Genomic DNA, 72,089 nt, shown 5'->3' with positions numbered 1-72,089 from the left:
GTCTTGCTTATTTGCTAACTGTTGCTGCCTAAACAGGCCAGCACTCATCACCGCCAAAAACCCACCCTGTTTTGATTTGTAAGCTGTGGTTACTGGTGAGCCACCATTTGATTCCACACTAGTCCGTCCAGTCCTAACCTTCTGACAGTCTGACACTCTCTCTGTCCTGCTTCTTTCGTTTTCTTCTGACTGGATATTTTTCCTGGAGACAATCTGTTCATAAAGAAAAACTGGAAGCAGGGGAGCTATGAAAGGTACAGCCCACTCATCATGCTCTGGCCAATCATTTACTAGTTTTAGCTGCTCTCTTTTCTCATTTTTGTCCCATTTGAGCTGTATGATTGCTCTTGTGTTGGACATATCCGCCCATTAATGTCCTTTGAAAGCCTGTTAGTCTAACTGGGGGCCCAAGCGGCAGGCTTTGGTGAAAGAGGGGTCTGGTTAGTGTAATGTCATTTCTGCTGCTGCCAAGTAGACATGTAGGTCAGTGGCAGTGTAGGATGATGAAGGCGAGATGGGGAGAGAAGACTGGAGTACAGCTGATAGACGCAGAGGGAGCAGAGGGCCTGGAACTGTCATCGACGGTGCTGTCAAGATAAGATGTCTGCTGTGTAAATACAGCTTCGGGGGGAAAATGCATCTTTTTATGGTCATCTCTTTGCTTTTCTTTGCAATGTTTACTTTTAATCAGACACATCTTTTTTTCTTTTTCTTTTTTTTTTTTACCCCCACTTTTTCCTTTTTGTTTGACCCTCTAACTCCTTTATCTGCCCTCTTTGAAGCTCTTATCAGCTATTTGACTGGCTATTTATGGCCACTGAGTGACACCTTGAAATCTTGTGCTGCAGTATAAGGTGCTCATGGAAGGTCTGGACCTAATGCACATTGCACTAGAAGCTGAAAGTAGAGACTGTGAACTGTTTAACAAGAGGAAGAAACTTTGAGTGTGCCGACTCATCTGGATGCTTACTGTGTAGTTTGAGAGAACAGAGCTGTGTTGAATGAAGGTTCAAGCTGGGCTCTGATGGGTATAAACAAGCAGCAAAATCGAGGTGAGGTTTGAAGTTTTGCTGTGTTACTGAACATGAATAGTACATGTCCACCCACTTAATTTTTGTAGACGGAGCATTTGGTTGCAAAATATGTGGTGTACTTTTTATTCAGTTAATGTTTTAGATGAATTCACTGGATGTTATGTATTTAAAAGCTAGACGTCTAGGTTAAAATAGATTTTGAAACTTGTCACTTTTCTGGAAAATTAGCAAACATTTGGGAGATCCAGCTTTTGCTGGTTGGACTCATTTTATTGACTTATTATATTTGCTCATTACAAAAGTGAGACAGTGACTTTTCTTTCCTTAAAGTCTGAATGATATTCAGTCATGGAAAACAGTTGATTCTTTAGTTACTTTATTTATTTGCGGTTTATTTCTTGTGACTGTTTACATGTTATCTCCATGCAACTCTTCTCCTAAAGATTTAAATAATCATCCAGGTTTGTTTAAACACACATTTTTGCTTAATGCTTTGGTTTTGTGTATAAAACCTGCTACAGGGATTCTGCAAAAATGATGTATGACAAGAAGAAATGCCCTTCATCAATGTTATATAGACGTAATGAATGCATTAGAGAATTTGTTTTCCAGCATCACATTGAAACAGGATATTTCTTGAGCTTGGCATGGGTCAGAGCTTTGCTCTTAACAACAAGGGTAACAGGAGCAACTGAGAAATTCAACTGGCAACAACACGAAACATCTTGTTTCTACAGTTGTAACATGGTAGGACATGCCCACAATACCTCACCTAAAAGGCGTCCAGAAGGCTTGATGCCCAAACCACTTCAACTGGCTCCTTTCGATGTGGAGGAGCTACTGTGCTTAAAGTCCCACTTGAATGACTGAGCTTCTATCTGTAAGGCAGAGCCCAGCCACTCTTGGAAGGAGACGCCTTTCCGCTGCTTGTATCCGCAACCTCATTCTTTTGATCACTATCCATAGCTTGGGACCATAGGTGAGAGTAGGAATGTTAATTTCTTTTATACTCGGCTCTTTTCACCACAACAGATCTGTTCAGCTGCCCCAATCTGTCAGTCTTGCGGACAAGACCCCAAGACACCTAAAGTCCCTCATGTAGGACAGCAACTTGTCTTTGACCCAGAGTAGACACTCCACCCTCTTCCAGCTGAGAATCATGGTCTTGGATTTAATTGTGCTGATTCCAGAATCTTCCTTTAAAACAGGAGCTGCTGAGTATGCTCAGACTGCCTGCATGGCTGATCCTCATCAAAGGACATCAGCCAATGAGGGGAGAGGGTTTAATAGTGCTCATAGTTCCAGTTTTTCTGCATCCTGGGGCATTGTTGTGGTCTGTCTGCAACTGTTTATGGAAAAACAGGAGTGGACTTTTTGCCCTGATTTTTCTGTTTTGCTGACAGTTCAGTGTGGTCGGGGCATGTTTGCAATCAGCATTCAGTTCTGACTTAACAAGGGGCTAAATTGAAATCACATTTGCTCCCACAGTTTTCTGCTGGCTTTGGAAGAGCTAATGTTTCTCCAACTGCTTTGCTCTGCTAATTAGCTCTGGAGCAGCTGAACCCCATCGCTCTCAAAGCTCAGAGCACAATACTACAGAAGCTCAAAGCTTGGCCCTGTGCCCACAGCTGCTTTTTATACCAGCTGAAAAAACTTTGAATTACTTTTACAGTTTACCTTTTCACACAGCCATAAACAAGCCCGAAATTCTAGAGAATGAGGTGATGTCAGGAATTAGAAAGCTACTGAGGCCTGTATTTATACGGTGTTTATGCTGCATGACCAGCACTAGATGGTGCTGTTTGCTGTAAAGCTTCAAACCACAGTGGAAGTATTTGTCTCTGATTCTGTACTCCAAAATATGTATAATAATAGTTGTTGTTATTATTATTGTTATAATTATTATTATTATTTAAAAAACCCAAAAGACATGTAATGTTTTCTCTGCCTACCTACTACATGAGGCTGCCTGTCACGTTGTGCGTTGCACCCTTATCTTTGAGTCTTGGAGTTCCTTCCTTCCTCTAAGTCTGTCCAAAGAGTGGATGGACTGAAAGGAAGGTGTAATAGAAAGATGAAGCTTTCTCTGCTTCTTGAACAGACTGTTTACAGACCTAAGCTCATTACTAAGTCCATGGTTTATGTGTTTGGAGACCAGTAAGATGACCTGAGCTTTTTTATGCAAATGCATTTGTCTGTTTAGTTTGTGTACACTGGAAGGATTACTGGCCTGACAGCTGAAATTGATCCAAGAGACCAGCAGAGGTCTATTTTAGGGAGATTGAGTGCTGTCAGAACCTCAATGTCAAAGTTCTTAAACCAGTTTTGCCAATGAGTTTATTTTTAGACACTTTCCATTAAAAGCAAGTTAATTTTATGCCCAAGGCGCAAGCAAAGAAGAACAACTCCCAACTATTCCATACAGTTGACCTCTGCAGTAGTATACTGTCTGTAAGAGGAGTGGTACTATTAACTATTATTAATAGTACTATTAAGTGGGAATGTTTTGGAATCAGCAAATTCCTGCATAGATAACTGATGTTTATCAAAGTCACAAACTAATTTGGCTAATAACTCCAGATTTTCTGTCAGGTTTTTATTTATTTTTTAAGACTTAGGTCTTATCTTAGTTACCATAAGAAAATATAGTGTGTGCGAGCACTTACTGCATTAATCTTTTTTTTTTCTTTACGCTCAAAAGAATACGTGCTTACAATTTCTCCAAGAACTACTTGGAGTTGGATGTTCCAGTTAAAGTGATGAGGGTTGTAAAGATGCCCTTTCTCAGAAAGACTCTAAATCTGTTCTTCTGAAGACAGACTGGTTGTTGTGAACCGTGCATGAACCACATTATTCAAAGGGAACAGATTGAATTCAGTTCCTGCAAAGATTGCATCTGACCATAAAGAAGTTTAATAGAAGCAAAGATAAACTGCAAAGCACACTCAGTAACTCTAAAATGGTAAATGGTCTTTTATTTATAAAGTTTATAAAGCAGCTGCTTTGTTTTCACAGTGAGCAATGAATTCAAAATTTTATCAATACATTTTAGAGGCGTGTCATGACAGCAGTCCATAACCTTTTTGCTTAGGTTTTTTTTTTTTTTTTTTTTTTTTTTTAAAAAGAAGGTAATTCAGGTTTGGGATGGTCAAATCAGTCCTTACTACAACTATGAGCTTTTAAGTTCCTAAATTCCTCCCAAGTTTATAAATGCAAATTTCGATTACAGTTTTTGAGTGCAGCGTTTTCCTTTGATTTGACTTCCCACTGTCCTCGGTTTAATTGGCCTCATGACTAGTACTTGTGATTTTCATCATTTGATTGATCTGGCCTGCCGCTGTTGGACTGGGAAAGCACCGTTCTAAATTTGTCACCCACCTACCCACCTCTCGTGTTCACGCCTGCTGTAGATCTGGCCACCGCACATGCGTCCCTAAAGGAGGGTTGTAGATAGAAGGTGGGTGGGGGGTATCTGGGCCTGTCAGTCTATCTTTATGTCCCAGTAGTCCTATCCCACAAGCCTCCAGAGCGCTGACCTTCCACAAGGCAACTGTTAGACCCCAATATCCTGGAAAGACTTCTGTATCCACCAGAAACACTTACTAAGGATCATTGGCTCTTTGATTACCTGCATTATCAAGGTATGTTCTCTACGGCTAGTGAAACAATGTGCTTAAGTTACTTTAAAAAAAAAAAAGATTTTAATAATGCAGCCAAATATTAGATGATTTTGAGATTGTTTCCTATCAACACCACATTTTTTCAGACTTGCTGTTCTAAAATGTCATTTTTAAGTGGTGTCGTTGAAATGCATTTTAGATTATAATACAGAGGCTTTAATAATAAGCCGGCGTATTTGAATGTTTCTCAACTTTAACACCTTTAAATTGCACCAGTCTATACATGCCTTCTTTTAACAGCGACTTGTTGCATATTTTATCTATGATTTTTTGTAGAAAATATGTCGGGTGGGAGTTATTCAGTGATTTGTTTCATCTGTGTACGTTTCAAGCAAACGAATGGCCTGAGTGAGATTTGGAATCTGGGGGGCTGGTGAGCTCCTCCATGTGTGATTCATTCAGTGGTGAGTGACTGGTTGGGGAGACTACAGTTGCTCATTGTGCTGCACCTGCTCTCGCTCCGTCAGGACACACAGACAGAAATAGAGCCCTGCCTAACAGGGCAACACACACAAAACATTTTACACAAGCTTTTCCGTTTATACAAACCCCATCTTTAATTATTACTCATGATGAGCTTTAGCAGTGTTCTTGAGCCAGCTACAGTCAAACTGCCTGCAGGTGGTGTGTGAGGAAGTCTTTCTTAAAAATAATTTTCATGGAGGAAAACATTTATTTTGTTTATTAAACAAAATAAAGAAAACACCCAAACTATTTGGAATGAAATATTCAGGCTTCGTATACAAACACTCCTGTATACATCATTTAGTCAGAAAACCCAGAGCAAAGGGAGTTATTTTTACCTCTGCTCCAAAAATACACGAGCCCTGGTTCACAGTCACTTAATTGGCTGAGGTCTGATCTGGTTTCCGACTTTGAGGAAGAAGGGAAAGCAGAGCGGTGACGTTATGACCGTCTTTGGTTACACGTTGTCAGTGGTTGACTGTCGTTTACTTTTCTCAGCTGTTTGTCGTGATGTCAGACTTTCTATGATCTCACTGGCTGAGATCCAAAGCACCTAATCCAGGAAGCGTGTGTGAGAGAGAGTATTAATGTATGTGTTCTCTCATCTGGAGAACTTGAGGCAGTGTGATTGTCTATCATTTCCTTCCAACAACTTGAGTTCAGGATCTGATGGCTGGTTTATCTGTCAGGATGGAGAGTTAGGTCCTGTGCTGTTCTATCAGAGGACATGATAAATTTGACTTGGACCTTTATTTAAGGAACAGGACGAGCCTTTATGAAGCGTTAGTGTTGTTCACAGCTTTATTTTAGCCTGGACATCCTCTTGTCATTAGCCGGGTTTCACTAAACCACAGGACTGATGTATTAAATAGTACTTAGAATAGCTTAAGCTTTGTTTTGTTTACTGTTCTGTCATTACAGATTAGCCTTTAACCTTGTAAGGTTCCTTCGTTTGACATACTTTGCCTTGTCACTGGATCAGCATGACACTTGGCTTCACAGGTCATAGCTTTACCTTTCCATTGTTTGATTAGCCATTGAATATTTTTAAGGAAAGTGATGATGAAATTGTGTAAAATGCCACTAGGAGTACACTGGCTTCCTGTGGCTTGGTTATAGCTCCTTCCGATCTTTCTGTGACTTTAAAAACTTTTTAAACACTGAATTAGCACTGTGCTAATGTGTCCACGTAACAAAGCTGTGTTGTCACAGCACAAAAAGTATTTCTACCTTTTTAATGTTTTAGTCAAACACTGGATAATCAAAATGCATAGATTGCATCTAAAGGATGGGCTTAGCACCAGTTGGTTAGTGAAGACTTGCCAGGCGCGAATCCTCCTGACCAAAATTTACTAACTGACCTTCCTTCAGTATGATTGAGCCCATAAAATCATCAGGGAAGTGTTTGCTGGGCTCACAGAGTGAGGGATCCACAGACTGTACAATTCTTTGTGTAACCAGAGCAGTCGCCCCCTACTGGTCTTTATAAGAATGCTTATTGAAGGCACTTCGGCACTGGCTTCACTTTATGGAACCGCGAGCCTAGTCCATGTTTGTATATTGTCTATGGTACAAAGGATTGAAATTTGGTGCAGTCATTTGGGGAAAGTCCTCTGGATTTGTGTTTATGCTAGCATTTTTTTTAACCATGTCTCTGTAACATCTCACAAGGTTCTGGAATCCTGGACTTTTTGTAAGGAAGTACATAGAAAATTTAACAAGCCACAGATACTTCAGAAAGAGACACTTAAAAAAGGACAATATGCATAATTTGGAGAGATTAGAAAGTTGGGTGGTGCTGAAAGCTTGTTTTCTTTTTTGCTGTGAAGCCACTTAGATGCATATACACCATTTTTTATGTAGCAGCCAGAGTCTTGCAGGAGGCTTATTAGTCTTTGTGATCCCTTGTGGTGACTCTTGTTCATTTTTACTCCTACATGACAGCTTTTATTTTATTTTAAAACCGCAAGCTCTGGATCTGATATCTTACTAATGGTGATTTATGGAGCGCAAGTAATAGCATGTAGGAGGTAAAGTATTTGTCCTTGGCACTGACCTCAAATTTTGGTTTTGGACTTGTGCTCCAGCTGAAAGCAAGTCATTTGTGATTTTTGTTGCAGTCGTGTGTGGTTCAAATGTTCAAATCAGATTGTGTCATTGAATCCATGTCCCATTTTGGCTAGTTTTCTTGCTTGAAGTCTATTATCTATTATTATCTTGAAACATTAAGTGTTAGCTGCAGAATTGAGCTGTAGTGTTGGATTTAGTAGAAGAGATGATGTAAAGTGAGGGTGAACTAACTCTACTGTACTGCCAGCACTGTATTGACAGTCTATCCACAAGTCTATATGTTAATGAAGCTCAAGAACTCATCTTGAGCTGGAAAAAAAAACTGGAATCATCAGGTTTGACCCGATATCTGTGCAATCCTGGCTCATATGATCGGATCAGTGAGCCCACTGATTGAGCCAGCCAGCTGGACTCTGTTAGTCATATTTTCTGTTTACTCCAAAAGTGTGCAGGTTGCTAGCAGGGAAGCTAACACATAATGGAGGAATGCAGGAAGTTTGTAGCAAAGGACCAGCGGAAATATTTGACATGTGCAATAACTTTTCTTTGAATGTTTGCAATAGTTTTTAACTGGACTGCAAACTGTTGTCAAGCAAGTTGATGAAAACCTCGGACATGTTTGGTTTTTTTTTTTTTTTTTTTTTTTTTTTTTATGTCTTCATTTAACTTTAACTTAACCCTGTTACTCTAACATTTTCTAATAAATTCCAGTAATGGTATATATTTTTTCGATGTATTTATTTTTTACATTCTGTTATAAAAAGTTAGATCGATTCTCTTCCTCAGAGATATAAAAATGAATGTAACCCTACTATTGGATCTGCACTTGGTATTGGCAGACACCTTTATGCTTCATGTATCTGCCAATCTTAATGAATCTGGAAAAAGTTGGGACTTTGCATCCGTGCTTGAAATGCTTTCAAGGTAAAGCGTTGTTCTTTTTGTTTAATCACCATGTAGAAGTCAAACACGGGGGCTGACTTGCCACGTCTGCTTTTGCTGGCCAAGACATGACGATCACTGCTAGGAGAGACTATTTAGCAAAATAGTTGAGTTTATTTAGGTATTTCAGTGCTCTTAGCTGAGTACCTGTGCCATTGATAATGTTTATTCGGACATAGCAGAGCTGGACTACAAAGCCAGTTCACTGAGTTCCCAGCTCTTAACTCTGGAAATAATGCATCTTGCCAGGCACTGATCATTGTAGCTACATTTGTTTCCTTTTACCAGTGGCAGCCTCCACTCTGCTGGCTCGTCTCACTCTGGTTCGAGACATGAGCTTTCCTCCAGTATCTCCATCCATACCCTTAAGCGTTCCCATCCTCCAGGATGACAGTTCCTGGGAAGGTGTCCGTGGCGCTTGAGGGTGGAAACAAATTCTCTGGCAAGCAGAGTTGATAAAGAATCTTGGTTCTGTAGCGCTCTCTCCTCTCACCAGATGTGCAGTGTTTATCACTCTAAAGCACACATGTTTATTTAAGAGCTCAAAGCTGTGTGTGCGTACATGTGTATGTGTGTAAGCGTGTACGTGTGTACGCACGCTGACTTGGGTATAGATGTTTCCCCAGGGCTTAGTTGGAATCGGGTAGTTTAGACTTGTTTCAGCTTTGCAGGTGCATCACATGCCTCATGGGTCACATAATCATTGAGGAACAGATGGCTTATATAATTACATATTAATCCTAATTGCAGTTACAGGTATGGAAAGCGTGAAGTCCACTGACTGTTAATATTTTAGGTACTTAATCACGGGAGGAAATAATTCATCAAAATTTGTTGAGGTTTTTTTTTGGTTTTTTTGGAGTTATGTTATTTTTCTGGATAATTTATTCAAAGTAGACTTCAGATAAGCTTGGTCAAATTTATTTGCAGGTATTGGATCTGCGTTTGGTATCGGCAGAAAGAGAGAGCATATTTTCATATTTCTATACTGGCTTCTCTACATTGGCTCCTTGTTAAAAATCAGAATTAAATCTAAAATCCTTCTCCTCGCATATAAGGTCTTAAATAATCAGGTGTTATCTTATCTTGCCGTATCACCCCAGTAGAGCACTTTGCTCTCAGACTGCTGCCGTACATGTAATTCCTATGGCATGGAAAAGTACAATGGGAGGCAGAGCCTTCAGCTTTCAGGCCCCCTTTGGTAAAGCTTATAGTTAGGGCTGGATCAGGTGACCCCAAAACCTCCCTGAGTTACACTGCAATGGATCAAGGCTCCTGGGGGCTACCCATGATGCACTGAGTATTTCTTTTTCACTCACCTTTTTATTTATTAATTTGTTTGTTTGTTTAAGCAAAGATAATTAAAAACCAAAATGCAGAGGAAAAAACAAACAAGATTAACAAAAATAAGGGATGACATTTTTCTAATGGCTTTATGGGAAATTAAGGTAATTAAATTATTTTCCACCTCCGTCCCTCTAAAAAGTAATACAATATTAGAACATTGGTTAGCTCTGTGTTGGGCCTAGAGTTGAGTTGCTGGAGCACTTCAGAGACAATGAAGTCTGCTTAAGACCTCTTATCTGTGTTATTCAGGGAAAGCTATGCTGAGGTGTTTGTGGGGGGGTTTTCTGGGGGTTAATAGAGCACTATTGCCAGAGAAGGTCAGCGTTGCAGGATCTATTTTCAGTATAACTGTAAAGTTTCAAAGACCGTTCAGAAAGCAAGTTGATAACGAAGTTTTAAGATCTTGTCCAGGAACGTCTTTTGAAGTTTGAGGTCTGATATATCTGACCTGAACTGCTTTTCAGAGCTCAGGCATCCCATAAAGTCTCATATTTGAGTCAGCCAGCCAACTTATGTTAACACTAGTCCTTTTAATAGGAATACATATGTTGGGCTTTTTTTTATTGGGTGAAAAATGTTTAGAAACGGTTCTTCAGTTCAGTCCTTTTATTTCACACAACCCACCCACCTTTAGGGAGCAGTTGTCACTTCTATACAATTTATGAATGTAACTTGCTAAGCGTGCTAGCATTGGATGATAAATTGGTACGCCACCATCTGGTCTAACTATTTTCACTTCTGGATGGGGTAGTCAGCCTAGCTTCAAAGTTGCATCACAATTATTATTTTTTAAATATCTGCATATGTTGAAAATACTATATCTTGTTGAAGGTTGTTCAAGTACCTCCCTTTTTAGGAAGTAAATCATAAACAGAGGGGGCATGGAGCTCTCACACTCAGACATGCCCGGCTTGTCTCCTTGCTCATACTATGGAACTTGGATGCAGGACATTTCTGTAGCAATGACCGAACAATGTGACATTTTCATATTGCATAGAAATGTGTGCAGATGCTATGAAATGGCACAGCACTACTTCTCCATAAAACTGACGTGAGGCTAATGTTAATGATGCAAAATGAGTCCAGAAGCCATGATGGGACAGTAGCTGTGTCTTTCATATATATTATAAAATATAACATTTCTAGGCACTCCTGTGTTTTAGTTGAAGAGAAGACTTTAAACCTTGTTTTATCATATTTGGGTGGTTTTGGCGTTTTATTTTAGATACAGAGCTGTTCTAAGAAGGGTCAGCAGACCCAGAATCACTGTGGGGTTACATTTATAAGAAGAAAAAATTAGTGATCATGGAGATGGGGATATTGGCATCAGTTCATGAGTGTGAAGTTCGTCTGATCATTTCAAATGGTCCAAATTAAAGTAGTCATAAGTTCAAAAACCAATAAATTCAGCATCCAGACTGGGAGAGGAACCAAACCTCTTTTAAAGTAATCGCTCTATGTTGAGATCAAGTTGTCAGTGACATGTTGCAAAAACCTTCTGTCTTAACACACTATTTGAAGGTCAAAGGGCACCTAGAAGAATCTGTTTGCGTCATACTGAAAACCCATCATGCCCAGTAAAAGACATTTAACAACATGGCAAATGGAGTTTTATCCTCAGCCTCCCCTCCTCTAACTCCCTTCACGTGTGCATATGAATATCTTTACCTTTCATTCGACAGCCCCCCTATATGGAATTTATGACTGTGATGCTGGGGTTTGAGCTCTGTTATGTATCTGCAGAGACAGCATGGCCACATGCACTGGAACCGTGCACCGCTCTCTGGCCAGACAAACGGATATCTTTCCTCGGGGATGCTATAAATCTGGACTTTATTTCTAGGAGCGCTGCGAAAGAGAGTGCCTTGGAAAAACTCACTCTTTTCCCTCTTTCTCCACATTCTGTCTTCAGAGAGGTTTTGCAACCGGGAATGTGATGCAGCCATTAGGCACTTCTCTCCTTGCAAACACGTTGTGATGCCTCTCCACACAGGGGGTCATTCTAAGTGCAAACATGTCCTATCTGGAAGTGTTTATCTAATAATGACCCCATGACTGGCTGCACATGTGAGCTTGTCCAGACTGAAACAACGTCCACCTTGAATGTGAACATCTGGGGAATGATGAGTGGTTAGGTGTGTCTCTGCTATTATGATATTAAGCACAAACGTCTTCACTCTCAGTCATGCTAAACTTCAAAAACGTAAAGTGTCTTTCTCACAGTGTTTAACGCCTTAACCTACCCATACATCCTCGCATTTTAATAACCGACATCTTGCGTAACAAGTGACACTGTTTGTAGTACATATTTAAAGTATCTTGGGTAACGCAGCTTCATCTGAAATATTACTTTCATAACTTTAACAGTTAAGCTACTTTTCTTTTCATGCTAGTTACATTTCATTTGTTTTCATGGCTTAAGCTATGAATTGATTAGCTGACAATTTAGTTGTTTTCAGTTTTTATTGCTTAAGCTTTAATTGAACGCAAACTAGCAGAATGGCTGCATGTGGCAATTCAACTTATTTTAATACTTGCCCTTAAAGAAAAAAATACTGTGAATTATTTACTCCCAAGCGTCAGTATTGAGCTGTCACGATCTCTGACCATAACAAAAGCTTTGCACTCACACTGAATGCATGCTTATTTTGGCATAAACCCATCATCCCTAAGCTTTGACCATCAGAACCAATTCTCACTTCTCTCATTTAATGAGTTTTGATACTTTAGTGGTTTCCTCAAAAAGCTCTCGTTCAATAGAAACACAGTTGTAGTCAGAAATTTACAAACCCTCATCATGGGCGTCAATGTTTTTCTGTGTGACAGCAAAGATGTCTTAAATTTCTATATTCACTGCCATTTGTTCCAGTTTCTGGTCTCTATTCAACCATTCGTTTATGTGTTTTAGGCTGGTTTATAGTCTGCATGTGAGCATTTACAGGAGCAAATGCAAGCTCCCACAGAGTTTCTAAGGAGAGTAAATGGGAATTGTTTTCTGTTTCATTATAACATGGATTTAAAAAGAGTTTAAAAGAAGTAAACATAGTGAAATTAAGCTTAAACACATTGATTTTTAAATTAGGTAATCAGTAGCAGGCTTAGGTCGGCTGATTTGTTTGAAGTATTAAACAATACTCTGTTCACATTCCCCATATTTGATGAAATAGTTTCTAAAAATCTTTTTCTTTTAAAATTATTTAGTGTGCGCTTGTTTATATAGTACTGCGTCATCCTGTAATCCTGCCAAGTAAAATTTGATTATCCACCACAAAGACAAAGAAAACAAGAACAGTGCATCATTGCAGCAACCTGCAAAGTCTTGCCCATCCTTGGCACTGAAGACTCATGATTGGTAATAACAGGGCAGAAGCAGTCTAGTGGTTTTGTTGAACTGATGTCATTCCTAAAGCTGATGAGTCAAAATCAAACATTACATACAAGCCAGACATCCAGATGGGAGGTAAAAGTTTTCCTTCTTCATTAGTACAGTTGCCACACACATTTAGAAATATGTGTGGGTGGTGTGTATGTGGTTTTGTTTGTTTTCTTTTTCTTTTTTGTGGGGGTGGGGGGGTGGGGGGTGATATGTTGACATTAACGGCCAGACAAATGGCTAAATGAACATAATTAAAGAGGCTGGTTGACTTAAATTAAAAGTGCAAATTAAATTAATTTCTGCATGTTTTCAACAATTTATTGAGAAGTTGCTTAAAGAGGATTTTGGTTAATTATTCAAACCCTCTGACCTTAACTTCTGTAAATATGAACATACAGAGACTGTAGGCAAGGACAATATTGAGTGATATTGGTGATTAATCAGATTTAAGCAGGCTTTGGTTGCACGCATTTGTAAACGCTGAATGGTGGATGGAAACGGATAACTGCCTGATGCTGTAAGCAGACCCACAGTGAGTGGATGAGACTAAAAGACGATGCTTCTGTTAACGTATTGTTCTGATAAAAACATCCTCAGCACATCCTCAGACCATTGATGCTCAAATCATTTGTTTTTCAGCACGAATCATTGCAAAGTTTATCTAAAGTATATCTCCAGCCTTCATACCCTGTAGTAGGTCTTTTTGGTCATGCCATGTCAAAGCTTTGAGAGTGAATGAAAGGCCCACTGATATGTAAAAGGCAGAGAGCTGAGGGTTAATTGAAACTTAGGACCTGAAATCTCACTTGAACAGGGAAGTTGCAGAGTGGCCTCTAGTTAAACAGCAACACTCATAATATTGTCGATGGGTGTTTCTTGCATTTTGAAATTCCCATTTATCAGCAGTTGTGATTATCAGTAGCTAAAGATCGGCTAATGGCCAGCTTTGGCTGAAAGTATCGGTGTCCTCTAGCTCCTTTATCTCCTTAGGTAGAATTCACTTATATGCAAACTCATTCATTTTATGAATACACTGCATCAGTTGTCTGTCAGTCTGCGAAACCACTGACATTGAAAGTAACACTTTGAGCGTTGCGTGCAGGTAGCCCTTCCTCCACCCACTCAGCCACGGTGTGAACTGGCAGCTCTGTGATGGATGTGTGCATGTGCGCCACTCACACGCTGAGCCAGATGAGCTCATCCTGGAGAGGGATCCAGACATGCCACCTCTACAGTTTACACACCATCGTCAGACAGTCCTGTTACATCGTAGCACACCTTTATAGTCCAAGGTGGTGGAAAAACGCTGATTTATGTTCTTTGACAAATGTTATGATGTGATATCCTGGATGCATGTTTGTGCTTTCGATACAGTCCAATAACCTAGTCTAGATTTGCAGGAAGTTTAAAAGAGCTCCATTGAGATGCATATATTTTAAAGAAGGTGGTTTTTATTTTTTCCCCCCCTTTGTCACCTTTCAGCCACTGAATTGAGAAACTGACATTTGTGGCTGGTTCCATCCAAAAGATCTGCTTTATGTTGACTGCTGTGTGTTTGGCGCTGACAGCTTTCTCTCTGTGTGCTGCAGAAAGATAAGATGCATCACTTTTTTCCCCCACAGTATCTTCTTAAAGGCACCATCAGGCACTGTGCCAGCCTCCCTGTAGTGCCCTCTCACTACAGTGATAAGCATGTCGTTGTCACATTGACGTATAGGTGAGGTGTGAGTGTGCAAGCACATTTGTCTTGTTCTTGGCAATCACGTAAAGCATATTCATACAATAGAATAGAATGGGTTTCTACATGCCATGACTCACTGTGTAACATTGGTTTATGTGGGCTTGAGTCACACAAACACGTTTGATTAGTGTGTTAAAAGGAGAATTGTGGGGATATCAATAAATCAACCTAGTTCTCTTCCCCTTGCACCTCTTATTAGTTGTTCTAGGAAGAAGCAAACTGTTGGTGTAATGGTAACATTATTCACGAGCAGACACATTTCTGTTTCCCCCATTACAGCTTCGCACGCTCCTTCGTTCTTTTCCTGACTTTGTTTCGCTCTTTCTTTCGTACCTTCTCTTTGCCCTTCCCACCTTTTTTTTCTGCCTAGCTCCATGCTGTTCCTTTTATTTTGTCCCTGCTGAGAGATGACTGGAATTTCTCATCAGACTGAGAGGGTCATTTGAACTTTCTCGTCTTCTCTTCCTGCCCTCATTATTTCCACTCTCGTTCTCCAGACCCCGCACTATTTCTCTTCCCTCCCTTTTCTGACGCTCTGCACCGGTTTCTTTGGCATCCCACTCGAGTGTGTGAGCCAAGGGAAGGCAGTGCTCTCGTGGGACTCGCATAACTATCTCTCTCTCTCGTGCATGCACAGTTTTTTTTTTTCTCTCTCTCTCATTCTCTTCTCTGAGGCTCACTCTGAAGCATGCAGGACACTTTGCTCCAGTCTGCAGTAGAGAAGGGGCCTAATTTTGCTCCCTTGGCTAATGAGCTTAGCCCATGCTGAGCAGCTTTTAGACCTGCAGGTTGTTGTTATTGCGGGCACCGGTTAGTCCACATTGGTTGGTGAGAGGAGCCAGAGCAGAGGAGTGAATCTGAGAAGAGGTGTAGTGCAGCAAAAGCTTGAGCACTCCTCTGTTTGCCTGTCAGGACCACCACTGCTTATGCTGGTACTGCGGCTGGGACATCTTTCTCTCTCCCCCTCCCTCCCTCTATCCTGCTTCTCTCTAATACTACCTGACTCACCTCTCCCTCCCTCTCTGCCTGTCCCGGGGCACTGACGGAGTACTTTTGTAGCTGCATCACTTCTCGGTCAGCTGTTCTGTCTTCCCGTGTCTTTCACTTCTTTTCTGTCTTAAACTCTCACCTCACTCTGTTGCCAAAATGTACCGGAATCCATGGATCTCGAATTACCTGAGTCACGTCAAGTTCTGCAGCCAAGGTAAGTGCAGTGACTTAGGGCTCTGCAGCTCAGATTTTGTAGCTCAGGCAGTGAGCTTGGGGACAGGTTACTCTGGTTTGGGCTGTTGGGACTCTAAACTCGTAGAAGTTGGCAGGCAACAAACCGCAGACTCCCTTCCTCTCTGCTCACTGTCCTGCTTTCCAACCAGCTGTCCTTGCACTGCAGCTGTAGCCTCCAAGGACACTATGTAAAGATGAGGGATTCTTAATACTGCAGGGGGCTGTTTTATGTAGGAAGCTATTTCAAGGCTAAATAGGTACTTGGGCGTTTGAAAAAGTAGTTTTATGGATGTGTTGTGAAGGTGTATATGGTTTTGCACTGAATTAAACAAAATTTACTGACTTTGGAACATTTGGGTCATTAGGAGTATTCAGTAGTTTTTTTTTTCTTTTTTTCAGTCTAGATACAGAGATAGATATGGAGAAATATAGATAGAGATGGATATAGATAGATATAGAGAGATAGACACAGAGATGCTGTATGGATATGATCTGTTGCACAGCACTTAAGCAAGTGTCATAAGAGAGCAGTGAATAGCTGAGCTCAGTAAGCTGTTAAAGACGGTCTCCATGTGCAGGGAAAAAAGGAGAACCTGGTAATCAGGACAAAGTAACTATTTTTAAGCAAGACATGGGGTGTTGCAGAAATATCTACTTTCAACATATTTTTGTACTTGACACAATTTATTTGACTAAATGTTTTCACTACACATGTCCTTCATTTATAACAGCGAATTGTCAGAGAAGCTAGTAGTGTCTGATCTGTCAGTATTGTCATTTATAAAAGCTGAAAAATGAAAGGGTCATTGCATAGGTTGACCAACAGAGGGCACACTGCAACTTCACTGCTCAACTTGAGTTTCTTGTTTAAGGTTAGCTCTTTCAGACGAAATTTGTGAACTGGACAAGAACAGCCTTCAGTGAAAAGCCATTTCAAAATGACAACCTCCTTAAAACTTGTATCATGGACTTTAAACTGCAGAACGATGGTATTTAAAGACAAACTTTAGCAGCAATGAATGATTTCATGTCAATCATTAATCAACAATTTTGAATTCGAAAGGTTTGAATAGAACGCAAAGCTTGGTCTACTGCTCTAAATGACCCAATTATTCATGTCTTTGTAATATATAAATGTCATATTGTGTATATCAGAAGCACTGGCTGACATCCTGACAGGTGCAAACATGTGAGAAGTACTGACATGTTTGTACCTGTCAGTACTCAGCATTAGAGACAATGTGGCATCACAGATTAATATTATCAGTTGAGGTCTACGTTACAGTTTTTACATTCTTTCCTTCACCCCTGTTTATACATCCACTGATTGGCCACTAGTTGATACCTGTGTTTGTCTGAATGCATCTCATTATATTTTCTAACTGACACCTGAGTGTTTAGATCTGCTTGTCTGTGTTAAGATGGATGTGAATCTGCAGCAGGTGGCCCTCAGAGTCAGGCTTTTATGTGAGCATACAGAATAGTCTTGTGTTGTTCGGAGGAGGATGTGCTTTGAAGCTTGTTTGAGGAGTTTAGGTTGTAGAAGTACGCTTTCATTCAGACTTTGCAGCTGAACTGCTTTTATAACCATTAATACTAGTGTTTAAGACCTAATTGGCTTATTGTGGCACTGTTTGGTAGCAGTGGCCTCACCTAATTTCTGTCTCTCCATCTGTTTTTTTTCCCTCAATGCCTTAATTCTTAAGCTCCTGTTAGTGTGGAGGCTTTAGTTCCAGCTTGAGCCTCCCAGCACACAGAATCGGTGGGCAACTGGAAAATTGGTGGGGGGGTGTTGAGACTTAAATGTCAGGCACTTCAGGTGTGATGTAATTCATACAGATAAAGGGTGGTTACTTTTGGGCCTGCTGTAATCCCAGGAATCCAAGTTAATCCTGGATCGTAAATTAGACATATGGTCAGCCACTGATGCCTCTTTGGCTGCCACACTGGGTGTATTGTGGGTTAAGACATGGAGCTTTAGCCTCATGTTACTGTCAAGTTTATCAGAGCCTTCCCAGAGTTAACTTAGCTTCTTTGTTAACAGACAGTGTTATACAACAACCTTTGATACCATCACATAAAAGGCTTGTACACTTCAGAACCTCAATGACACTCCACTGGATCGTGAAATGATTTTATCCTCATGTTTTATCAGCATCAAGCTGCCTTTACAGCCTCGTCGACACACACGGGGCACAGTGCTGAGGAATTCCTGGCGTATTCCCTTGCGGCTATAGCAGCCATAGTGTTTCTGTAGATTACAGCCAGCATCAAAGGCTGTGCGACATCTGTGATCTTTGTGGAGGTTTTTATGCCTGTGTCTGGAATGACGAATGAATTGAGGCCCTTTCTGGGAACCGTGGGGATGGTGGTGGAGGGTGGTGTCACTCCTGATGGACCACATGCCACAACATATAGAGTATATGAGGTGTAAAAGGAGTACAGGTCTGGTTTGTGAAGAATTAAGTCTGAGACTTCACAATAGCATAAGACTGCTGCCCCCAAGGGTAAGAAGGTGCGGGTTAATTTTTGCAAAAGCAGCTAGTTAAACTTTACATCTGGTTTTGTTTCACACTATAATTTAAATGGAAATTAAGATATTTTTCAGTTTTGTTATTCCTAAACATTTAAATCCACTGACCACTTACATTATAGACATCTGAAAAGCATGAATGATGCCAAGAACAATTGGGGTAAGGTGGACGAGTACTGAAACTGGTGTGGTTCATAACACACACACACACACTTTCATATCTTAGTGAGGACATCTAATTGACAATGCTTTCTCTAACAGCTTACTCTAGCCATGAAAAATTAATGTCTGACCCTTACCTTATACCTAACCATAACCCAACTGTAGCCCTGGCACTAAAACCACATTTTGAGCCTCAAAAATGCCTTCGAACAAGCCTGATTATTTATTTTTATTATTATTTCTTATCCAAATGTTAGTAAATTAACTCCTTTATTCTCATGTATTTCCAGTTTACTCATTAAATTAACAGCATTAGACATCTTTAGATTTCATCAGACTTCACCTCCTTTAACCTGACATTCATGGCTCCATGTGGGTATCACAGTACAGAAAGATGAAATGGCGATACAATATTGTGGATGTTTTTAAAGTAATCTTGTGGTTGCTGTGGCCGTGGCAGTCTGTATTCAGACACCCAACAATTTGTATCAATTTAGTATGGTTATGTAATAGATAGCATTAGTTGTGGAGAAAGGGTAAACGATCACTTTCTTTCCTTATTTATGCTTCTTGAACAAGCAGTGGGATATAAGACACACGTTGGCTTTTTACCAATAACAAAGGTTTCGATTTCACTTAAATTATGAGGAGTTGTAATTGTTAGCTCTGGATAAATGTTGTCTTTCACTTCACCTCAATTGTCTCCACCATGGCTGTTAGCTGTGGTGTGTGGAGCTCAACCTAGCCTTCACTTGTTTAGTTTGGCATCTGGACCAGAGCTGGAAGGCTGCCCTCCAGTACAGCAGTCTAATATTCAACACTACTTGTTTAAAGAAGGCTACATTTGTAAAGTCATCCACATGTTAAGTGATACTGCTTCATGTATCATCAATATCGCGTATTGCTTTGTAGCTGACATTTGGTCAATAGTGGTCATTCCATTGTGCAGATAACACCCTATTGCATTTATTTATAGCTTTAAATGGCCTGTATTTGTATAGCGCTTTTACTAGTCCCCCCAAAGTGCTTTACACACCCAGTCATCCACCCATTCACACACACATTCACACACTGGTGGAGGCAAGCTACAGTTGTAGCCACAGCTGCCCTGGGGGAGACTGACAGAAGCGAGGCTGCCATATCGCGCCATCGGCCCTTCTGGCTACCACCAGTAGGCGGTAGATGAAGTGTCTTGCCCAAGGACACAACGACCGAGACTGTCCGAGCCGGGGCTCGAACCGGCAACCTTCCGATTACAAGGCGAACTCCCAACTCTTGAGCCACGATCGCCACTTTAACTCAAAGTTGTGAGAAGTTTAATTCAGGACTGTCTCATTTTCTATTGCTAATGGAAATCTCAACAACTGTAATTTAAAAAATACTGAATAATAGTGTTATTGTTGTATATGTTTGGTTTTTTTTGTACCAAAAAACATATACAAGATGAATTAGACATATAGCTAAGCTTTAAAAAAAAATACTGTTTGAAAGGAGGAAACCACCGAACACTACTAGCTTCTCTGACCACCGAATGCCTCACCGTTTCAAGTGTGAAGCACGGTGGAGGGAGCATCGTAGTCATGAGGGAGCAATGGATTCAGCTTTTTACAGGAGAAAACCAGGATATCAGTTCTAGATCTGAATCTCGGGGGAAAAATGGAATGATGAAAACACTTTGACCCAAAGAGCACAACTAAATTAAGAAAAAAAAATGACCTAGTCCTGACCTTAATCTGTCTGAGATGATATCACAGAAATATCAAGAAATAATAGCTTCCTCAACCTTTTGCTGGTCTCAAAAATTAGATGTTCAAAAGTCTGTTACTGCCAAAGATGATACAAGCTTAATTGCAACTTAAAATCTGTTTCTAACTTCATCTATGTGTGATCAGTAAAGAGACTTTATACCTGCTTGAATGATGTTGACTTAATCTTTTGGACTCTGGTCAAAAGAAAACGCAGTCAACTCTGATGAATAAGATTATCATTCAAGGCTCAGTGTGTTTCAGCAGCCCTATTCCATCCAGCTGAAACAATACTCAACTACCCCTAAACCCATACCCACACACCACCTTCTCCAAATAGGCCTCCTTTCTTCTCAAATGTCTCAGATGATGTTTTGCTTAAGTAGGAGGGATTGAAAGCATCAACCCAAACATCTTTAACAGGGACTAACAGATCTGGAATGGGGAAAGGAGGGGCGGGGGTTAGTTTGGGGTGGGTAGCCACTGGGGAGATGTTAGGGGTTTGGGTGGAGCAGTGGGCAGGTTTAATGGGGGGGGGGATTTGACCTTGAGGTGAACTCGGAGGGGATGGAAGTGGGACCACATGTTTCTCCCGAAATTGCACAGCTCTGGCTACTCAGAGGTCCAAGTGCAGCCAGAACCGCACGTTTGAGGTTTAGAGCAAATAGCAAGCATAGATGTTCCCTACAGGGATGTTGCACAACTTGGGTTCCTCATGAGACTGTTGTTATGTTTAATACCCACTAATGCCCCATTTTGGTGGGATGGGCGTTTATACCACATTGTTCCCATGTTTACCGACTTGATTTTTCTTCCTAATACACACCAGACTGTAGAAAGTTGGATTGTGTATGTTTTATCACACAGTATGCTTCTGAGGGCTGAGGAAACTATCTGTGCTCTCTGTATTCTTGGAGGGTGCAGTGTAGAAATGCTACCCAGTGACAATGATCCCATCTGCACTGCAACTTTGATGTGTGGTGAAACTGCACTGTACACAGGCCGTCAAACGCTCTGATGTATGACCTCATGCACAACACATAGACTGATGCTTAAGAAGGAGACAGTGTGTCTGAATATGAATGCAGAGAGAGCTGCTTCACGTTAACATGCCTAAGCTGCTCTGATCATCTGTTCATCTGAAGACACAACCCCGGGTTCAAAGTGAAATTAATGGACAGTGGAACATGAATAAATGTTACTCTTTTCTTCTGTCGACAGGAATTGGGAGTGAGAACCCCATTAAACTAAGCAATCCCAGATTGCTACAGAAGAGAGCATTGAGGTAAGATGTGCAAAAAGACCTTTAAAAAGTAAAAGTGCTATTTACAAATGTAGCAAACAGGCAAACAGGGGAGCTCAAATCCATGACTGATAGTGTTTCCTTGTGTCAGGTATGTCATGTGTTTCGGATCATTGTAATGCTGAAAATTGAAGCCATTTCTAATCACCTAAAATTAAAACCTAAAATTTCAAATTTGTATTCATCAGTTGCCGCAGGTTTTCAATCCAGTCCTTGTATAGTTTGGCATACCTCAGCCTTTCCTTCCTGTTTCCCTTCCTTAAGAGCGTTTTTTTTTTTGACAGCCATGCCTGAGATTTCACTGAACAGTGAAGTGGAAGTGAAAGGGCCAGATGCATCTCTCAGGTCCTGTTTTAGGTCTTTGCTGGATTTATTTTCTTTTTCTTGTTTTTAAAGGGCATACCAACACCATGCTAGGATATGTCAAGTGTTCAGCTAATAGCTCTCACCTTGTTCCTGCAAAAATGCTATTTTATGCTTGTGCTATCTTGAACATTTTCATAGATTCAGGTCACGAAATTAAAAAGAATGATTTTTTTTTTGCCACAGGCTAATGGTAACAAATTGTCTAAATAAATAATTTAAGCTCGTTCTTTAAGTTGTCTGTTATCTGTAGACCCAACACTGGCTATCCCTTAAATTGGGTCCCATTTTATGCTTGAATGATTCTTGGGTCAGTGTTAAATGGCTCAAACAAGCATTCCTTTGCGATGGTCGTGTAGAAGGACTGGGCTGAAAATGAGTGAAAAAGCAAACCAAAGTGCAAAGAAACACTTTAAAAGCCTCGAGAAAGAGTGAAGAATTTAGCTCAAGGCACGGTGCTGTATGCAGAGTAGTGACTTTGAATTGCTGATGGTAATGCACAGTGAACTGTAAGAGTTGCACCTTGTCCGTTATCAGGGGTTCCTCTCACTACAAGTCCAGCCCCGTAAGTCAACCTCACAACCGGGATAGTCTTTTTCCTTTTTCCATGTTTTGTTGGCTTACTCTTCCCATGCTATACAATAAAGAATAGGAACAATGACATTGCACAACACTGCTTTACTTGTTCATCAATACACGCACTTGCTGATACAGACTGCTGCACATAAACAAAGTGGCTCTGGCTCTCTTAGAGACGTTATTTTCTTTTCATTCTAGAACTAAGAAGCAACCTTCGCAGTGGTCTCTCCTGTGTCCCTCTCCTCTCTTTTTTCTCTCTTTCTATGATCAGAGCTCCACATATACACATCTGTGTTCTCTTCCTCATACATGAATCACATTAAAAAATATTCTCTTTAATGTAAATTTCTTTATTAAGACAGTACTTCAGATGGGTGAGGAACTAACTTTGCAGGATTGTGCTCAATAATGTTGTTGGCTGTTTGTCAAATACACCATCAGGCCTCCTTATTAACACTCTAATCTGTAAAGTTTCCTTCACAACACTTATAAGACTGTTGGGCACATCGATGCCCAAAATCTGGTGCCAAAATATTTTTTTGAAAATATTTTGTTTTGTTTTGAAAGCACTTTGCATGCATGGTGAGCATATCTAAAGATGAAGAAGTAGTGATGAAAAGAGATGTTCCTGTGTTGTGATGAGAAAGGATCCACCATGCACGCGTGTATTAGGGTGTTCACAACTTTGTGGTTTTTGTCCACAGCAGCCACAGAGTTCAAGTGAGTTGGGTTTTCCCAGTTCTTGACTATTTCCTCACAGCAGTAATCTGCTGCCAGCTCTTTTATAGCTTTATTGCAAATTTGTGGTTTTGAATCAAATCCATAAATGATTTCAATATGTTGTTTTTGGGGTTTTTTGTTTTTTTTGAGAGAGAGAAATTTGCTGCATATCTGCGAGGCTCGGGGTATTAACGGGTGATGGAGAGGTTGATGAAATTTACAGTCTCACTTCCAAATGCACAGTTCGGATGATTAATTGCATACTTTTGTAGCTTCATCCACAATCCACCAACTGATTGACTAGATTCTTGACCACCTCTCAAACCGACCACGCTTCTAGCAAATAGTTCAGTGATTTGTGTTTGATCAAATTCAGATTGATTCAGTGAGCCCCTCACAACTGCTTACAATGTAAACAAATCCAGTTTCCCACAGCTCAGCCCTGTTTCAATAAGAGTTGGTATTTTTTCTGCACCCCTCAGCTTCCAGAAAGAATTCTCCTGTGACGAAAAGGACGACCCAGCCAAAAGCGCCAAGGATATAGATGTTAGTCTCTTAGCCAATCTCCCCAAAGGTGAGTGAAGTGATTTTTATTTACTTTTTTTAACTTTTTTTTTTTTTAATTTCTTGCTGAAAAAGACTCTGACGTTGTCAATGTTCCCACAGTTTTTCAGAGTTGCTGTTGTGTAACAGCAGCCTGTTTGCCAGGTTGGAATTAAGTCAAGATTTGTGTAAAACCAGTTTTTCTAGAAGGCCCAGCTTTGCAAAATGTTACGTATGAACTGCTGTTATTATGCTGCACTTGTTTTCTTGACAGGGTTTATTTAATGCAAAATGTAAGTTCTAATAAAGATCCTGTAGCGGTTCACACTGGAATGTGCACATAACAGTTTAAAGACGCTTTTGATTAGCTGTTTATAAACTGACTCATGTCTAAACTCTGTGGACTTTTGTAACATAGTAAGTAATCAAATCAAAAGTAAACATTTTGAATATGATTTTCGATTTTTCTTCATTCACTAGAGAATACGTGTTGAATATTTTAAATATACCTTTTCTTAAAAATAAAGTACAGAGAAACTGCAGTGATCCTGGATTAGAGGAGCAGAAGTGGGTGGATGGATCCATCTTTTTATGTTGTGACAAATAATTACAATAATTACAATCAGCTGTTTCTTTGGTGAACCCATCACTCCACAGATCAGCTTCATCCTACTCTGCAGTTCTTACAATACAATGCTCTGCAGTGACAAAGGCAAAACTTTGTTTTTTCTTTTTTTTATGTAAATAAATGAAAGGCAGACGTTTTTGGCTTGGCTGAAGTATCTCTGAAGTGAAATGGTGAAATGTCAGAAGCTTTCCTGAGAACGATCCTTGAAACTTGGCAAACCTTTGTTTTGGAGGTTTCTGCCATTCTGCTCCATTAGATGGGGATCATTGGTGTTTGGTAATTGTTATATTGTTGTTGCTATAGATTCTGGTAAGATTTTAAATAACCAAAGTCTGGGCAGCCAGATTTAGGTGCTTCCCAGCTTTTATCGTTGATGGTTTGAGAATTTTTCCCCCTTTAGAAATTTTCCTGTTTTTGGGCCTTGTTGCAATCCTGTCTTATAAGATGCAGACGATCCTGTTGGTTTTTATGCTGACATTGACTTGTATAGTCTATATATAGACGGGTGGGTGTGCTTTTGTAATTTTATTGATTCACGGGTGGACTCAAACCAGCTTGGACCACTGATAGAAGTAAGACGCATCCGAGTTCATAAGGGCTTTTAAACAAGTGGTCTTAGGAGGGTTTTTCTGTTTGTTTGTTTGTTTGTTTGTTTTTTTATTTAAATAACATAAATTGTAAGTTGGTTTTGCTTCTACATTGTGAGATTTTCTGTGTCGATTAGTGGGAAAATAGTATTTTGGAAATGATTGAGAAACATTAAACATATAACATCAATGATTTAATCAAACTAAGATTTTATGATAATATGTATATGTGAGCTCAGTGGTATGTTTTCATGTTACACATTACCAAAGCATGTCTACAAATATTTCCTGTGAATATCTATCCAAAATTTGTCGTCTTAGACCAATTAAACATTTAATTAGATCTGCTTATTCTGTACTGATTTTATTGCTTATTTATTTATTTTTGTTAAGTCTCTGAATTGAGGAAACTATTTGAGGGCATTACCACAAGCACAAGTGACTTGGAAATGAACAGGTGAGATAATGATGCATCTATAAATATGCTACAGTAATAAAGATAATAGTACATAGGATAATAATGTGTAAAGATGACTCTTCCCTTTCTTTCTGTGCTTAGAAAGGAGCGCATTGCTCGGCGCTTGGAGGGTATAGAGGGTGAAGTACATCCGTCTCTGCTGCCTACCTTGGTGGCCAACCGGCTTCTGGAGGAGGACACTCCACGATACACTAGGGCCTCTGACCCCTGTGCTGGTGAGACAAGAACAGTACTACAGACTATCGTGTCTCTTTCTACACAACAAAGACATGACTTGTTTATTCTTGCACCAGTTACAGTTCAGCGTTATGGCATGGAGGGATTTGAAAACCCAGAAATGCAGTTGATGGCTCCAGAGCGCCAGTCCAGAGCTCGATGCAGGCCTGAGCCTCAGTCCTTCATCCACACTGAGCCAGTTCACATTTCGGGTCCGACCAAAGGTGTTCCTGAGTTGGAGTCCAAGGCTGAACGCATCGCCCGCTACAAGGCAGAGCGGCGCCGGCAGCTGGCCGAACGCTACGGCATCTCTTTGGATCAGGAACCCGACTTGGACCATCACTCCCGCTACCCCCGCTCTCACAAAGAGTCGGACTGCTCAGAGAGACGTAATAGAGGGGAGCTGGTGGGAGAGGAAGGCAGAGATATCACCCTAAGTGCTTACACCAGTACCTTAGCTACTAGCCCAAGGGCAGGCCGTTCAGCTCCGCCACACGGCTACCCGGACCCAGGCTGTGATATTGGTCACACCAGGGTGGAGTTGTTCTCAGAGAGGGAGAGGCTGATGAACCTGGAGAATCAGCGCAGGGCCGCTCCGCCTGAGCCTCCATCCTCCTCTTCATACATGGATGTGACATCATCGTCCTCCTCTGCTAAGGTGCCTGCAAAAGACTACACAGTGACTGGCATACCACCCAGTTCACCCAAGCAAGGCAGGCACCCCTCGCTCTCCTCGCCTAAACATGGTGCGTCTCCTGGTGACCTATTCATTGAGCAGCAGGCCCAGAACGTCCTCAGCAGACAGGGGTGAGTGTTTTGATCTCATCTTTGTTTTTGTTGGGGGTAGATCTTTTTTTATTTTAATAAATCTATTTATACATAACAATGGTAAAATACACTTTTGCAAAAGTTTTTGGGGTACTTTAACCGTTTTTGTTTTTGAAAAAAAGCAAAGATCAAATTTTATACCAAAGTGTGCAGTACTCCCTCTAACACAGCAACACTCTCAACACAACATGGAATAAAAAAGGTCAGACGTCACTGCATTTGCAGAAACATAGATGTATCCATGTTTTTCTGCTGGTAACTGAGACACCATTGTCAAATTGTAACAATGGTGTCACAACAAGATTAGCTTGTTGTGACTTGTGGAGGGAGGAAGACACATTGTTGTACCAAACCGTTTTCTTTTTTTTAAGTTTGATTTGGTTGAAAATGGACAACCCTGAGTTTTCTACGTGACTCCAGATTTTTGAGGGGTTTCATATTTTACTTTATACATAAATTGTCCCTTGTTTCGGGAGGCGTTTTCTGCATTAAGCTCCCAAGATTCCCTTTACATACAAACATGGGGTTTGAACCAGAACCAGAACTTTAACAGCTGTTCACACTGCATTGTGTTTAAAGGATGGATCCATCTATTTCTGTCACTGTTGCTCTGTTCGTTCCACATGTCCAAGGTCGTTCTCTTAGCAGGACTGTTTGATACAAGGTCATGCAATCTGAGCTCGTCCTGGAACAGACCAGCTCCCACAGTCACCTACAACTGGGCAGATTAGTCTGCCTGTGCTGTTCTGTGCTGTATGTTTATTCTAGAGATTTCAGGTGGATGTCTTGAAGAGCAAATTGGGGTATTTTTCAGATTCACAGAGGATCTCTTACTAAGTTGTGGATAGTACTTTAGCATCTGCACCAAAATGATACACTGCATTTGCCTAAAGGGAGGGATGGATAACACTGTCGTTGTGAGTCCATCCTTTAATTGTATGTTTAAATGGTGGCTAAAAGGACAAAAATGACACCCAAATATTAAAATACCTGAGCTAGCAGCTCTTTAGAGGGGACGTACTAAGAGTTGTTTCAGCTCCATAACTGTTGGAAAAGAGAGAATCAGTGTATGCACCCCTGTTTCTTGCCCAACCCAGATCGTGACCAGGCTCCAGCCCTGCACTGTTCGACTGCAAACAAACATATGAAGGTGCATTCCTTGCTTCTACATCCGTCCGGGACATTATTCCCAATCCATCTGTGTTCCCCTCTGCATCGCCCCCTCTTTCTTTTCCTCAGTTTCCCTCTCAGGTTTCAAAACTTGGCCAGGTTGTATGTGTGTCCATGGTGCAGGGAGGGTGTTGTGTTACTGGGCAGCTCAGTGTGACTCCACAGCTACATCTCTGACCCACAGCTGGGTCTGATCAAGACCAGTGAACCCTGAGGAGAAACAAGCAAATAGGAGTGTCTCCGCTCCCCTTTTTCATTGGGTGTGTGGGAGACTAACATGAAATGCTACGTTTTAGCTCTTGTGGTGAAATGTTCAGAGCAACCCAAATGTCATCATTAGCAAAAGCTTGATGCACTTTTATTCCAGCACAATCATTTTCATCTCCTTTATCAGCATTGAAACTTTCTGGAACTGGTGACAGAAAATAATCAAAACAACAATTAACTGTAACTGTACTTATATAGTGCCTTTCCACAAAGTTGAGCACTCAAGCTCAACAAATGAGTTTCTACTGCAAGTCTCATGCATTCTGGACTTGGAAGAGCGTGGGATCAAGTGACCCTTCAGTTTGTAGACCCACTCTACCACCCAAGCCACAGCTCTGCAAACTAAGTGCAGAGCTGCACTGATTATCCACTAACAGTTTAGTTTGTTATTTTTGTAGTAGTATCAAAATTCCAAGTTGTAGTGTTTTCCTAAGTGCTGTACAATAAAGTGGATATCTTAAGGATTTTAACATCTTTGCTTCACAAATGGCGCTCGCTGCAGCAGTCCAACAAAATAGCCTCATCAAAGGTGTATAATCTATAATAAATCACAATAAGTTTATACGCAGATGATATCTTATTATTCTTACAGAACCACAAGTGTCAGTACTGGAAGCTAGCAGTTTATTCAGTAGACTGTCTAAGGTTTCTAAATATACAGTCAGCTGGTCAAAATTAATTCTGTTGCAACTATCGATTTGCTTAGGAGTTGAAATGTTTCCACACAGAGACATGAGCCTTGCTATAGTTGAGGAAGAGCCAACTGATTGGTCCAGTCAGAAGACTATCTGTAATTTGTAATCTCCAGTTACTCAAGTAAAACATTTCTACCTCATGACCTGCGTCAAGTCTGTTTCCCCACTTGAATCCAACGCTAACACAGATATGACTTTGTTGTGTAGTGACGTCTTAAATTCAGGTTCTTGTATCCCTAAAAAAGAGATTTGCTTCACAAACTGATTTTTGTTTCCTCCCTTCATTCTTCAGTTGATCTCTTAATGTATTTATAACTGATCAACATTTTTTCCAGTTCAGCTGAACTCTGATCTGTTTGCCTTAACTCCGCATCAGAGGGCCAGCATGACTCATCTGGCTCTGGTGGAGTGAGATGGCATTTCCCTTGAATATCTGCTTCTGCAGATAAAACCTCAGCTACAGAGGCGTACATTTAAAGAGCCCTCTCTCCAGATACACTCATTCGTTGATAACACTGATGCTATCTATAGATGGATGCTATCTTATTACATAGATAGCATCTATGTAATAAGATCTGATGTAATATAACTGCACTGTCTGACCATTGGTCATAATTTAACAAACCTTAAATATGAGACTTATTATTCATATTTTTGCTGTGGCAATTAAATGTATCATGTGGGAGTTAAACTTGTGTTCTTGGGATTGTGCTGATTGCTAAACTCAGTGTCTCTTCAGTCAGTCTTAATGTAAAGTCAGTGGAGTGTGTAATATAGTTTTGTCTCGGCTTATATGCTTCAAGAAAAAGACCTCAACACTGAATTCAGACCCAACTGCCCAGTCAATCACGTTTCCCATTGGGTTTCTCTTGGTGCAGTGCAAAGACGAAACTTAGTACTGATTGGTTCCTCCAGACTGATGCTGAAGGCGACACCCACTCCCTCATCAACTGGCCTTCAAGGTAGACCAAGGCTGGTTGTTTCTCACCCCCAGTTATCATCTACCATGTTCCCATTCATCTGGACCAACCCTTATGAGCTGTGCTTTTTAAACAGCAGCTCATTACAGGGCTCCAGTTTTTTTTAAATATTATTATTATTATTATACATTTCTGTGATGATGCTGCATTTACTCACTTAGGGTCCTGAGTTGACCGGCAGGCGAATGTTTAATAATCTCTGCTTTTGAGCTTTGGACGTCTGCTGAACAGTCATCCTCATCCTCATTGTCACCAGCTCCAGTCCCCTTGGCTTCCAACCATAACTTCATTTCTCACTCACCTTTTGCTGTGTTTAGCTTAAACCCCATTTGGTAACAGATGTGTGATGGATCATATTATATCAACAATGACAAATGCTAGTACAGTATTGCCCTTTTAACAATTATGCTGTCGGTGACTGGATTTGTGAGTTGTGGGTATTTTGTTTTGTTTTTTAATACTTTCTTCGAGAATCAGATCTTAGTAAGAATTTAACCATTATTGCCAGTGTGAGAGAGAGCCTGGAAATAATTCTAAACCAGTTCATATCAGGCAAAGATGTATGTTGGTTTTAATCCGGCTTGTATGGTATGTTTATGGTTTTATGAAATATTTGAGTCAGGAAGACTAAACATCTGAGCCAGTTTTTATACTGGTCTTACATCCAAATATAGTCTTGACCCTGCATGCTTTGTCAGTGTCCAGCCCTAATGTCAAACAAGAGGCTGAGCTCCTCCTTTAGAGCTCAAAGGCTGACACACAAAGGATCACAATCAAAGTCATCTTTCTGAGCTTCTATGAGAGCTATGCTTTGCCTATTGATGTTTTCCAAATGTTAACCAGTCCTTTGTCTCCCTGAAGAATCAGAGTTAGGGAGAGGCTTGTCAGGGAGGAGGGCCGCCAGAAGAGCCCAGAGTTCGGAAATGTTACAGAAGGCCTAGTGTACCGCAGACAGTTTCAGCACCAGCCCCAGGCTTCTACACGCTACCACGCAGACCCACTAGGCCCACAGCAGGCCTACTCCCACCATCATCCACAAGTTCAGCACAGCCAGTCCGGTCCACAGGGAGGGCAAGAAGTTGGCAATTACCCCAGTTATTTGTCCATGACCTCTGGTCCTACATCCAGAACTGGGCAGCAGCAACAGCAGGTGGAAGAGGAAGAAGCTGGTGAGGCTGAGGCGGTCAAGACAGAGGGCCTTCTGAGGAGCAGAAAAGCAGTCTTGCCTTCACAGATCCGGCGCAGAGAGAGGAGCACTGAAGACCCATGGAGAGGGCGAGGTGAGGAGGAGCTGGTCGTGTACAGGATGCAAAGAGAGGCTGAGGCAGAGGAACCTGTTAGAGGGGGACTTGGAGGCAGACCTAGACGGGAGGAAGCAGAGTATACCTCCTGTCTGCAGGCGGCAGAGCGCCGACCCAGGGAGCGGGAAAACGCTGATCGTGCCCACAAAAGACCGTCTGCGACCCACATTGAGCCCAGAACATCTCACACAGGGCCAGGAAGTTCCAGCTCCACCACAGCTCTGAGCCGATCCGTGTCTGATGCTGGAAATCAGCGAGGACCCAATCAGAGGACCTTGCAACACCAAACCAAGGAACCCCAGGAGGTCAGAGAAGGAGAAAGTTTGAGTAATGGAGAGAGTCACCAGGACACCAGGGTGTCTGTTGCACAGCTCAGACATTCCTACATGGAGAGCACCGCCACTCCTCCAACCAGCCGCAGGAATGAGCTGTAGGTGGTAAAATGCTGCATGGCCTGTTCTCGCTGGCTGGCTGCTGTGACTCTGACGCTTATTACCTAACATCATCTGGCTACTCAACGACTAACAAGCAGCTACGTCTGGTGTGATGCTAACATCCCAAGCACAGTGGTTCATTTAATCTGTAGACATGGCATACATGCATTAATTTCCTAACAGTAATCTTCCTGCAGTACGGTGTTTGTCTCTACTTTAATGGCACTGTGAGTTGTTTGGATACTGCCTGGGGCTCGTGTGTGTGCTCAAACTATTAAAAAATCTGCATGGGCTTGCTCATAGGCTCGATTTTAAAAACCAGAGGTGTGGTTGAATGTTCAACACCTCTGCTTTTAAACAGTTTTATTTTGCACCATGTCCCTCTCTATTTCTCCCTGACAACTCTGTATTCTCTCTTTCCTTTGGGTTTTCTGTCTGTTGATCCCTCTCCCTGAATGGCCCCCTCCAGTGAAATGGAGGAGTGCAGGGCACTGACGGGCTACGAGGCCCCGTGGAGAGGGGAAAGGGACAGGGGGCGCAGGCCCTGGCAGTATATCTATCCTGGGGAGAGTAGAAAGACCTCTGAGAGGTTTAGGACACAGCCCATCACTTCTGCTGAGCGCCATGAGACTGATAGGTACTGCTCTGGATTCAAGAATGCACGGCTGAGTGTGAAACGCATGCATGTTAAAAGAAATCACAACTTTGTTTAATTTGGAATGCAACAAAATGTTGATTTTAGTCATGTTCGTGTGACCTGTAATCAAATATATATATTAGTCTCTACCCAGGTACCATAGTCATATCAATATCATCACAGTGAAACAGGCCAGTGAGAATAATGCTCACATATACAGACCTAAACACCCTCCCTCTCCTTGATTTTCATTCTAACGACATTAGCAAACAAGGAAGCTTAAAGGCCAAAGGTCCCTCTGATTGGGCCTTGGCAGTGGTCATCACATGTGACCACAGTGAGGACGCATGAATTGGCCTTTGTCAGTAATCAAGTCCCGAGACCATGGATCAGAGCAGACTAATGTAATGCTGTCTAATTCTCTAGCTTGGTCTGCTTTCTCTCCATTTTTCAATTCTAATGCGAGCTGTCACATTTCCAGCATACCACAAACTACTGCTTTTCTCAGCACGCCGCTAGCCTTCCTATCTCTAACCACTCGCCACCGTCTGATTTACTCACCTTTTTTATTGTTATACATATGCTTCGAACTGATCACCTTTTTCTTTTTGTGCTTTTGAAGGTCTTGTGTGAGTTCAGACTTTGCTTCTACTGAAGGTAAGTAGTTTTTCTCACTAACCTCAGATTTAGATGTTCAGAATACAGTAACAGTAAGTAGGTATAATAATAAGTAGATAGAATGCAAGGCTCGTTGCATCTTATTTCCTACTCGGGTATAGATATCATACAACAAAAGTAAAGCTCATGAACTAAAATAACCACATCTAATGTTTCTGTAGACGTCCATGTGGAAATGCTGAATCACATGGACATTGTTTCAGTTTCAGGGTTTTCTTGGTTAATTTTACATGAGCGCCAACTTAAACGCTACACATTGTCATGCCACAGACTGATACAGCACAGTTTCTTTTATAATTCTTTGGATGGCTGCTGAGATCACGAGGATGGAAAAAGAATGCTTCATGCTTTAGTTCAACTGCCTTTCCATTTATCATAACTGCATAGGTTCATGTAGTAGTATCTGCAGTTCAGTGGTCAGTGACTAACTATGAAAACAGCATTACTGATTATTTACAGCTGCACTCATCTATAAGTGAACAGAATGAGTTTTCAGTGGCTTCAGTAATAGACACAAGGATGGAGGCCTGGTGACTTAAATCTGTTTTTTTAGGTCGTCTTTATTTTATGGGAAAGCATGATATTTTGAAGTGGAGTTTACAGAGTCATTAATGGTGCTCACAGTAGCATAACATCACTGTGGCCCCGCTTAGGGCAGAGCCAGCTCATCTGCTTCTTATAAACAGGACTTGGTCGGGATGCTTTGGCGAGTATTATGTAGGCCAGAGCTCAGCACTGCAGCGTCAAAGGGATAGCTGTTTGATGATGTCATGGCATGTGTGTTGCAGAGAATAAAGCGTGTATATTCCTCACACCTGTCCATCTTTTTATAGTCTCCTGAGTGACTCCAGTGACGGGTTTAGTGGTTTGTTTTTTCCCTGCCATTAAGCCAGATGGTGTTAATAACGATTGATAGGTATCACACAATAGTTGTCATACTTCTGTGTGTTAAATAATTAGATTATTGGGAAAGGTTTATAGAGCATAAATGTACCTATCATCTTGAGATGCTCTTCTGTTACCATTTTTATCCAAAGCTAGCTAGAGTGCTAAAGTGTTCAGTTTCTTTTAAAGTGACTTCAGTTTTTATAATAATGTCAGTGTTACTGCATAACATTCTTTTTTTATTGACCTATAATTTAGTAAATATGTAGACTAAAGTAGGATCTTTAATCAGCGACTATATTGAAATAACCACTGTTGGTACATTTTAAACTAGAGCAAGCTAGCTAATTAAGCTAATACTAGCTTAATGAGTCTGTTCAAATTGTCTGCCTTTGAAATGTCTTTACATGCTGGCGGTTTAATGCGATATTATAAGTATAATGCTAAGGCGTTGTACATACTGTACAGGGTTGAACTAGCATTGAGTTCGCAACAAGAGACCGTGTACGGTCAATAAAACTCACAGATTCATAGCCATGCAGAGCTGTTATTGGGGTGAAGTGGTGGGCAAAGGACTGAAGTGACAGCTAAGGAAGAGGAGGATATTGTTGACTGAGGAGGAAATGAGGGTTACTTTTGCAAGAAGCCTGGAATGTGTTGGTGTTCATGGAGAAATAAAGTGTCTCTGTAAAGCTGTCCCCCGTGGTTTTAAGGACATTTGTTGAAACCCTTGTTTTTATTTTGTGTACTCAAAGTGTACACTTAATAGAATGGTAAATGGCCTCTATAGCGCTTTACTTGGTCCTAAGGACCCTGGCGCCACCGGGCCCTCTGACCACCACCAGTAGGCAACGGGTGAAGTGTCTTGCCCAAGGACACAACGAGCGAGACTGTCGGAGCCGGGGCTCGAACCGGCAACCTTCCGATTACAAGACGATCGCCCAATTCTTGAGCCACGATCGCTCCTCGTGTCAGAATCATTAGTGTATGAATAGAAATATATGTAAATAATCACATTACAAACCTTATTTGCTCTTTCTGGCAATATAATTTGGTGTTTTAGTGTCTTTGGCAGAAATTTTAAGTAGTGGCATAAAACAATAAAATATTAAGATAAAAAAACCAAAACGTAAAACAAAGTATAGATGATACAGAGAACTGTGAAGCAGAATTTATGTAGTTAGAGTTGGTTTCTAACTTTTTTATCCTTTGTTGCAGCTGATGAAGAGAAGCTAGATGAACGGGCCAAGCTGAGCGTCGCAGCTAAGCGCTCTCTCTTCAGGGTGAGTTTTGACTTCAGCCTGTTGGGCATCTTATATTGTCTGAGTACGAGCTTCCAAGCTGTGGAAAAACTTCATTCCAGTTATGGGTACGATTGCGGACTCTGGGATTAATAAAGTATTCTGATTTTAATTTCCTGTCCCTCTCTTACTTTGAGGATTTAGAAATTTTGTTTTGCAGATGTGAGTCACAACTGAGCCAGCCTTATTCCTGAAATGATTTGTGCCATAATTCAGCGGCTTCTTCACTTTTAGCAGGAAGAAGTTGAAGGAAACCTTTTCTGTACGATTGTGTCAGGCTCTCACATTTTTGTGGAAGAATTGTGTCTCTGTCCTCTTCAGTGTTGCTTCAATCCTAAGCCTGTTCATTTCTCAGCCTGTAGAGTCTCAGATGTAGCTCTTATTTCATATGGAAGCAGTTAGGTGCAGGTAGTTTTGCTTGTTCATTTTGCTTTAAAAAATTAAAAATTAAAATGTTTATTTATTTATTTAGTTGCAAGATCTGCTAAGGACCAGGGGAGGTCTGTACAGTTTGTGTAATCAGCGGCGTTCATTTCTAAAGATGACCGATGTTTACCCTAATTATCTCCATCCAGGAACTGGAGAAGAGTGTCGATGGCGGAGCTCCTAAACTGCGGTCCAGGAATGCCGCTGTGGACAGGAGACTAAGACGGACACAAGATCGATCCAGAACTCAGCCGGTCACAACTGAGGAAGTAGTCATCGCAGCCACGTAAGGCTCTGTCACCTTGTTTGATATGTAATGTGAAAGACACCTCTAACAATAACTTACTTTCTTGATAGGCAAAGAGAAAGTGTATAATTATATAGTTCTATCAGGAAGAATGACTAAATAAATGTAAGCTTGAAAATGAGCCCATGGTGAGTACAAATGTGACACAAGAAAAAAGTACGTCTGGTCCTTTTACTAAGAACCTTATGATTTTTTTACTCTGAAAATGTTTCACATGTGGGTTTTTATTCTCATTACTTTAATTTTTATTACTATAATGGTACTCATTTTAAAACCTTTCACAAAGAAATGTTTCTGGAGACTATCTAAAAGGAGCAAAAATTTTAATCGCTCAGTATGAGGAGGATTGCATAGTTCCGGGGCTATAATAGCAAAACCTCAACCCTCCTCCCCTTTTTGTCACACGCTGTGGCCGGGGAATGACCACTAAGACTCCATCTACAGATCTGTGTGTTCCTCACAGCACATATCAGGTCAATAAATCAGAGCCGTAAAATCTTTAAGTGCATTAAAGTAAATACATGCACATCTGTTCTATTTGAAAAGTGCTCTGAAGGGAAGTTCTCCCAGATTATCAAAGCAGAACAAACTCAACTGTGCACTTGTGTGTAGGCATCCATCTGCAGAGAGACCTTGCTGTGAAAATGAAGTAAAGAATTTTTCCATACTGTAAGCACTGCTGTGAAATTCCACTCACCTTCATTATATTTGGGTCGCACTTTAATGTAAATGTATGAAGAATAAGTAAGATCATATCATTTGTAGATTTAAACTTTACTGCGTGAAATTGTTTCTTAAAGAAAGCTGTGCCTCTGACTTTTTCACTGTCCTCACATCTACATGAAACTTTAACCACCATCCTAGTCTTCATGTTTGCACCTTCCTGTCTTCTCTGTCCTCTGTGTGTGTATGACTGTGTCCCTGTCCTTGACCACTGTAGCGCCCCATCTCACGTGCCACAAATGGTGTCCGCTCTTGCTGCCGTAGCACGCGTCCCTAGCCCCACCCTAGTTTACAGCACTGTCCCACCATACAGGTACACAGCAGACGTGTGTGCACGGATATGTATGCTCACATCGAAGCGCGGTGTTTGACTAACACGTTTGAGTCTTGGCTGCTATGCCGTTTTTCTTCGTTCACTATGTTTTAAACTATAGGATTGAGTTGCTGGTAAAGTTCTAATGCACAGTTTTAAGGTTTGGTGCCCTCATGTGTGATCGGAGGAAACTACATGAATTAATTGCTAAGATAGGACCTCTGGGATTTTAACTCACTGCTTGGTGAGCATGACTCACCCTGCATGTGTAGCAAACCTTTTTAGCTCTGTGTTGGCAACTTTTATTGGCTGTCAGAAAATGCACACAGACCCGCATCCTCTCTCTGACATGCCACTCGCTGGCTTGCATGAGCTCCCCACAAGCTTACAGAAGTCTCCGTTTTCTTCTCCCTCTTTGTCTCTTGGATGTCTTCTCCCCTACCCAGCCTGCAGGCATCCTCACAGCAAAGTGCTGTTGCCCATGAGCAAGTGAGGGAGGCCCGGCGGGCGCAGGATACCAAGGAGATCCGGGGCCCGACGCAGACGTCATCACTAAAAGAAAAAAATACAAAGCAGAGCGAGACTCAGGAGGAGCCTGACCTCTGCACCCTCAGCTTGGCTGAAAAGATGGCGCTGTTCAACCGGCTGGCTCAGCCCCCAACCAGGGTCACCCATACAAGAGGGGACACGCGGCAGCGGAGGGCCAACGCTCGCTACCAGACACAGCCCATCACACTGGGAGATATGGAACAGGTGGGGAAGCAGCAAGGTCACTTTGTTTGTCCAGTGCTTTGGTTCACTGGGAGAAGACCTCAGAACTTTGCTTTCTTACTGTACACATTCACTCTCAGTGTTAGTGTTTGTTAAATCACATCATGCACATGTAAAAAAAGAGTTTGCAGGAATATCAAATGAGGAAAGGGCAAAAAACCCTCAGAAGGGGCAATAGAGGTATTTACAGGGGTGTATGTGTCATGACTTACTCGGTCAATCCAGTGTCTTATGCACAGAGTACGTGAATTAATATTTTTAGAGAACACAAGAGGAAAAGTGAAAATTCTGTTAATGAATATAAATGATGATGTAACTAAAAAGCTGCTGTCCAGCTCTGGGAGCAGATTGCTGTTTAAGGGTAATGAATGTTAACAGAGTTTCAAGTGGGCATGGATGAGGAATTATTCTAGTGTTCACTGAAAATTGAAGAAATGTCAGAGCACCGAAGTGATGATATATGGAAAAGGGAAAAAAACATTTAAAGGTGGAGAAATTGAGAGAAGTTGCAATGATGACATGTTATCTGTTAGTCAGTGGGTTTTCAGGGGTTATAATTAAACTCCTGTTACTCAAGTAGAAAATCCATGAAACAAGAACTGCAGCATGCTGGTGTTTCTGCTCCAGGAGCTCTCAGACGTAGACCTCAGTGATGAGCAGGAGCTGTGTGACAGTCTGGTAGAAGACCTACAAGTAAGCTTCCTCTGAACAGTCACCGGCCACCACTTGCCTGCATCAGTGGAGGCTGACACAGCGGGAGCACTCTTCTCAGAAATGACCGTGCATTTCTGTGAACAACACGCTTTTTTGGCTCGTCTCCACATTGGTGTGATTTCATTCTGAATGTACGTTGCATGGCCCAGCTTGTGATAAAGCTCTGAGTCATCATCCCCACATCAATAAAGAGGCGTGGATGGATGAAGCACACATATCAGCGAGTCTGTGGGCTTTAAAAGATGTCTCTGTGACAAAGAAGAGGGAAACCAAAAGCAGTTCAACTCCCATCTACAGCCACAGGGGTTGAAAGTTTGATTGTGGGGAAAGTATGAGAGAGAAATTTGAAGCAAAAGCGAGTTAATGGATGGATACATGTTGCAAGTTTCCTTGACATGGCTGCTTTCTGTTGCTTGTCATTTGTTCCTCAGGAGAAGTGCCAGGTTAGTTCTCCTCTATGGATTATGAACCTAGTTGTTATAAACTGAAATTGTTTGTCATGCGTTGTGCGTCGGCGGCTGCTGGCATGGCTTTGTGATGTGGGCTGACCATTAAGAGAGGCTGCTGTGTGATGCCCAGGAAGTGCACTGAGTCAGGCAGGCTGTGATTAGTCAGCGTTATTCTCTCGATTGTTTGTGTGTGCACTTTGCCCGAGCCGTTTCTCAGCCTCTGTAGCAAACTGACCCACTTCTTTGTCTGTCTGCATTACACAGCTTCAAAACGGCACAGGCTCTCGGTTTGGACACCACCTATCTTCCTCGTCTTCCTCTGCACTCAGAGCAGGCGGGACGGTGTCCAGTGACCACGCCGGAGACATCCACATATCCACGGCAGCCTGCGTGGAGCCCACCTATCCCAGCTCTGACAGGTCTCTACCCCCTCGCCAACCAGACGGCCCAGTCGGGGGGTCCCAGGGATCCTCAGATCACCATAGGCATCACATTTTGCCCCAAGGTGAAGACCAGATTGATCTGGGAGGGGGGAAGAGGAAGTTGCCGTCTCCTGAGAGAGCAGTCAGGCAGACAGCACTGCCCCAGCCCCAGAGTGGAAGAGAAAGGAGAGAAGAGGAGGAAGAAGCAGAGGAGGAGCAGCTGCAGCAGCGGCCGGACAGTGCGATAGAAGAGGAAGTGCTGTGGAGCTCAGAGAGCCACAGGCTCCAGGACAGCCAGGAGCAAAGCCAGAGGAGCAGGGCCACCAGCGGAGGTAAGAAAACAGCAGGAGGAGGAGCTCAAAAGCATCAGTCGGCTTTTTATTGCCTGAACTACTCTGCTGTTTGTTCTGTCTTTACTGAAGTTTATAAACTTGCCAAGTTTACATTAAGATTTGAGGAGAATGAGAACTGTAACTTGTCTATATTAGCATTCAACAGCGATATGTGTTATAGACCCTGAAGAGGATGGATGAATGGATTAATACTATTAACTTAATCTGGTGTTAAATGGGAAGCTTATTTTGGTAAGCATGCAGAGTTAGTGTTTCTGGGTAGAACACTGGAGTTTAACAGAAATAAATGAAAAAAGTGAGGCTAATCAGAAGACTAAAATAGGTTTTATACATTTAAAGAGCAAACTCTGCTAACAGTTGGTATCGGTTTCCGTCAACAAGTTCTAATCCAACCCCACTTCCTGTGTGTCTGAGTGAAAATGTTGAGTTCAGACTGTGGTTTTCAGGCTTCCTTTGTATCTGAGCACTGCAGTAACACCGGGCCGTTCACTGTCTCTGTGTCAGCGTGTGGCTTGTCAGAAAATAGAAATCAGTCAAACTGGAACTGTGGAGCTTGTTTCGGGGCAGGGGGAAGGAATAGTGCGTTGACCTGAGTCTCCAGTGTGGGTTATTTGATTACAGCTGAGGCAGAGATGTTTAAAGCTGTGAAAAGTGTCTTTGCTGCTTCTCACGAGGTGGATGGGATTATTTCGGTGAGCATGAAAGATGATTGCTGCGATGCTGCTTTGAGATGCTGAGTCTGCACTGTGACACCTCTGATGACTGTTATGTTAAAGGGTTTACACCCTACGCAGCGATTCTTAGTTAATGTATTTTCCTCAAAAGATCATACAAGCGGTCACAGTTAATGTTTATGGTGTTGCTGCTGAGTTACTGATTTTTATTTATTTATTTATTTTCTCTCCTCTCACTATTTCCGTGTGCTCACACTCACAGACCTGCTGGAATCCACTGTGGTAACATCCAGAGCAGCATCTGGCTTCCCCGAAGCAGCAGACCCGCACACAGACAGCAACGCACACCCAGCTGGCCCGGTGCAACCTGAGCAGGGAGACGAACTGAGCGACAGGATGATGGCCCGACACATGTCCATCAGAGAGAGGTGAGCATGGAAGTGTGCTAAGATAGGATTTAATATATATTTACTGCACGTCTGACCATATTCACGTATTGCAGAATACCATTTACCTGTTTCTCGGTAAATTAATCCTACAAGAGCAAAGCAAAAGAAATCACGGTTTGCTCTGCTAGCTACATGTTATTCTTTTTATTCATTAACAATAAAAATAAGTTTAAATGTCTTTGTTTTGTTTTTTAAAGAAAAGACATGTATTTCAAGACAAAATGCCTTGGTCACTGAAAACAGGCGTCGGTGCATAAAAATGCTAAATGACTTAGGACCAATGGTTTCATTATTCATGAATGGTCATTCAATTCAATTCAATTCAATTTTATTTATATAGCGCCAAATCACAACAAAAGTCGCCTCAAGGCGCTTCATAGATACAGAGAAAAACCCAACAATCATATGACCCCCTATGAGCAAGCACTTTGGCGACAGTGGGAAGGAAAAACTCCCTTTTAACAGGAAGAAACCTCCGGCAGAACCAGGCTCAGGGAGGGGCGGGGCCATCTGCTGTGACCGGTTGGGGTGAGAGAAGGAAGACAGGATAAAGACATGCTGTGGAAGAGAGACAGAGGTTAATAACAGATATGATTCATCAGTCGTAGCTCATTTGTGATCAGCTCTTTTACTTTTAAATTAAGAATGGTTAAAATGTGATGACTGAAAATTACATCATGAGGGCAAAGAGGGAGGAGTTTTTAGGGTATTAGAGGGTTTTTTTTGTCTTTACTGTTGAGCTTCCTGGGATGAAGTCTGGAGTATTAACAGAAGCAAAATGCTGGCTATGATAAAGAAATTATAGATTTTTTTTTTCTATTGAATGAGTTTCATTACATTTCATTGTTGTTATATAACAAAACTAAAGCTGAGTATTGGATTCCTGAGCAAATCCTTACATAAGTCCTGTTATGTCATACTGGGATAATTGAGCTGTTCGTGCTAGTTGACTGGCAGACATAGGACACTAATCATGCTCTAAACTGACTGATGATGTAATAAAGTTGCATGTAAACTGGTGTTAAAGCCTGTGGAGTTTGTACCAGTTATTGTGCTTCTCGTAAATCTGACTCTTTGACCATGTCTTGACTAATTTGTGTCGTTCCCACGTTCAAAGCATTTCTCTGGACCAAGGGTCTGTATCCCAGATACAGCTTGCAAGTTGGACTGAGTGCTGCTTTCATCCTGTTTTTGCATTCGCTGTGTAGCCCTGGGGGCAGAACAGGACATTTCCTCGCTGGGTCACAGAGGGGGTGCTTGTGATGGGGGGCAAGTGGGGCACAGCCAGGACCCTGACCTCTTGCATATATTGGTCCTGTCTGCCCCAGCTCACAGATGAGAGCTCAATAATTGAACCTCTGTTCTTGCTCACGTTTAGGTTTTTAGACTTGTCGAGTACTTAAACCTAATCCCAGTTTTCCTTATTAAAAAGATGAAAAATTCAGGGTTGAGGTTTGAGTTGCTTTTCCAGCTCCTGTTACACTGACTGGCTTCTCTAATCAATGTTTATGTGTAACTGGATCAGAGCTGTCATTGCTCTGTCTGTACACTGTTTACCTCTGCAGCTCCTAAACGACATGCTCGCTGCCTCTGTTTAATGTCTGCTGTCTTCTCATTCATAAATGTGCAGGAGCATGGCTGCTTTTTGTTGGCTTTACTATTGTGACAGGTTGGGCTAAAAGCTCTGGGGAAGTAAGGTTTTGTGTTTCTTCAGCACATGTGGAAATAAAGAGTCTGCCTGCAGCTGCAAACTCAGTGGCTCTTCATTAAAACCACAGCGTGTAGTTGCTTTTGTGCCATCCTTAACATACAGTTTGTCATGTCACGTTTGACAAAGTGTCTCAAAATCATCTTCATAAAACTCACCTATTAAACAAATTGCTCAAGTTTTCCATAAATGCTCTGGATTAAATTTGAAAACATAGCCAAAATAAGGATTTGTTGCGGTTTTTTGTTTTGAAAAGTGTCCTCTAACTACAAAAAACTCAACTAAAAAACATTATTTATTATTATGAGCGCTCTGAGTAGTCCGGGAGAGTAGAAAAGCGCTATATAAGAATCAGTCCATTTACCATTTACCATTTATTTGTATGCTACAGCTCATGATCCTCTCCCCTTCCCCACTCAGAGTCGCCTTGTTAAAGAAGAGTGGCGAGGAGGACTGGAGGAACAGGATCAATAAGAAGCAGGATGTGGTGAAGATTGCTGCAGCAGAGCAGAACGCTCAACTCTGGGAGGTGGAGCAGAGCTTCAAGAAGAAGGTAACCACCTGACGTGAGCGCTCACTGCTGAATTAGCACTTCAACAGAGAAGCCTGAGGTTGTCCCTTGTATCGCTCATGTTTTTGCACGTAGTCATAGCAGCATGCATTCATGACTGACTCTGCTACTTTATGTCCACAAGACCTGAATGCAGAAGTGATGCAGTGAGTTGGTTAATTTGATTTGATCGACTGTGTCGCATTATGAAAGCAAGTATTTCCTGTGTCAGCCTCTGAGATGATGCAGCTCAGTAGGTGTTCTCGATCTTCTATTGCTGACGTGTACAGAAAGAAAAATCTGATCAAAGACTGATACCCTTTAAACAATCACTTCTGTAGAACAGAGCTACAAGGAACATGGTAACAATTTTCAATATCTCTAAACAGAGAGGCCGTGTTTTTGTCTATGTCTGTGTCTTTTGATCTTTTTCTCTTTTCTCTGTTCTGTCTCAAGCAGCTGTTGCATGTTTTTGTTCTTGGACTGTATCAAGAGATAATCTGCATGTCTTCCATCCTGGCAGTAGATTACATACTGTGGTGTCTGGATCAGTCACACAATACTTCGTGGGGCATGCGTTTTTTATTTCCTAAATATGGAAGCCTGCGGCTGCCACTATTCAATCATGAACATTTTTTTCTGTCCTTTCCTTTTTTTTTTTTTAGGATACTAATTTTTTCATACGTCAAACCTTTAAAATCCAATTTGATTTTAGGCCAAAAATGCATAAATTCAGTGAAATTAAATGCACGCAGTTCAAATACTTGGGTAACTTTTACGTTATCCCAACATTTTAGCTTATTGATTTGTAATAGATAGTGAAACCCTATTTATATAATAGTAATATAATCCCAAGGCTGACAATCACAAATGCAGTTTCGCGTTGTGATGAATCGTTTCTGGAGTAGCAAGAGTGAAAGCACGCAGGCTATGATATTCATAGGGCCACTCCTCCTAAGCTATTCACTTAATTCTGATTCATTTAGCCCCGCACAAATGAATGTATTAATAATTACTACATGTAGCCATGTACTAAACTATACATAACTGTATTTGTGATAGTATACCTGGTACTTGAAATGGATATCTCAAGTCTCTAAATAGGTTTTGGGGGGAGTTGACATAGAATAATCCTGCTGTTTAAGAGTTTTATTTTGCATTATGACGATAAAATATTAATAGAACAAACATGAAAATTAATCAGTCATGATTAAATCTAATTTGAAGGGTGTGTGTATATAAATGTAGAATGTAAAAAAACATCTTGGAAACAGTAGCCAGTCACTCATAAAAACTTGGAACACATGATTGAACATGAGTATTTGCAGCCTTTGACTTCCAAATTTTTAATATTTGCCTCATGTATGTTTTATACTTGTTATGAAGATTAAAGAAGCTTAATTAAGTTGGATTTTAATCCTATTTGTTGCCTGAATGACTCGCATACTGAGATGGTTTTCCCCTCCAGAGAAAAGCTGAGAGCACTTTGTAGAGTTTTTAACTTTTCTCTGAGAGTTGAAAAGTGTTCAAACTTTCAGTTACATGTGAGTGTTGTACTAACTGAACTGTAAAATGTAGCCTCTGTGTTTAGTCATGCTAGGCCTTTGTTTCTAGTTAACTGCATGTTACATGTAAACTTTCACTCTTCTGTTTGTCTCTGTTTGCATGTCCTTTACTTTTTCTTTTTTAAAATAAAAAAAATAAACCTGATTTCTTTCCTCTGCATGTTGACTGCGTTTCTGTTTTTGAAGGAAGGGTTAGGTCAGGCACAGGACACGCACCTCTCTGTTTAGACATATTCAGCTGTTTTTGTTTCCAGCAGCTTATCAAGGTTTGCTCAGCTCGACAGCTTTACACATACATATTTTCATTTTGGGTTAGTAGTTTATTTAGGGTCAGGAAGTACTTTACCGACGTAGCTTTGATTCATCGTGTGCAAGCTTTTTCTGGGGGTTTTTTTGTTTAGTTTTTTTTAAAGATATGATGTCTTAATTAAATCAGGAAAATCTTTCAAGACCTAATCAATTTGAAGTGATGGCTGAGTCCAGGTCAAGGGGAAGGGCAGTTGATGTTTTTCATCTTGTTTCCATCCTCCAATTCATCCGAGCGAGTAGATATGATTCATCAGGTTTCCTGTTTTGAATCGAAGAAGTGCAAAACTACAGATAAAGCAGATACAGAACCGAGTCAGAGAAAAACGGCAAGTAGAGCAGAATAAAGGCTGTTTGGACAACTTTGCTTTTTGATGGACTTTGTTTCTTTTTACTTTACACATACTACAAACTTGATATTTACCTAGAAATTAACCATTCGCCCACGTGATGTCATACCTGGAGTATAGAATCTGTAAAGACTCACAGGAAGCGGGAGTAATGTGCTTTGGCCTGTGTGTGACATGAATGCTGGGAACTGTCCCTTTTTCTTTGGCTGCTCGTCTGTAGGATGATGAAGCGATGATGATGATTGACGAGTTTGCTGTGTCCGACCAGCTTTGGGTAAGGCCTGTGCAGAAACCAAACGTGTGTGCACGTATGTGTCAAATGCATTTAGTTTTCATTTTTCCATCTTTTACTTTGTTTCCTGTTGAAAACTCTTAGCCTTGGTGGAACACACAGAGCTACGTTTGTGTGTGTCTGTTTGTGGTGGTACTGGTGGTGGAACTCCGTGTGGGTGTGTCTTAAAGACAAACTGTATTAATAATCATTCTGATTGTTGTAATTATGCTGTGTTCCTCATCCCACCACTGCTCATCAGGTTTCAGATTTATAATTGTGTTAGAATCTCCTGTTCTGTCTTACACTATGAATCTAATTTAATTGAGTTTAAAATTTCCCATTTATCATATTGACTTTGGCACGCAACCTCTGCTTCTCTAATCGACTCACATTTATGACAAATCTTTCTTGTGGCGTAAGATTTCACTGAAAGTTGGTCTAAAATCTCAAGAGTCAGTTTGGCGTGCTTCAATCTGCTTCCAGTTTCATCTCTGTTCCAGTGGTTCAGGCCTGTGGCTTGGCATATTAATGTGGCTGCAGGGATTTTTTATTAATTTATTATTAATGTGTATTGTTTGCACAATGTGTTTGTTTCATTGGTGGATACAAGTAACAAGAAAGAATATAGATGATCTAAAGTAAGGAATCCATCAATAACCACTAATGTGGAAATTTTTTAAATGGTAAAAACACAAACATGACATAATTCTTTAAATTCAGCTTATGGTAAATCAGTGGAAAAAGTAAACATGTCCATGAGAACCATATTGTGAATCTTTTTTAAACCCTCACTGTGAAGTTAACCAGCTAAGCGAGCATGATTGTGCACATGTGCATACAGAGTAGAGCAGGCAGCTGTACGTCTTGGGGAAACACTGAGGCAACAGTGTTTTGGTAATTAATGAGAACCATTCAACCAAATGAGATCAGACTGTCTTATACACAATGCTCACCCGCAACACTTGAACCAGACTGAATGAATGGTAGTGGTGGATAACATACCTGACAGGTTTGAGTCTAAATAACTGCTGTTGCATTTTGTTGTAATGTTACAGCAAAACAAGGTTTCTGCAAAGCAACTGAAGTGCACTTTAAATTAGATTATCTCTTTTTTTTTATTGTTACACTCCCCTGAATATGACACAGGCGAGAATACCCTGACCTTTACTTACTAATGCAAGTCAAGCTCCTCATCGGCCCCTCCCGTGTTGGTCACCACACTCTGGAATGAAGACTTTCTGTTGTAAGTTTGGAGCCTCTAACCCCAAACTGAGATCATCCCAATGCCTCGTCTGTGACACAACTTGTTATTTCCTGAAAGCCGTTGAAAAATCTCCAGAGCCGCAGAGTTCATTGTACAGTTGTTTTTGCAAAGAGTCTCACACTACATGTAACTAGAAAACTGATACATTGTTTCGCATGATGCCAGTGTTTCTAAAATCCCAGCGACACCCCTGCAGCTGCTGTACTCCTGATCATCCCTTTCATGTGTATGTGTACATTTCCTATTTCTGTGGCTTCCATAGGAGCCAGTGTTTGCTGCTACTTTCTCTACTCCTCCTGAGCCTCCTTCCAATGCAACCGAATCAGCCAGCCAGGTAGGACGTGTCAACAGGTCTTGCTGCCTTGCATTGCTTGTTGTACTTGCTCACACACCTGCTTCACTAAACTCACACATTACAAACCCTACTCTACAACTTTGCTCCTTAGCCACATCACTGTGGTTAATATGCATTATTAATGTGTTAATTAATGAACTGGTAATTGGTGAATTAGAGCTGAAGTCTGCACTTTTTTTGATTTAAAATCCACTGTGGTGTATGGGAGGCAAAACCATTCAGGCACTAGCACACTGATATTGATATAAGTCGCACATCGTTATCAGCACAGGGCCAGCATGGCAGCCCTGCAGCTTCTCGTGCTTGTGCAGAGCTTGGATCTTTTCTTCCGTCTTTTCATCCATAATCCTCATCTTTTCTTACCTTCCTCATCCATCCCTCTGGTTGTGAAGGCCATCAGATCTCGCAGACCCGTGCAGGTGGATGAAAAACACCCCTGGAGACGAAAGGTGACCCTTTCGAAGCTATACACAGCTTTCTGGCCAATTCCTCCCCCTCCCCCTCACCGCTGGCAGCCTCCACACAAACACAGCAATCAAAGCTCCAGCACCATGAGTTGCAGTCTGCTATATTCAGTAGACTTCTTCCATTTTACTGTCACGAGTTACTTTAAACACCCACACAGTCATGTGTCATTTCTTAATGTTGTTCAAATAGAGGTGAATGACTTTAGCGCTGTGTGAGGCAAAGATTTCCTCATTTTCTCTGTGTGTACTCTTTGTGTATTTGGGCACTTTGTGTGTTTAAATGTTTCCCACATTCATAAACAACAGACTGCAAAAGATGCAGTACTGTGTCCATTTTGATGGGTAGATTTTAGTGATGAGTGCAGTTTGAACAGGTGTGTCAAACTCAAAGGCCACACTCAAAAATGAGAATCACATCTGGCATTTCCCCAAAATGTTGTTGATTTTTGTCCAGATAAAACCCACATCCAGGCATCTTAATGGACGTGCCATTTAGCCCAACAACCTCGCTTCCTCACCTCACAGCCCTGCTGACCACAGCGTTAATCAAAAGCCTGAATATTACAGCTACTAGGAGACTGGTGGTGTTTATAAAATCATTGTCTTTACATTACAGCTTTAACAGAGCAAGTTAGCTGCACTGTACAGCCGAATCTTCTGGAATCAAGTTTCTGTGCATAAATGCCTGAAAGCTGTGAATAAACTGCAGCTTTTTGTCCTTCTTCATTGCCATTTGGATCCAACACGTATTTTGCGTTACAGTTCAGCAGCTTTCTGCAGCGCCTCTACGACTCCAAACCTCTGCTTGCGGGCAGAATAGAATTAGAGGCCGTTATTTGATAAAACTGAGTTTATATCTCAGCAAATGGATCCGTGGGTCGATGCCGAGAAGCGTTCGGTCTCCCACGTCTCTGGAGACTTTCTGACCTTGTTATCAACAGTCTGTTTACTTCCATGAAAGTACAGGAAACGCTGTTTAATTTGGCGTAAGACTCCAAATGTGGTGCTTAATGATCGTTGTGCAGCTTCAGCTAAGCAGGGTAAAATTTATAAACAGTCTTAAAAGATTTTGTGGCCACATGACAATTTGGAAAGGGCCATATTTGTCCTGTGGGCTTTGAGTTTGTATAGCAAGCACTTTTATGAAGGACATTTAAATAAATGCAGGGATGTGATGGGTTACCCATTCACAAAATGCTCCCTGGAATGCATCGCGCATTACAAATGATGCAGTAAGGCACCTGAGAAGTGTTCTCTTACACTTGACACTGACTTGTCCTCCCTCTTTTCTCAGAGGTTAGCAGAGGCAGAGATGGAGTCTCAGAGGATCGAGGCTCACATGTCCATTGAGGAGAGGAAGCAGCTGATCGTGGCCCGAGAGGAATCCTGGAAGTCCAAAGGCCACGGAGCTGCCAATGACTCGACCCAGTTCACTGTGGCTGCACGCATGGTGAAGAAAGGTCAGAGGGCAAAAACACTCACTTTCCACTGGCATACCTGTGCTCGTTATGCACTGCTGCAGAGCAATAAAGACTTAACGTCAGCCTCAGCCTCTGCTTAAAAAAAGCTTGCTCCACAGCTAGCAGCTTGAGGAGAATGACTCTCGTTTTCCCTCCATCAGCCCAGAGTAGCTGCTCCAAGGCCTTCGCTGAAGCAGAAAATGATTTAATGGTTGGAGCTCTCCGCATTAGCTGTGCACTTACCCTGACGTGGCAAACGATGGACAGTTTCATTAACTATTCCTGCTTATTATTCCAGAGCTCTGTAACATACAACACATGCAAACACACCCACACCTGTTGCTTTCTGTGTGAACCTACAAACTGATAGTACTGCATCTGCCTGTGAAACTATGAAAACAAATGAATTTGTGTTTTTACTAAAATCACAAACAGCCCTTGCCCTTCAGATTGTACCTGAGTCATCACATGTATCTGTACGTCTCTGTTCCTGCAGGTCTGGCCCCCCCGGCTGCTCTTCAGAATCCTGTGCCGTCCAAACCCAAGAATGGCAACATTGCCATCTCTAAACCACAGGATGGTCAGTTGCACTTCATTTCTGTATTTCCCTGCTAGAGCCTGCTTTCATGTTAACAGATGGTTTCAGGAGGGTTTTTCAGGACTTTAAGGGTTCAGCCATTGCTTAAATCTGATTTAAATTAATGACACGACTTCGTTACCTCGTTAGCCTCTGAGCTCATGTTGCGTAGGTGCTAAAACGTTTGTGTTATTCTGTTTTTGCTTTTCTTTCCAAAGACATGGAACAGATGTCTGATACTGAAGGTTTACTCTTTTTGTCTTTTTTGCCATTTATCACGCCGCTCATCCAAACCACCAATATCACCAACACTAATGTGACTCGTGTTGCTGTGAGACTTCTATTGGCTTGTAAAGCCTAATAGAACGTAGCCCAGGGGAAGGCAGTCACCTGGATTAATGTGCATGAGTCTGAGGTGCTGAAGAGTTCACATTCAGAGGCCTTGGAAGTGCTTGTGACCATGTTTAGATTCACGGCATTGTGACTGTAACTTTCCATTATACTCATTATTCAGTCAACAGAAGCAACATTAGTCGAGACATGTACGAGCAGAACCTCATGTCGCTTTCCTTTTCACCTAAAATCAAACACTTTGTTGGCTCTGTCGTGTGTGTGTGTGTGTGTGTGTGCAGAAATCAAGGCCATGCCAGATCTGAACCTGGAGTCAGACATGAAGCTGGATAAATTGGAGTCATTCCTGGGCAAGCTCAACAATAAAAGTGAGTCCTTCACAGACATGAGTATCAATGGTGCATGCTTACATGTAGGTATGGAAGCTGATAGCTGCAGAAACTATCTTTTCTTCTTTAGACGATACAAGTGATATCAAACTATTTTCTACAAAAGCAACATTTGACATGGAGCAGTTGGTTTTCCTTTCAGGAGTTGCTGCAAAACTGTTCTTTTTAAATATTGAAGAACCAGGTAAACTTTGATCTTTTCACTCAGACGTTTCTGAGTGGGCTTGTGTGACAATCTGATCCATATTCATCCCGTGCAGGTCAGCGTGCAACCTGTAATAGAAGACAGTAGGCCACAGCTAAACCATGTACTGCGGACTGTGTCCATAGCATCATGTTAGACACCTAAGATAAATGAAATTTGTCTAATTATGTGTTAGATAAAGCCCTCACACAGAATGGTTGGTTGTTATTAGTGGGGCTTGTTAAAACACCAGTTAAAAGTCAAAAAGAAAGTGAATAATTTCCATTATCTGTCAAAAAAAAATCTGTATTTTTGTGGGTTTTAAAGAGTCGCCTCTTTCTGTCTGTCCTCAGTGTCTGGACTGCCAGAAGCAACCATCACAGTGACGGAAAAGAAGGTAAAGGAAGTGATGACCCTCGAAGACGAAACTTTTTCCAAGTTCTACCGCCAAGTGGAGGAACTTCCTTCCGTCACCAACAAGCTGGAGATAGATGACGACTTTGATGCCATCTTCGGTCCACAGGTGCCAAAGTAAGCTCTCGATGCCTTTGACTCATCACTGAGGGTGAGACTTGTTCCTGTTAACTGTGACCCTGTACCGCTGACCTCTCTGCAGGCTGACCTCAGAGATGGTACAGCACAAGCGGGCGGTGCGCCCAGCACGTAACGTCCAGTCATCCAGGAACCCTCTAAAGATGCTGGCTGCCAGGGAGGACATCAGACACGAGTACACGGAGCAGAGGCTCAACATCGGCCTGCTGGAGAGCAAAAGGATGAAGGCTGAGAAGAGTGAGTGAGAATGGATGAGGAGCAGCTGTTTAAAATAATATACAGTCTCCTTGACGATGCTCTATTTGTCCAAGCACCAACAGGTTGTTGTAATTTATCACTCCTGCGGTTGTTGCCAGGCGCATTGGACACTGCCATTCCTACTTTACCCTGCTTGTCAAACTGCCGTGTTGTGGGAGACTGGTGAAATTGACAGATGCACAAAAAGGCCTCTTCTCTCTTCTTCCCTGTGATGTGTGCATTCATGTTATCAGCAAATGCAAATATCTTGCCCCTTGTATTGACAGAGAGATGTATTGACCAATTGAGTCAGTGTTTCTATGGAAAAAGAGGGCAATATAGCTTCACTCTCATATAGAAAGGCTCACTTGTATCATGCGCTTCTCTACTTGCTTTGAATGAACCCACGCACACCGCTTTGGGATGTGAGCAGACCTGCATGCGTGTCCCTTTCCTGTTATTGTGCTGAGCAGTCCTCGGAAAAGTCAGCTTTGTTTACGAGCTGCACGTGCTCAGCAGCTTGTTTTGACTGTGAAGACAAGAACCCACACTCTTTGATGTGTAACTTCCTCCTCAACTCCTCTCATAGCATTAAACCTTTAGTACCTGCTGTAGTGAGACACAGTAGTGCTTTGTGGTCATGACTGTGTGTACTGGGTGGATGTGTCTTTGCTGTATAAGAATGAAGAGTAATAAATTAAAATTGTTGTGTGTATTTCTTGCAGTTTAATGTCAGGTCTCTGCTCTTTTTCCTGCAGTGAATAAGAACTCTGGTTTCTCTGAAGTGGCTCTCGCCGGTCTGGCCAGCAAGGAGAACTTCAGCAGTGTCAACCTGCGCAGCGTCAACATCTCAGAGCAGATGTCCAACAACAGCGCTGTGCCTTACAAGAAACTAATGCTGTTGCAGGTCAAAGGTCAGTTAAATATACTGGAAACACTGCACTAAATGTACAGAAACACCTACCCTCACAACAGGAATACTTCTACTTTTCTTTTTATTCAGTCCACTGCACCATATTTGCATACTTTTGTTAAAAGCGAGGACAATAGCTCTTTGGTTTTTGCAGTTTTCAGAAATTCTTTGATTAATGTGCTGTGATTCTGCAATGTTTTAATTCCGGTTCACATTTTCGGCTCAGCACTCATGCAGGTTTATTTCCATTAATCCCACATTTAAATCTAGCAGCATCTTGCTAAGATGCTAAACTCTGTGCTGCCTGCTGAATGTTATTTGGCCAAAGAAAAATAATAAAATACAATAAAAACAGTGCAGCTAGTGGAAAGTGGAAAAACATTCCAGGCAATAATTTGTAGTACCGAATAACAAATTAATAAACTGTGTGTGCTCAGTATTTTTAAATTGCAGTCAGTGAGTCTGTAGCAGCTGCTACAATTAATCGTTCAAGGAACAGAAAAACAAAAACCAGTTCACACAAAGCTCTGGAGGATGCTTCTTCAAGGCTGTCCTTTCCAGCGGACCGGAGGATATCTAAAACTGGAGATGAGAGCATGTCTGTGCATCTCCTCCTTATGTCTGTTGGTGACAGCTGTGGTTCCAAATCATTCTCACCAGGGTGCCTCACACTGCCCCAGGCTGATCCACTCCTCTAAAGCCTGCTCTCTGTAATTCAGAGTAAATCCTCAACACTGGGGTTACTGTTTTGTTTGGAGGTTAGCTGCCCCAACCTGATGGTTGGTAGATAGGTATGCTCAAGCATTGCTAGTTTCTTATAAGCCAAAAGCGTCCTAAAATCATAAAACTCTAACAAATATTTGTTTTGCTGCCCTTATTTATTTGCATAAGAAAAATTAGAAGTTAATGTAGATAACATACTTGGTGAAGTGGTGAGACTCGCAGATGCTTGCCCTGTTACTGCAAGTACAATAATGTGACAATCGGACTACCTGTCTGTGTCTGTGTGAAACCAGGCCGCCGGCACATCCAGACCCGACTGGTGGAGCCGCGAGCATCCTCCCTGAATAGCGGCGACTGTTTCCTGCTCATCACGCCACAACACTGCTTCATCTGGATCGGAGAGTTTGCCAATGTTATTGAGAAGAGCAAGGTGGGTTACGACTCAGAGCGCTGCAAAGCAGTGATTACAAAACGGCTTATTGTTGGTATGCTTAGATTTGAGTACAGTATACTTACTGTTTGGGAATTTACAGCCCTCTAAGAACTGAAATCATGTGGTATAAGAGTCTCACTGCTGCATGTGGGACGGGCTTCAAGTGCAGGATGGAAACAGTGTTAGGAGGAAGCTACAGTGGCATAGCTCAGGAAGGTGTGTTCTGATGACCTTTTAGCTGAATAAACTAGTGACCTAAATCTGACACAAAGGACTGTTGTGAGCCAGTGTCCACAGCTTTCATGGGGTTGTTCTAGGTCACTTCATAAACTTTGGTACTTTATATTCTAACAGTTATTTCGTGTGTTAACCCTTTAAGACCTACCATAGAACCAAGTCCGCCAGAGCTTAAATTATATTTTTACATGCTGTAGTGCCGTTTTTGGGAGCATTTCAAGTTGCTATACATCAATACAACCATTATAGCCCAAATTTTAATAATATGTCTGCATTAAGTGCATAGTAATTACATACATTGCAAAAAAGTGCAATAAACTACAAAAAAATTGAAAATCGTTTTTGTTTTTTTAACATATATTTCTAGTTAGAGAAATTTAAGAGGTTTATCCCTCAAAACTGTAAATACAAAAAAGTTGCACAAAATAGGAAATTTTGTGCAATTTATTTTAAGTGTCTTCATAGTTTTATTTTTGAAATACACCAATTTTTATACACTGCAGGAAAAACGAAAATAAATATTATAATGCAAATTTGCAAAAAAGCAGCATATGCATCAAAATAAACTATTTCCAGCAGTGCAATATGAGTTCTAAGCATCCCAGAAACGACACAGAAAGTCATAAAGTCAAACATAACTTTTAAAAACACCAGTATAGGCTCATAAGGCCCTGATGGTAAAAAACTACATTTCTGCAAAATGACATCACTTCCGGTTTCGGGCAGGACATGGAGGACATGCGATAGTTCGCGCTGATGGACATAGGAAGTGTTTTGAACAGCTGATCGGATCGGTAAAGCTTGTTTCTGGAATATTATGTTTTTGTTGCTGCAAGTGCTTTTTATCCAGTTTTTGCAAAGCTATATGTGGAAGGAAACTGACTTAGGACAAGCTGATGGCATAAGATGTAAGTACAACTCCTCTGGTTTCATATGCAAAAAAATTTATTGCGCTATAGCTTACTTGGTTGCAGTGCTACCGGGAGTTAAAAATAGTTACACAAACAGAGCGTGCCCACTCCAACCGGCTTTAAATGGTTAATACAAGATATTTTACATTGAAATAAGTGGAAAAAAAATCTGCCAATGGAACAAGTGAAAATTTTCTAGTTTTTCTCTCGTTTCAAGATTCACAGAGTGAACATAGTTCCTGTATCTTACTGGAATGTTGCTTTGTAGCTGATTTTGTCTTATTTTAAGTGTAATGAGATAAATTTTGACTAGAAATGAGACAAATATGCTTGGTAAGATGGAAGTGTTTCTACTTTTTTTTATGGTGTGTGTGTGTGTGTCTTTCAGGCTTCAGAGTTGGCCAATTTCATCCAGAGCAAAAGAGATTTGGGTTGTCGAGCCAACTATGTCCAAGTCATTGAAGAGGGCATTAACACAATAAACCATGCTGTCAAGGAGTTCTGGAAGATCCTGGGGGGGCAGTCGAGTTATCAGTGTAAGGATTTAAATGTGAAAAACTCCAAGAAACTGTTTCAATAAAATGAAATCCAATGCCTCCATGTTTGCTCTTGCAGCTGCAGGAACGCCCGATGAAGATGAGCTGTACGAGGGCGCCATTGTGGAGACCAACTGCATTTATCGCCTGATGGATGACAAACTGGTCCCAGATGATGATTTTTGGGCCAAGATGCCTCGCTGTTGTCTGCTCAATCCTAAGGAGGTGAGACAAATTAAGTTAAAACTGTTGCAAACTGTAAATCCATCTCAAATCTAAAATAAAGTTTTAAAATCATATGCAAGCATGTAAGATTTAAAATGACCTTTGGCTCCCTCTAGTGGTGATATAAATGCTATGGAGAAAACACCACGTTCTCTGTTTTCTGCAGGTTCTAGTTTTTGACTTTGGCAGTGAGATGTACATTTGGCACGGGAAGGAAGTGACTTTGGCGCAGAGGAAGGTGGCTTTCCAGCTGGCGAAGCACTTGTGGAATGGCACCTTTGACTATACAAACTGTGACATCAACCCACTGGACCCAGGAGAGTGTAACCCACTCATACCCAAGTATGGAAGCACATACTACAGCTTAGATGCATGGTTATGTACAGATATTGAGACTGTCAATCACAGGAAGTCTGCATACACATGGTGTTTTTGCCCTTTGTGCAGAGAGCTTTAAAGAATACACTGAGATCAGATAAAAGAGATGAAAGAGTTGGTCATGTTTTCTCTTTTACTTTCTGGTCTAAGTAATGCCTCAGAAATTAACTGACATTGCAGGAGTGTGTTTCAGGCATCTTCATTGGTTTTAATAGTAATGCATCATCTATACACTGTGTCCGCTTCACATGTAGAAAAGGCCAGGGTCGCCCTGACTGGGCAGTGTTTGGCAGACTGACTCAACACAATGAGACCACCCTGTTCAAAGAAAAGTTCCTGGACTGGAGCGACTCCAGGAAAACTCCCAGTCCTACAAAAAACAGCAGCGATCACAGTACTGATCAAAAGGTATCAGCAAACACTTTATTCTACCTACGTCCTCATTCTTTGTTTTTGTGGGAGTAACATGCTTCAGCAGATTCAGCACACTTATTTCTTTCTTCTACTTCAATCCTCACCAGGAGCAGCCCACCCGTGATCAGCCCAGTGCGTGCAATGCCTCACTGATGCTGACCCTCCATCAGACACCCGTCTGCACCATTCTGGATGGCTTCAATGTGGGCCGGGGCTACGGCCTGGTGGAGGCAGAGGAGTGGCGCAGCTACGAGATCAGCACTCTGGCAGTGGAGGTCTGGCACATCCTGGAGTTCGACTACAGCCGCCTGCCGCGCCAGAGCATTGGCCAGTTCCACGAGGGTGACACCTATGTAGTGAAGTGGAAATACATGGTCAGCACTGCTGGTGCGTACTGAGCACATAGATTACACTTTCATGTAAACCTTGTAATTTTGCAGTAGTTGATGAACTGCATTCCTAAAGGACCACTTTAGTCAAAGCAGACTTGTTTGTGTAGATTGTGTCCAATCTACCACGTGTGCAGAGACGTGTTTAGAAGAGTCAATCATTCAAACCGGCCAGCAGATGGAGTGATGGAGACAGTACATCAGTCATGTTTGTTATAATTTCTTCATTTGTATGCAGAGTTTGCACATAATGTTTTGCTTTTTCCACTGCTAAAAGTTGTCTTAGTGAGTGAGTTGTAGTATTGACTACAATACTGATACATTTATTTCCAGTTTACCTAAACCACAGAACCACAGGATCCTTGGTTTTATGTCTGTTACTGCAGATCTAGGCCAATTTAACCACATAGCACATCCTCTCTGACTCACTCCGAGTACTTCCAGGAACACCAAAGTACACCTTTGGGGAGGACTGTTGGTGAAATCAGTTATGTACCACGCAGCCAAATGTCTGCAGATTCGGTGAAGCTGGCTCAGCTCCTGCCGCTGCTCTTGACTTGTGAAGCAGAATACCACAAACTCCAGTTTTATGTTACAGATTCAACAAACTAAATGCTTGTTAGATTACAAGAGGCGGAGAGTACAAGGAGGAAAGAAATAGTTGGTTTCACCACTGCTGTGATCAGGTTTAGACACAGCCACAGAAAATCAGTGGTTATGCTGGACCTGTCTGCTGTGTTTTAATTGAGTAGTGCTGTGTCTGGTGCCATGGTGGTACACTACTGTTCTCCCAATACTCAAATTCTGTTCTGTCAATTCTGTAATACTACTTGTATATTATTACTAATATTATCCTGTAAGCCAGCGGTCCCCAACCCCCGGGCCTCGGACCGGTACCGGTCCGTGAGACGTTTGGTACCGGGCCGCGAGAGTTGAGGCTCAGGTGTGAAATGTATAGTTTTCAGGGTTTTTATCGGTTTTCAGCGTTATTTTGTTATCGTTTTTATCGTTTACTCGGTTTTCCTGGGTCTTTTCACGTGTGTTATGAATAAATTTTCTTTTTTTCGGTACCGGTACTACTTTTATTTTGTTGTATTTATCCGCGACACCTTAAAGGCCGGTCCATGAAAATATTGTCGGGCATAAACCGGTCCGTGGCGCAAAAAAGGTTGGGGACCGCTGCTGTAAGCTACATCCAAAATTCCACACTAACAAGCCGTTAGCATGTGAGAATGGTATGAGATTTAGTTTGTTTATGGGGAACTTTTTCAGAATATAAGGTGATGGTCTTAATCTCTCATACAATCAATTTGTGCTTTGTGGGTCTAACTATGGTCTAACTCTATTCCAAGATCAGAATTATGTGACAGTCGGTCTGTGATATCTTTGGCTTTGATCAAATGTCTATAAATCAGTCTCACTGCTGCGCAGCTTTCTTGAAATACCTCAGAAGCATATTTGAGCGTTTATGTTGCAGCAGCATCTAAATGAACTCTAATTTAAACATCCACCAAGACATAAAAACCAGATGTATAAAATCACCAGTCACATCTGATTAAAGGCTGCTTGGCAGCCTTTGCCTCAGAACAGGGTTTTAAGAAGCTTTGTTCTCCTGGAAGTTGTACTTCCAGCAGTATCATTGCTGTTGTGGAATGTGGATGTCGATTCACGAGCACCAGGTCTCTGTCAAAGAGTTTTGGAAAAGGGCACTGACTAAAAAATCGATACAGAAACACATTTAAATTTGACTTGTTATTCTGTTACATAATCTGCTATATTTTTGTGGTTATTGCCTAGCAACATTGAAAAGATTGAGACCACACATTACCCAAATGACCTAAAATTGGACTCTGCAGAAAACTTGCCAAGTTCGAAGCAGATCAGACATTTTATCGATTTATTAGAGAGCTCATTTGTTCATTGAGTCACACACCAGCTTCATGCCTGCAGATACAAAAACCTCTCATCAGCTCAGAAGAGATGACAATCATTTCGGATCTTCATAACTTGAACAGGATTTTTTTTTAAATTCATACCGTAGATGGATCTACTAAAATTCTCAGGCAAGTTTGAATCCTGATGACTTTAACCTCAAAGTCAGAGGACCTAGGATTTTCACATTTATATCACAGGTGCATCTACTAGGACACTGAGGAGCAGCATGTATGTTCATGAATCGTGGTTTTGTGGCCGTGTGCAGACACAGACCTCAGATGAATGTCTCCCTTACAGTTGGGAAGAGACAGAACCCGGAGCAGCTGAAGACGACAGGAGCGGGGAAGGAAAAGTGCTGCTACTTCTTCTGGCAGGGCCGCAACTCCACCGTCAGCGAGAAAGGAACATCAGCACTCATGACGGTGGAGCTGGATGAAGAGCGCGGAGCACAGGTACAACAAGAGTGTCTGAAAAACCAAGTTTGCATGGAATATAAATTTGTTTCCTGCCTTTCTTAGTCTACAGTTTCATTTTGTGGGAGTATGATTGCTTTGACATCTTTTTTTTTTTTCTCTTTAGGTTCAAGTCCAGCAGGGAAAGGAGCCTCCATGTTTCCTGCAGTGCTTCAAGGGAGGGATGGTCATCCACTCAGGAAAGAGGGAAGAGGAGGAGGAAAATTCGCAGAGTAAGCCTACTGCAGTGGACAGCTTTTAACTTCTTCGTTTTAAACACCTCCAAATAACTTTTAGCCATCTCGTTCACTTCCGTTCATCTGCCCTCTTTGTCTCAGATGATTGGCGTCTGTACTGTGTGCGTGGGGAGGTGGAGGTAGAGGGCCATCTGCTGGAGGTCGCCTGTCACTGCAGCAGCCTGCGCTCAAGAGTCTCCATGGTGCTGCTGAGCATCAGCCAGGCCCTCATCTACCTGTGGCATGGCTGCAAGTCTCAGGTGCACACGCGGGAGGTGGCGCGCACTGCTGCCAATAAGATCAAAGAACAGTGAGTGCAAACCTCTGTTTTCCACTTGTCAGGAGTTCAGTTGTGACCCCGTAGTCTGACACACTCTGTTTTTTTGTAGTTGTCCTCTGGAAGCCGGCCTTCACAGCAGCAGCAAGGTCACCATCCAGGAATGTGATGAGGGAGCAGAGCCCACGGGCTTCTGGGAAGCCCTCGGGAGGCGGGACAGGAAAGCCTACGACTGCATGCTGCAAGGTGGGAACACTTGTCAAAATCCTCCTTTCCAAGTAAAAGTCCTGCATTCACAATTGTAGAGAAAGTACTTCAGTAATTTCAGGCATTTCTGAATAGTATCACTAGTAAATATGATATTCTAAGCTTAAGCTGTGGTGGTCAGTGTTCAAAGCAGGATTTTAAATCACACTTTAGCATAAAATAATGCAGAATAGCATTATAATATATAATGCTTTTTCAACTCATGACAACAAAGATTCAATTTTCAGTCTTTTAAGCCCAAAATTTGTTCCTGATTACCTCTAAGGGACCTCTAAAACATCAGTACATAAATTATTAAAGGCAAAAATGCTGATTTTGTGTTTTGTCAGAAATATCCTGCTCCTGGAATTACTGAGCACATCAATATTCATCTTCACTGAACTAGTAAATATTATATCTGTTCAGAGGTTATTCCCCTGACAGAGATATTTTTAGTGTTTTTAATTAACTGATGACTTTTATTACTTAGTGCGACCAAAAACAGTCATTTCAGCAGTCAAGTGCAAATCTTGATCTATAGCAGTTTTAATACTTATACTAATAAAGTATAAACGACATAATAATGTGCACAGATGATACGGATCCAAATCTGGGAAGCTTTGGGAAGAATTTAATTTGTGTAAGAGAGCAGAATTATTTTACATCAAACCTCCAAAAATGCATGTCATTTTGTAATAATAAAAACTGGAAGTTTTTGATGTTAAGAAAATATCACAAGCTAAACACTTAATGCAGATGCATGGACTTGTTTTTTCATCTGTGCCTGCAAGTCCAAACACTGCAGCCTCACATAATATTGTTTCTTTATTGTCCTGTTCTGATGGAGAATACGGATAACATTGTTAAATATGACATTCATTGTGGCCATGAAATCATCTTCTTGTCACATGATACCATAAAACGGTAACAAAATGGCAACGGCACTCTGACTGCTATTAAGTATCAGGATGAGATTCTTGCGCTGGTGCAGGTAGTCCTGGGCATCATGTGGTGAGAGTATGCAGGCAGTTCCTGGAGGATAAAGGAATTGACACCATTGACTGGCCCCCACGCTCGCCTGACCTAAATCCAATAGAACATCCGTGGGACGTTATGTTGTGGTCTATCTGATGCCACCAGGTTGAACTCAGGCTGTCCAGGAGCTCAGTGAGAGCCTGGGGCAGATCTGGGAGGAGATCCCCCAGGACACCATCCATCGTCTTATTAGCCACATGCTCCAACGTTGTCAGGCATGCATACTAGCATGTAGGAGTCATACAAACTACTGAGTGCCATTTTTGAGTTGCTCCAATGAAATCTCAGCTAAATGGACAGGCTTGCTGCATCATTTTTTCACTCTCATTTTCAGCCTGTCTTTGATTTCAGCTGTGTGTAGTTTGATATTGTAATTTTCGTTTCCATCAAAGGATGTGGCATCCTTTTGTTCCTAATACGTAACCTAGGTTGTATCGGGATATGATCAAATCTGATGTGATTTCAAATTCCTTTTATCCATTTATTTTTTGACCAATATATTTGTAAAAAAAACCAAACACGAATATCTGTGATTTCACAGCTGTTCATATAATTCAGATTTTAGAATGTGGTAGAAAAAACATATTTAAGCTCTGTGTATCAGTACAGTATACAACAAACACACAGCACTTAAGTAACTGTACGTATTAATTCTTTTATAACTTTTTTCAGCTGTAAATTTGTCATTTCGTTGTCCGTTTCTCCCTCTGACCCACAGATCCAGGCAGATTTAATTTCACACCTCATCTGTACCAGCTGAGCAGCAGTTCAGGAGAGTTTGCAGCTGTGGAATTTCTCTATCCCGCCAGAGATCCCAAGCAGGTCAACTCCATGCCCTTCCTACAGGAGGACCTGTATGCAGCTTCCCAACCAGGTACAGTAGACACACACGGTGTCTGCACTCATTTTGAAGCAGCTTTAATCTCTTAACACAAGTCCAGAGTTTTCTTGAAACAGATTTTCAGGCTGAACAACAAATTTCTAAATGTATTTGTCTATTGAGGGATGTGACAATCAACTTGCACTCAGGATTTTAAGTTTGCTGATGTCATCAGCTGCATCCAGAGTGCTACACGTAAGGGTCGCACTTTGGACATGGTTGATAAAGTATTTTTGATATGAAAACAGCTTTAGAAATTCAGCTAAACTCAGCAGAGAAGACCAAATATTTTTAATAATTGAAAAAGAAGTATAATCTCAAAGGGCTGTGATTAAGGAGAGATTACATGTTTGTAATGTCTGCCAGAATCACTTCCCTATAACTTAAAGTTACTTCCATAACTCCAGTTCTCAGAATGAGATGCATGAGATCCCTCACTATGGGGTGCGACTCCTTGCATGGTTCACATAAACCATTTATCTTATAATTGGCTGCTGATTGGTTGGTGACCACAATAACCAACTACCATTAAGTAGCTTGCACAACTATGCAGTCATTATTCAGGGTAAGCACTTCTTTTGTCTTTTTTGTATCTTTTTTCCTGTCGTCCTCCCCTCACCCCCAGTTGGTTACAGCAGATGGCTGTTCCCCTGTGAGCCTGATTCTGACAGAAGTTTCTTCCTGTTAAAAGGCAGTTTTTCCTTCCTACTGTTGCGAAGTGCTTTCAATTCAATTCAATTTCATTTATATAGCGCCAAATCACAACAAAAGTCGCCTCAAGGCGGTTCATAGATACAGAGAAAAACCCAACAATCATATGACCCCCTATGAGCAAGCACTTTGGCGACAGTGGGAAGGAAAAACTCCCTTTTAACAGGAACAAACCTCTGGCAGAACCAGGCTCAGGGAGGGGCGGGGCCATCTGCTGCGACCGGTTGGGGTGAGAGAAGGAAGACAGGATAAAAGACATGCTGTGGAAGAGAGACAGAGATTAATAACAGATATGATTCAACACAGAGAGGTCTATTAATACATAGTGAGTGAGAAAGGTGACTGGAAAGAAAAAACTCAATGCATCATGGGAATCCCCCGGCAGCCTACATCTATTGCAGCATAACTAAGGGAGGATTCAGGGTCACCTGGTCCAGCCCTAACTATATGCTTTAGCAAAAAGGAAAGTTTTAAGCCTAATCTTAAAAGTAGAGATAGTGTCTGTCTCCCGAATCCAAACTGGAAGCTGGTTCCACAGAAGAGGGGCCTGAAAACTGAAGGCTCTCCCTCCCATTCTACTTTTAAATACTCTAGGAACAACAAGTAGGCCTGCAGAGCGAGAGCGAAGTGCTCTAATAGGGTGATATGGTACTACAAGGTCATTAAGATAAGATGGGGCCTGATTATTTAAGACCTTGTATGTGAGGAGCAGGATTTTAAATTCAAGTGCTTGCTCAAAGGAGTTTGCCTTCTTGTTGGGGTTCTCTCTGTATTATTGCTGTTTGTTTTTGCCAGAAAAGCTTATCTCAGTAGTAGCAGTAAGGACACAGACCTCAGCATTGCTTGAGGCTACACTTAGAGCAGAAGCGTCCCATCACTGGAGACTTTTCAAGCAAAACAAGCAGCCCTGGTGTCTTTACTGGATACTTTGTTCCAACGCACAGTTGAGCCCAGAGGAAAGAGGGTTCAGTCACTGCTAGCTGGAGTGATAACAAGGAGGACTGTATGTGATACCTGGCATTTTAAACTACCTTACCATGCAGCTGTCTGTAGAGAGTTAAGCTAACTAGCCTGTTTAGCCCTCGGTTGGGAGATGATCCAAAACAAGAAGAGTTGTTTGAATAATAACAGTGTAGTGGTGCACGCTATTAAAGGTTAGTTGGTGGATGGTTCTGTCCAACATGGTCATTGCAATCACCAATCAAGAGTTGCATGAGGACATAAATGCTTGTGAAGGGATACAGATTGAGACACATCCCATAATGAGACATTGAAATGAATGCTAGGAATGACAACTTTAGTGTGTGCTGAGAGTTTTCACCAGAACCAGCAGGAAGGACTTCTGTCTAGGTTTTCAACTGTTAGGACAAATCCATCAGTCATGTCCAGCGCTGCACTGAACAAAAATGACCACTTAACTGAACACTTGAAAATCTGACAATGATGCATACCAGATGTGATCGTCTTTTTTTCCCACCTATTTATCAGCCCTGTTCCTGGTGGACAACCACCATGAGGTGTACCTGTGGCAGGGCTGGTGGCCTCAGGACAGTGAAAGCACTGGCTCGGCCCGAATCCGCTGGGACTCGGACAGGAAGTGTGCCATGGAGACGGTTCTGCAGTACTGCAGAGGTATTCTACTTTCTTCCTAATAAATATACAACCCATCCAGTAGTTGTGGACACTTTTGCCCCCCCGGGATCTTGGAACCCAGATAGATAAAGGAAATCTTGGTTGTTAATGAAGGATGTTTGCTTGTTTTAAAATGCATTTCTTGCTTTTTCTCCTCAGAAAAGAATGAGAAGAAGCCTCCCAAAGCATATTTGATCCACGCTGGTCTGGAGCCACTCACCTTCACAAACATGTTCCCCAGCTGGGAGCATAGAGAGGACATCGCTGAGATCACTGAGAGGGTGCGTGGACCAAACGTACTAATATCAACATATGAAGCAAATAGTGCACAAGTCAAAGACTCGCATACAGGTCCGTCTGGATATCAGCTCAAAAAAATTATGTTGTTTTGGTTTCTAGGAGGCAGAAATTTATCATCAGATTATTCTGGTGGAGGATGTGTTGGCCCGGCTCTGTAAGACCACATATCCGCTGGCTGATCTCCTAGCTCGGCCGCTGCCTGAGGGAGTGGATCCCCTCCGCCTGGAGGTCTACTTGTCTGATGAGGACTTCCAGGTAAGAATGTCCAGTGTGAAGAGCCTGTGATTTTATTTTAAAGGTTGCTTTGTTTTAGAACTGATAAATGACTTGTCAAAAAGTCTCTAAGAAAACATTTTCCAACTAAGCTGACAACAATCTTTTTTTGTAAAGTTGGTCTTTGGCTTATTTCAGTCAGAAGAACAACAGCCTTGGGTCGATTTAGGTCACCACCATGAATCAAATTACTTGCTGATGTCAGCCCTCCACTTTTAAATTTGGCCAGAAGGGCTTTATTAGCTCTAGCTTCCCTCCAGCTAATGAAGGTCAGCATTAATTTACCTGGTAACTTGGGCATTACGAGCTAACCGCAAACATAAGTTTGTGTCCTCATAGAGTTTCTCTGGACTCTGTTGTGCCGGTCACAACATAGATTGACTACATCGACTGTAGTCTGTAGTTTTAGAATACTAAATGTTAGTATTCACTACTGTAAAGAGAGCACAAGACAGGCACTTAGGGAAGGAGCTGCCTTTTAATTTTCCAGAAAATCTGTCATAGGAGGTGAGGAAGCACCAGGAAGGAACCTCAGTTTGTTTGTTTTTAAGTTGTTTTAAGTTCATTCATACGTAGGAAACAAAAGTAGTACAACCTCTACTGAAGTGCTGCATACAGTACATTAAGTAGTTGCTCAGGTAGTTGCTTGTTGTGGTGAACCAAGACAGGATCGCCCCCTAATTTTCCAGCTCAGTCAGCACTTCAGGGAAATTGTCTTTCAAGTCATTGGTTTGGTTTAATGACCCAGAATGTTAGCAACCTTCCCCAGAGCACGAGTACTGCTGTTGCACCTTTTGATTCTCCATCTTATCCTCTCTGTTTGTCTTTTCCTTATCTGTGACTCTCAGCTGAGGTCATGCATCTTTGCAGCCAGCGTGTAGTTTGACTTTTTTCAAACAGCTGGACAGTGTATGAGTCAAACATTACTTCTCACTTCTGTTTGTTTTTTAAGGATTTTTCTCTTGTTTATTCCTCCTTTCATTCCTTCTCACTCCAACTTCTTCCATTTGTTTTTAATGGTGTCATGTCTCGCTCCTTTTGTCCCTTCATGAACTAACCTATTTCACTGATTCCACCCTCCAGGGTGTGGGGGCTTATGGGAAGGTGAGTTGTCTGATTTGGGATGTTCACTCCTTGTTCAGCATTGTCACTCATTTTCTCTCCTTTCTAACACCGTGTTTCTACTATAGCATGTTTGGTTACAGGCTGTTCACTCACAAATTGAGCCCTATAGTATCTCATACTGAACTGGAGATTGTTATTCATGCATTCATTTCATCACGATTGGACTACTGTAATTCACTGTTTACATGTCTAAACAAAAACTCCCTGGAGCGTCTGCAGATTGTCCAAAATGCTGCAGCAAGGCTTCTGACAAAAACATTGAAATACTCTCATGTAACACCATTGCTTATACAGCTGCACTGGCTCCCCGTTGAATTCAGAGTCCATTTTAAGATTCTGGTTCTGACATTTAAGGCTCTTCAAGAACAAGCACCAGCGTACATCATTGAACTTTTACAGCCCTATGCCCCTAGTAGGTCCCTGAGGTCTTGTGATCAGGGCCTACTTGTTATTCAGTATACAAGACTGAAAACCAAGGGTGATAGAGCTTTTGCCACTGTGGCCGCCAGACTGTGGAATTCTCTTCCTCAGAACTTAAGATCTGCAGACTCAGTGATTACTTTCAAAAAACAGCTAAAAACACATCTTTTTAAAATTGCATTTTGTTAACTTTTGACTGTTTTTGTTTTTTACCTTGTAAAGCACTTTGATCTTTTATCTAGAAATGTGCTATATAAATAAAATTTTACTTACTTTACTTACAACTCACACACGTGTGAATTGAATCCTAGAGTTGTGAGCACTTTGGAAACTCGAATGTGTCTTTAACTTCACTGATGCATGATTGTGTTCAGATGTTTGTCACTCACAGTGCAGGCTACAGGACTGAGTACTTTGAGTTTGCGATCAGTGTGTGCAGCAGAGTGTCGTGTCTGTTTGATTCTGAGTGTGACCGATCCCACAGAGAGCCCTGGAGATGAGCAAAGAGGAGTTCGGCGCGCTGCCCGGCTGGAAGCAGATGAACTTGAAGAAAGCCAAAGGACTTTTCTGAATGATGAAAAACTGGGCGCTGCTGATGTCATCAGAAAACTCAGACTCCAAGGGTGGGGCTGCCTGGATGTGTGGGGAAAAGATGCTCCAGTGTTTTGGTTGTAGGAGATGATTGTGAGTGGATGCATGTTTTAATGGCAGTCATGTAAATTCCCACTCTGTTAATGTATGTACTTGTGTACTTTGAGCAGGAGCACCTTACACTGTCAGCCTTGCAGCCATGTTGGTGTCGGCAGGTCTGTCAGCCTGCTAAACTCCCTCCACATGATACTCTCTGCTATGTATGTTTGTGCATTAAAAATAAATTATATTTATATTACATCCATGTAGAATGTTTTTTTAAAAAAAGAAAAATCTCAACAGATATTGAAAACCTAACAAAATAAAGTGTATAATAAATGTTGCAGAGGTTTGTGTCTCATGTTCCAGCTGTACAGATCACCATTTGCTGTTTACTGATCAAATGAAGCTCTTGATATGAATGACGGTGTCATTACTGTGGGACAGATACAGACTTGATTAAAGGCAAACAAAGAATGATGATGAAATGTTTGATTTTTAATTCTTTCAGTGTATAGTGCCTTGCTTTGTGTACAGTTTATATAAAGATCCTAGTCTGCATTTTGGAGACTGTTTTGTGATATAAAGATGTATTCTAGAAATAAACCTGGAAAGTTTGATATCTGAACATTTTTCTTTCATCTTTTTCAGCCGACCAAACAGACACACTACATACACTCCAGTTTCCTGTCAAACTCTTGTGTGATTTTGGAGTGATCCTCAACTCACGCGGCTCATGTCGCAGTGGCCATGTCCTTCTTTGATAGTGAAAATTGATTTGTCTCACGTAAACATTAAAGTTCTGATTTATCCATTTGTCTGTGTAAGATCTGACCTACTCCCATGAGGTTCACTGACATCACAGGGAGAGCTCGTACACTTTTGTGTGGTGATGGTGGTTTTTGGATTTAAAGCCGGGCATCGATTCATGCCTGTATCTGGGTCTAGCGCTGACCAGCGGTCATGTGAGGAGTATCTGCTCTGTGGAGCTTCTCACCTGCTGGGTGCAGCTTGGCTCCATGCTTACTCTGAAGCTCACAGCCTCTGTTTGAACAAAGAGGACCTACGTTCATGCATTTTCAGTAAACTGTGATTTAAAAAAATAAAATAAAAGCCTTTTAGCTGAGAAGTCAGTTTAGTTCCAGCTAGTTTCCATCGTTTGATTGTTATAATGAACTGATTTACAGTGATTACCACTTATTGCTTGTTAAAAAAGAATTTTTTATTTTTTTTTTTTTTTAAAAAGATCAAATTACTATGATCTTTGGAAATTACTTTTTCACAGGACTGCGTATAGTCTGTCGGGTGAAGCCTGATCCAACTGCCATGGGATGAACGGTGGGGAACACACTGGACAGGTTTCCAATGTGACACAGGGCTAACACAGAGACAACCAATCACAGGTCACCTGCTGATGGGAAGGTTGGTGGTTCGATCCTTGGCTCCTCCAGTCTGCATGTCAAGTATCCTTGGGCAAGATACTAACCCCAAGTTGCTCTCCGATGCTTCCATCGGAGTATGAATGTGTGTGAATGTAGTTAGAAAGCACCAAGTACAGAGAAAATGCTTGTGAGAATGGGTGTGATTGTGGCATGTTGTATAGAGCGCGTTGAGTACTCCAGGAGAGTAGAAAAGTGCTATATAAGAATCAGTCCATTTACCATTTACACCTATCCTCAATGTAAAAGCACCAAGTTCACTAAATACACATCTACGGGAGGAAGCCAGAGAGAACACAGACAAAACCCAGCCAGTAGGTGGATTTGAACCAAGGACGCACTTCCGCCATCATTAAATAGTAAATTTCAAAAGGAATCTCCAAAAGTTGATTCTGTTCATCTGGACGTAGGGTTTTGTGGGAGAAACGTTTTGGTGTTCGCTCTGTGTTGTAGCGTCCTGATGACACCCAGTTTATGCTCCAGTGGATGATGAGAGTCAAACCTTAGATACTGATCCGTATGCGTAGGTTTACGGTACACGTCAGCTTTTAGATGTCCTCCATTACTGACCTCCCAGCCCATTGTTCCTTCAGTGGGCTGGTTTCAGTCATTATGCAAATGTACTGTTTATAAGATTGGGGAAACCTGCAGTCAGCTGAGACTGAAGAAGTCACTTGGATGAGTGACGAAACGTTTCTCCCACAAAACGCTACGTCCAGATGAACAGAATCAACTTTTGGAGATTTACTTACCCGGATGATTGAGCATGCATCAAGGCGTTTCAAAAGGAATATTTTCAAAGAAAAATAAATTGTTTCTGTTAAATATTATTGTTTATTAACTGACCTCCGGTGTCATGTCTTCTTTCAGAAGAGGTCTCAAAAGTGTTATGCATACCAAGCTAAGACTCTTAAATCAAAACTCAGAGTGGTGTTGGACTGTGTGAGACCAGAGTGTCAACCCTTCTTAATCAACCAGCAGAGGGCAGTGAAATACAAGTTTCTATGAGTACAGAAACTCTTGGGTCTGCAGACTTGGATGTGCTCAAATATTATAGAAAGGAGTTAAAGAAGAGGTTCCCAAAGTTTTAAAGCCAGCATGTGACTCGTCCAGTCATTTGTCTGATCAGAGGACGGCAATTGAAGTTATTATTTCTTCCTTTCAGACAGTTTTTCTGCCATTTTATATTTTTCTAACAGCAGAGAGTGGCGTTCCTGACGCTCTTTGGCCTCAGCTGTAGCTGAAGGTTCAGTCATCTGTCACAGTTTGAGTTTAAATGGAAGCAAAATGGTCTTGTACTACATCATGTAATGCGCTTGCATATAGCTCTAGTCTTACTGAGCAGTTTTTTCCTACACCTGAGTGCTTTCTATCTAACTTTCCTGCTCTGATGAACACATCAGAGAGCAGCCAAGGATCAAATCACCAACCTTCAGTTTAGCAAGTGACCTGCTCTACCTCCCGAGCCACAGCCAGCCCTAAATTAGTGTTGTCACCTTAGTTTCTGTTAATATTATTAAAGAGGGCTGAGACTGACAGAGGACACTGATGCTAAAGATTCTGAAGGTTTAGGATTCTGAGGCAATACTTTGTTTGCAGTCTGGTAATGCTACTTTCACCTAAATAGAGCTGCTTACACAATGACAACTCAACACAGAGGTTGTCATTGTGTTAGCATAGATTATGTCATGCGCACAATGGAAGTTTATTAGAAACAGGAGGGAAAAAATTATGCAATATATTTTTTGTAACTCTTATCTAGTTCAGGGTCATTTGGGGGGGGGCTTATCCTGCCACAGAGGGCGACCTGGAAAGGTTCTAGCCTGTCACAGAGAGATGATTTAGAGTTGTCAAACGCTATGTTGTTCTACACAGAGACCAGATGGGGGACTCAAACACAGGACCTGCTTTCTGTGGGTGGTGCAGCACTAACCGCACCACTCTCATGCCAAACTAAGTCTTTGCGTTTCTTTTCAGGCTTTTACTTTTTTCAGCTTCCAAAGGCAAATTAAGAGGAAACGTTCCAAAACTACGAAGATGATAATCCTCAACACAGCATTGTTCAGAAGAAAAAGATCAGATGTATGTCTTTAAATGAAGTCAGGGGCACGTCTGTCAGAGGCTTCTGTCACTTTTGGTCTGTATGGTCTCCATATGGCAGCTTTATGGATCCCTCTATGCCCACCTACACCGAGTCGCAGGTGAAAGCTACAATCAGCCGTCCAACCTGTCAAACATCGCTGCCTAACTTTCCAGGCTGTCCTCCAACTCTACACATAAACACACACACACACACACTAAGAGCTCTCAGATGTTCTCAATATCAGCTGTTGGCCTGTGTGGAGGAACGAGCAATTAGAGGGGAATTTCATGCAATCACAGTAGAACAATATACACAGCAGGTTTCCACCCATCCAACTGTTGCTCAAATGTGTTACTCAATGTTTTAACAGCCTGCCTAGAAACAGCAACAAGAGCGAGGAGAAGAAGAAGAAGAAGCTGCCGCCTTCTCCGAAAAGATTGGCAAGGCTCTGCGTGCTTCTCGCTGGTTTTCATCTGCTCGCCCTCTCTTGCATGCTAAGTTGCTGGATGCTGAATCGCTGTGTTACACATGCCTGCTCTGAACTCCTCTGGCCTGCGAGGAGTTTGATGTGGCGACCCGGTGCATATCCACCCACCCGCTCCTCCACATCCCTCCCCTCTGTGTCTCCTGGAAGACAGTGGGATGCTGCTGTGCACCCTGCAGGTGTGTGTGTGTGCACGATGGTGTTGTATCTCGTTTTTTGACTCCGAGCCCAGTTTCTGAGCTTAGCTCCACCAGCTTTTCTTTGCATACGACCCCTTTACAGAATGCAAGACATGAATGCAGCACACTCAGATGCTCCTGTTGTACTGTGGAAAAATGAGTGCAGTGTCAGTGTTTGAAACTCCTCCTGTATTTTCTGTTTTCTGATTGGCCAAATATTTAGACTTTTCTTGCCTCCTGATGATTTTCTGCACTAGAACATTTTCCCAACTTACATCATCATTCATCAGCTTCCTGTGACGTGTGTTAAATGTTTTTATTTGGACTGAAATGTTCCAAAAGCCCCGTTAAACATTTATGTGTCACAGTAAACTCAATAAAAAAAAACCCTGCTGCTAAGTCTGGGGATTTTGAGCACATTTCATAGGCAGCGTTTTACCCAGAGGGCAATGCTGTCTTACAGTGCTGGGAAAAAGCATTCCTTCAAATTTTAATATTAATCCAAAATAGCCTGAGTAAATAGAAAATGTCTTTTCTAAATGATGAGTTAAGCTATCACAAAAAGTTACATTTATTGAGTCAACAGAAAAGAAGTGATTAATGACAATTAATTTATGTTTTAAGGTGGGACTGTTTCACAGCAGTGTAGATAGAGTAAGCTTGTGTGCTTGTTTCAGACAACAAGAAATATCTGTTTAAAAAAACTGTTGTTTTCAACTTTATGCATCTCTGCAGTTACAAAGAAAATATTGCTTTCATAAAATAATGCGCTCAAATGTTGTGCCAGCTTTTAAATGAGCCTACATTTTGCTAATTGTCCGAGATACAGATCTGCAGCTACATCCGTGCAGTTCCTCAGGTGGCCACTTGGCCCTGGCTCTAAACGCAAGGATTTATTTAAATAAACTCCAATAATAATAATGGATTGGATTTATATAGCGCTTTTCAAGGCACCCAAAGCGCTTTACAATACCACTATTCATTCACTCTCGCATTCATACACTGGTGGAGGCAAACTACGGTTGTAGCCAGAAGCGAGGCTGCCATCGGCCCCTCTGGTCAACACCAGTAGGCGGTAGGGTAAAGTGTCTTGCCCGGGAATCGAACCGGCGACCTTCCGGTTACAGATACGCTTTCCAATCCCCTGAGCCACGGTCGCCCCATAGTTGAAAAGACAGTAATAATAAAACCATGGTGGAAGCCAGAAACCCACCATGGTGGTAGTGTTGACTTTTTTAAATGTGGAATTGCAAAATCAATCAATTCCATTTTTTATATACAGTCTGCAGTCATGACCTGAAAGCTGTTGCGGTTCAAGCACAGAAAAGGCAGAAATGTAGAGCTCTCTCTAATAGACTTGCAAAGCAATGGAGGCTCTGTTTGGGGTTCATCAACATAATGTAGTCTGTCATTAGGAGCTGGTTTGCTTCCCTTTTAGGCCGCTTTGAAGAAGGTCCACAGGTTGGGTCCTGGGTCCAATTCCAGTCTCTC

General features: G+C 41.7%; 1 protein-coding gene across 3 annotated transcripts; it reads left to right on the top strand.

The window, feature by feature from the left end:
• The first annotated feature begins 15,340 nt into the window (after positions 1-15,340).
• Positions 15,341-67,033, top strand: svila (supervillin a). Of its 3 annotated transcripts, XM_087845916.1 has the most exons (43): positions 15,341-15,859; positions 21,541-21,604; positions 23,767-23,858; positions 25,436-25,499; positions 25,602-25,735; positions 25,814-26,543; positions 29,575-29,658; positions 30,538-31,407; positions 31,881-32,048; positions 32,671-32,705; positions 34,830-34,894; positions 35,488-35,624; positions 36,586-36,681; positions 37,128-37,434; positions 38,080-38,145; positions 38,880-39,369; positions 40,327-40,492; positions 42,642-42,774; positions 45,213-45,266; positions 46,793-46,864; positions 47,278-47,334; positions 48,647-48,812; positions 49,309-49,392; positions 50,022-50,108; positions 50,667-50,844; positions 50,930-51,102; positions 51,861-52,016; positions 53,032-53,168; positions 54,708-54,855; positions 54,935-55,080; positions 55,247-55,422; positions 55,713-55,866; positions 55,980-56,259; positions 58,494-58,648; positions 58,776-58,881; positions 58,987-59,194; positions 59,274-59,407; positions 61,161-61,316; positions 63,522-63,665; positions 63,825-63,946; positions 64,065-64,220; positions 65,322-65,342; positions 66,268-67,033. In XM_087845916.1, exons 1-43 carry the CDS (start codon positions 15,802-15,804, stop codon positions 66,352-66,354), a joined length of 7,116 nt encoding a protein of 2,371 aa, XP_087702042.1. In that variant the 5' UTR covers positions 15,341-15,801; the 3' UTR covers positions 66,355-67,033. The 3 variants fall into 3 exon arrangements, with proteins under 3 accessions (XP_087702042.1, XP_087702043.1, XP_087702044.1); XM_087845917.1 differs by lacking the exon at positions 29,575-29,658; XM_087845918.1 differs by lacking the exons at positions 29,575-29,658; positions 38,080-38,145.
• The last annotated feature ends 5,056 nt before the right edge of the window (positions 67,034-72,089 follow it).

The sequence above is a fragment of the Neolamprologus brichardi genome, chromosome 9 (assembly GCF_056152115.1).
Source record: "Neolamprologus brichardi isolate AB-2024 chromosome 9, ASM5615211v1, whole genome shotgun sequence".
NCBI classification, from domain to species: domain Eukaryota; kingdom Metazoa; phylum Chordata; class Actinopteri; order Cichliformes; family Cichlidae; genus Neolamprologus; species Neolamprologus brichardi.
The sequence above is the reverse complement of the archived record's forward strand: the minus strand, read 5'-3'. Positions and strand labels throughout refer to the sequence as shown.

Excerpts from the sequence above, each read along its gene's own strand:
- svila (XM_087845916.1), top strand. The coding sequence starts at position 15,802 with ATGTACCGGAATCCATGGATCTCGAATTACCTGAGTCACGTCAAGTTC. Across the intron at positions 21,605-23,766 it reads CTACAGAAGAGAGCATTGAG|CTTCCAGAAAGAATTCTCCT; the intron begins GTAAGATGTGCA and ends TGCACCCCTCAG. Across the intron at positions 59,195-59,273 it reads GCCAATAAGATCAAAGAACA|TTGTCCTCTGGAAGCCGGCC; the intron begins GTGAGTGCAAAC and ends GTTTTTTTGTAG.